At 44.3% G+C, this 72089-nt stretch overlaps 1 protein-coding gene across 1 annotated transcript; it reads left to right on the forward strand.

The window, feature by feature from the left end:
- Positions 1 to 24237: 24237 nt before the first annotated feature.
- LOC138521580 (keratin, type I cytoskeletal 19-like) lies at positions 24238 to 52045 on the forward strand. Its single transcript, XM_069634523.1, has 8 exons — positions 24238 to 24963; positions 33305 to 33387; positions 34155 to 34311; positions 36439 to 36600; positions 36718 to 36843; positions 39814 to 40034; positions 42827 to 42861; positions 50803 to 52045. The coding sequence occupies exons 1-8, from the start codon at positions 24472 to 24474 to the stop codon at positions 50823 to 50825; spliced, it is 1299 nt and encodes a 432-aa protein (XP_069490624.1). The 5' UTR covers positions 24238 to 24471; the 3' UTR covers positions 50826 to 52045.
- The last annotated feature ends 20044 nt before the right edge of the window (positions 52046 to 72089 follow it).

Here is a 72089-nt window from a genome sequence, read left to right on the forward strand (position 1 = left end):
TAAGAGCTGACATTGCTAATGAATTACAACAGTTAAGAAAAGCAGAAAGATTGCTACACCCGCATCCGATGACAATGCAATCAGGGCTGTATGTTGAAGACCATTCCTTGATTTCAACTCTCTGCAGAAGTCTCAGATCTTGGGTTCTGATATATCTCCCACCTGTTTTACACTGTAACCACGCAACACTTTATTCCGTAGGGCCTCTCTCGAGTCAGAACCCTTTACATTGTTTACATTCACAGTGGCCATATTTGTTTTGTCGGCAACCAACCCTTTTAGGTATGGATCAGCAATTTTAGGCATAGAAGCCTTTTGCAAACACATGTCTTTACTCTGTGAGAAGCATATAGAGTTGTTCTCAGGACACCGGTGAGCAATTAGTCTTTACCTTAGAGGACGAGGGAAAAAAACAGATGAAGTGATTATACTGCCGTCAACGCAATGTGAGATAGTCCGACTTGTGGTGGATTCAACAGTCACAGACAAGTTACTGGATAGTTCCTGCTTAATTTGGCAGCTCACTTCTGCCTTGTTGACAGTCATTGGGGCAATCAAAAGATCTGTTTGGCATTCTTTATCCATTTTACCTACCTGAGAGGTTATAGTATCAAAAGACTCAACCCAGGCTTGGGACTCCATAGCTGTCTCACAATTATTAACGTCTCTAAAAATCCTCTCTTTTACAGACCGCCAGCTAATGGCCAGGTTCCATCCCTTCTTATCCTGATCCATATTAGAGAGGGTGTCAGAGATGACATTGTCCATACCATTAAAGGGGCCTTGGTATGGTATGGTATTGTTTATTTATATAGTGACTAGTCACAGGCAAGTCTTTCAAAGCACTCAAGGAGGGTGGGAGCGTGGGGAAAAAACAAGCAGTCACTCAGAGCCCTTGAAAATCTGAGGTGATAATACTCTGCACAGGTAGAGTAAGTGCATACAAAATGCATTTAACAGTTTGGGAGACAACAAACAGTCCCGACAGCGATTCTACAGATTTAACAGTGCAATTTAGGGGTGAAGACAAGGGAGAACAGACAGACGATCTTCAGGCACGGTGCGTACGGATCGTGCAAGTGCACAGACGGTTGCAGGGAGGGGGAGGATCAAGTGCACCCAGTCGGTTGAGTAAAGCCTTCCATGGCTTTACTCACTGCTAGATTGAGACTATCCGTTTTACCTTTTTGCACTTCACAGGTGGCTACCTCATGTTGAATCTGATCAACTTGTAGAGGGGGCTTAGAAGGTAACTCAGGATGCAAGACGATATTCTTGCCTTTCAATGCCTCTATGTCAGGAGTCCAATCTGTGATATCATTGTCTTGCAATGCATCTATGGTATTCATTTCAGGATCCCCCCCTCTCACAGGAACATTTATTAAGACCTGAATAATGGCAGAAACATCTAACAGATGACATACTTCATGATACTAATATAAAACTCAACCCTGTGTATACACCGCTGAAACCCTGAACTGAACACAACCATACCTCTAAAGCACAACAAACTGCATGCACTTCACTACACTGCAACAGCAAAACAAACCACACATAGCCTCGCATAACAGCACACAAGGGCTACTGACTGAAAAACACACCTAAGCTCAATGAACAGTGTAAACCGAAATGAAGCTGCCAACAGCCCATCGCAGCTCTCTTGCTCTTTCTCCCGCTCAGTCATGCAAAATTACCCTACCCTCTTGCCTTTTAGATCTGCCAGAGCACCAGGGAACCACTCCGGTGTTGGCAGTGTGTGGTATAAATACTCTTTAATATTAACATTCCTCCGTTCGCTTTTTTCTTTTTGCAGATGCTGTCTGCACTGAGTACTTCTGTCTAAAATGTCCAAGAGACAGTTATCTCCTGGGGTCAGGGGGTCGCTGGCTCACCCCTGTGAGGACTAAGGAGATTCAAATGCAGCCTTTAGTGCCTGTGCTCTAGTGCCAGGCATTCTACACCCTATAAGCCAGACAAAATGGGTAAAAACCACTTCCACCCAATAAATGACACAGCTAGAATGGATTTGACAGAAGATTTACAGTCCACCGCCTGGCCAATCCTCCCCACACCGAGCACCGTGATACCCATTGGGAAGCCATTCCTTCTCACCCTTTGCTTCAAATCAGTGATGGAATACCAAGGACATACAAACGACATCCGACATCCGAGAAATGGAAGTCAGATAGGTGACAGCTTCAAGTTTCAGAAGAAGTCCCGGGATGCAAATAAACACTGGAGCTCGCTGGAGCTCCGACATCCAGCTACCATCTTCCTGATTAGAGTAAGGAACCTTACGATGCCCCCAGATGTCAAGCCACACTGCACAAGGCAGCCACCTCCGACAGGGCACAGCACAGCTCAACCCTTCTCACCAGCCGTTTGCATAGCTCTCAACCATTTGTGTCGTAAAGGCGGGTGAAAACACCCGATTTTATTTTTGGCGGATGAGAGGCCCATTGAAACGAATTGGCGTGCAGGTCGCTTGGCGGGTGAGTCAGCTGTTTACAAGGCGGGTGACACCCGCCAAAAACATGTGAGTTGAGAGTTATGCGTTTGTGGGCCCTCACATGGCTTGGCGTTGTTGCTGCATTGTCACCTCTTCACACATGCCATTGTTGGGCCCTCAGATTGCATGACAGTATCACTTCTTCACCTCGAAAGCCTTGGATTGTCACCTCTTTACCCCTGCCGTTGGTAGGTCTTCAGTTGGCATGGCAACACCTCTCACTCAGGGACAGGGGACACTTGAAAAGAAAAGAAAACTGTCCTTTTTCACCTCTGGATGGGGAGCAATTACACTGAATTTATTTTAATGCAGCAGCTAACAAAGAATGCAGGAGAAACATTCCTAGTCACATTTGCAAGCCATCCCTCCCTCTAAGATAAGCCTTTCAAAACCGGTGTTTCGGAATTGCCTCCTTCTATAAAATATAAGCGCTTGCTCACTTAACCTTTAAAATGTTTGCTTCTGGATTTGTTTTAAATGAAACAGGGACTACTGCACATTCCAGAGATGCATGTGAGTATTGCATTGCCTTCCTCTATGCCCTTTTGTGTGATGGACCTAGGTTTGCTTTCATGCCCTTATTTATTTAACTTATTTACTGTATTGTGGACAAATAGGATTTGCATTGACATGCCTGGAAAAATGAAAAAGGAATAATGCGAAATTGAAGAAAAGAAAGAACGTATTCTACTTCCTCCTGTGTACTCCACTGTTCCCAGCCCATGTTTTTATTTATTTTCATGTATGTATTTATTTATTGCATTTCTGTAGCGCCCAGAAGCAGAAGTATCACAGTGCTCGTACAGAGTAAATAAAGCAGATACATTGTATGAAAGACACAAAAATAAAAGACTCAAAAGTAGATGGCAGCTCAGTCTTATTTGTTGAACAACCAGGACTTCCAGAGTTTTCTGAGGTGTTGTTGGAGGGTTTGTTTCTGATGTCCCTGAAGGCACCAATGACATTTCAAAGGACCAATCAAGATTACACCCCACTTGTTTGAAATGTTTGTAATTCTTTGTCATTGCTAGTCTCGGTACCCCCCTAAGTATGACGAATGGGATTTTTATGGGAACATTTTGATTTACAGATCACAATTCCTTCTGTGATATTCCCCCTGATTAAAAACAACACTTATGAGTGCTATGATTCCTTTAAACTTAACTGCAGGAATGGGCAGAGCCTCCAATGATTCCTTAAAGGAATGCAGGATGATGGAGAGAAGCCCATCAACGCTCACATCAGAGAAAATACAACCACAATTTTTTGTTTTTGTGACCGGTTACAATTAATTCCTGTGAAAGGTCAACCCGCTTTCAGAATGCTGCAATCTAACGATGCTCAAATAATAAAGGAATTTTGGTCATTTTAACCTTTCAAATTGTTTTGAATTACAGGAACTTACCATTAATTTGAGGAAAATGTGAAAGCAGTCTTAACGGGACGACTGATTTCTAGCATGATTCATGCAGATTGCAGTCCATCTGATGTCATCTTGACTCTTAAGGAAAGACACATTTCTTGTGTTGCTTTGATGTGGACACTTGCAGAGTGTAACAAGTTTAACTCTACATTGCTACTGTCAGCAAAGCAAAATATTGTAGAGATAACATTGTGTGATGATTTAGATGGTCACGTTATAAGAGAGCACAATCTTGATTTGGTCAACTAGAGAATTCAATTTCTAAAACTGCAGGTCTTGAAGTAGTTTTAAAACTGTGCATCAATGCACGAGAAATGTTAAAGAGGAACTTGAATGTAGAAATTGGTCTAGTCAATGAAGCGATGGGAAGAATGACTGAATTTCACACTTTTCTTCACAGTACAAATATTGAACATGTTGAAATTAAGTCTGATCATGTAGAAGGAACTCACTTGACTTCTCAGAGCTCTGCAGGTGTAATGCTTTTTAAGGATAACTTTGTGAAAAGAGCACAGTTTCCATTGTGCTCTGCTTTTGCAATAACTATGCATAAATCACAAGGGTTGACTTTAGAAGCAGCACTTATTGACATTGGTCATACAGTGTTTAAAGAATGAATGTCATATGTAGCTTTGTCACATGTGAAAAATATAGAAGGTTTATTTTTAATAAAATTTGATGAAAGGAAAGTGACAGCTGAGATGTCTTGCATTGAACAATATAATAGGCTGCGTGTACTGTATGCTCCTCATGTGAACCTCATGCCTGTACCTGCAAAGCTCTCATCCAGGAAATGTAAGGAGTCAGTGAAAGCACATTCAAATGAAATCAGTCCTTGTAAGACTAAAAAACAACAGAATTCAATGGAGTTGGAGAGTCGTTTAACTATAACATACTCTCATTGCAGCTTTATTAATGAAACAGGAGTTGAATGCTATTGTAATGTAGCTTTGTGTATGTTGCTTCAAATGACTCCATTGATGCAAGAAATAGCTTCTACAGCAGAGAGGCAGCTATGTGTTGAACTTGCATTTCGTAAAATATCTGTAGATGAAAATCCACACAGTTTACATTCCGCAATGTCAATCCAAAATGTAGTAGCTGTTGTAAGTGGAAATCAACAATTTTCTCCAAATTCACAGGAAGTTAGTCAGGAATTGTTAATGACTGTCTTTGTGTTATTAGTGAAGGACCTGTTAATGTAGATAGGTAAGTAGGAATTGGTTACGAGTGGCATTATATGTGTCAAAATGTAAGAAAGATTATTCTAGTCCAGATCTCTGTGAAATATTTGTGTATCTGCATGTGCCTAATCAGAAAAGTGTAAACATGTTCTGATTTTGTAACTAAAGCATTCCATGACATACAATGCAGTGAGTGTGGTTGTAATTTACAATCAACACTGCAACATCTAGTTTTTAGTAAGTATGTATTGATTATGTTTCAAATATACAGTGTAGATGGTTGGAAAATTAACACATCTATAATGAATTTTGTAAATAGTCAAGTGTCTGTTAGTAAGAAAACTTTTAAAACATGTGCAATTATTTTTCATGAGGGGGAATCCATTGAATCTGGACATTTCACGACATGGGTGTGTAAGGAGGTAGATTGGCTTGTTTTTGCAATTACTCTATAGTCACACACCAAGCTATATTGCCAAAGGGTTTAAAGAATGCTGACTTAACATTGTTAGAAGCACAGTTTTAAAGTATATGTGTAATATTCTTTGTGAATATAAACATGCAAAATAAAGTTTGATATGGAAAAATAGGCTAATAAGTGTTTATGTAAAGTAGCACACAAATTGTTAGGTGGAATTTTTTTAAAAACAGTACTAAAAAAGTTTTGAGGTAATATTGTGAAGCCTATATAATTTAGAAGAGAAAATAGCATTCTGCAATCTTTTACTTCTTTTTTATTGTGTAAAACACTGTATATTGTAATATGTACAAGTGTTCCCTATACATCTGATGTTACATAAATGGTTCCATGTACATTATTTTGAGTGTGAGGGAGTGCAGAAGCTCATAACTGTTTACATATGAAACAAGTAAACAGTAGGTTGTAGATACAGACACATATAGTGCAATTAAAATACAAAATCAAAAGAACTTACTGAAAAGGTTAGTTTGTTAAATGTAGAAATATGCTTTATCTGCAGTGTGGAGTTTTTAGAAAAGTCAGACAATCTATTGAGTCATTAAATTGTGCATGTTCTTTCATTTTGTATGGAAGGTTTAAGATAATTGTGATTAGCTTCTAAGGTGTGCAGGTGGCCAGAAAAAGGATGCACGATGAATTATGAAAGAAGATATGAAATGACAATGTAGTTATAATTTGTATAATTTAGAATACATTTTGATATAGTAAAAAAAGGTATTCCACACTGTGTAGCAGTATCAGTGCTAACAGAGGTTTATATAATAATTTGTACTTTTAGGTTTTTAAAAAATAAGATGTGTATAATATGAAATGTTGTTATGAACTTCCCATGTGTTTAGGTGGCCAAACAAAGGACACACACAGATTTTATAAGAATTATGGACATGGCATTTGTTACGTTATTAATGTTGTTTTTGCTAGGTGTTAATATGTTTATTCACAACAGTTTTTATTGTCTACCTTCTATTTATAATATAGGTATGACTATAGTTTAAAAAGATCAAAACTCAACATAATGTTACACTGTTGGCATTTCTTCATTTATTTCTTTGTAACATTGAAGACAGAGGGCCTCATTACAAGTCAGCCGGTCTGGAAACAACAGTGGGAGGTAAATCCGCCGTCACTGTTGTTTCCGGACCGGCTGATTGCGAGTCCTGCAGGCGGACATAGAAACACCGGCTCTGTCATAGACAGAACCTGTTTTTCCATGGTCCCCATCCCCATGGGACATAACAGAATTCTGCCTCCAGAATTACCGGGTCACCAGGGTTGTAATGCCCCGATAATTCCAGCAATCAGGGAAGGGGTAAGGAATTACCGGTCCGGAGGCAGCCTGCAGGTTTTTCCGGCATGGCTACCGCCGGACTCGTAATGAGGCCGATAGTTATGTTATATAGCTTAATTTCCTGGTGAAGCTTGTCTAAAGTAATCTGTAAATTAGTCATTATGTAGCATAAACTAATGGTTGTATAGTATTGTACCAACTATGCATTATAGTGAAATGTATTTATTGGTGTACAAACTATGGATGTTGTAGGCAATTGTTTTTTGAATTTGCTGATGCAAAATCTAGTTTGTAATGACTTAAATTTTAGATGTTAAATATTTAAAATAACAGAACAGAGTTGTTTTTTTCTCCAATAAGACATTTATTTCCTCTATAGCATGATTAATGAACACAACTTGGTAATGGTTGTGTACTTGCAATACATTCAGTATTTTTTTAGTATCATTATGAGAAAAAAAAAACATAAATAATTTTGCATTTTTGTTTTTTAGATGAACACCATAGGACCACTCCAGTGGTAATAGTGCATGGTATAAATGGCCTTCACCATTAATATTAAGTAAAAACTTTTTTTTCACAATTCAAATATGGAAGAAAGAGGCAAGCATGTATAATGGTATTTGGTAAGACTTTTGAGAAATATATATGTGTAATACAATTGCTTCCTTTTTTATAATATTATTTCTAGCCATGGTTACGGTATTAGCCAATGAATAGCTGGATTTATTTTGCATGGCTAAGGTAAGCAACGATTGGAGTGCTTTTATTTTTGGCTAAACGCCTCTGTTAACCGTGGCTACAGGCAACAATTGGGAAAATTGAGTACTGAAACTGCATAAAATAAATTATAATAGATATTGTAATATATTTTTGCAGCCTGTGTTCAATTTTATCTATTTTTGTAACGTAAAAGGTGGCCCTTAAGAGGGCCGTTTTTGGGGATGGAAAGAGGGGGGTGGAATAGGGGAAGAAAATACATAGGATGAAACATATAACAAAGGGATTTAAAATAAAATCCGACATATATCTTTTTAAATATTTATTTTTTTAGAAAAAGAATGGGCATTTAAAAAACTACTAAGCATGACAGGTAATCTGATGTTCAGCGATTAACTTCAGCCATTGCTCAATTGTGGCATCTCCCTTGACGACCCATTTGCAGCATCCTTTACAAATGATTTTAATTCGGGAAAGGTTGGGTGTCAGTAACAGAAGAGTCAGTGTAGTGGATACCACTGCTGAGGTAGAGGCTTCATTTCCAATTGGCGTTGTTGATGCACTGGTGGATGGAGGTGCTGCAGGTGGTGCTGGTATTCATCTTTGCAAGGAACAGGCCCCATGCATTTTTCTTTTGTGATGTTCATTGACTTTATGATATTTATGATATTCATCATTGACATCATCCCAGTGGCCTCCCACCAGATGGTTGATCATTATCGATGTGTCTAGACTTTGTGACGGGATATCGGAAGGCCCACGGCATAGAGTCTTATTGCAGAAGGTGCATAGTACCTCTCCACCTCTTTTCTGCACTTTAAAGAAGCACCAAGTGGCTGTAGTTTTTTCATTCCTGTGTGCTACTTCTTTGGTGGTGAAGGATTGTCGACCCAAATGATGACATCATCCTCACTGCTCCTACTGTTGTGGTCAGACATGTTGGAATATCCAAGCACAGAGGAAAATGCAAAAGAATAAAAATGACAACACGATAAAAGACTATGCTGCAAAAAATGAAAATGTTTTTATTTAAAGAAAACAAAAAAGTAAAAAAATAGACAAACTAAACAAATCACAAGACAAAGTTAAAATTGGATTTTGGAAAACTAGGTAAACATGATTTAAAGTGCTTGCAGTTACTCAGAAACCCTTTCACTAGCAAGTACAGAAAGCAATGATTAATGTAAAGTTATTTTTTGTGGGTGTGATGATTATTCACGGCTACATCGTCTAATTGGACAGACTAGTATGCGTGGATGTCGTCAAACGGCATGGGCATGGACGCGCTGCTACAGCTCAACGTGTGATTGGATAATTTGTTGCTGCATATAAAGGTCACGTGTGGGCGGGGAGCCGCAGCGCCTATTATGATTGGCTGATGCCTTATGTGCGAAGAGGCATAGCCACGTTACAGGAGTTCGACATCCCATTGGCTTATTTTGTACACGCGTGTTACGTCAAACGGCATGGGCGTACTCACTTCAATACTTCACAATGTGTGGGTGGATCATTTGTTGACGCGTATAATGTGTAGGTGCTGAACTGCAACACATGATACCATTGGCTGGCGTATTAGGCGTGAAGATGCGTAGCTACGTTGAAGGACATCGATGTTCTATTCGCTTATTTTGCACACGTAGGTTACCCACTCCCCCAGTTGCTGTGTGCAGCCGCGCATGCATCCTTGGTAGACGCGGCTATAAAACCTGTTTTACATATATATGGGCAGTAGTCTTGTAAATATTTATTTTAGAATATATTGACAGATATTGTAACACTTTTATAACAATTCATGAACAGTGCAAATACATGTAAATACTTTAAAAAGTTAAGTACATATGCAAACTCATTTTTTGTAACAACAGGTTTATTTGGGGGGAATGCAGTTGTCCAATTGCTTTTTAATTTACTTTCTAGACATAATACAGTGTTTGGATTAGCTGAATTGTCTGTATTATTAATGTTAATTATGTATGGAATAACAAAACACTTGAAATTCAAGGAGACATCTTTAGTTGCAGGGATGTTAAGGTGAGCAATACATTGTAACAAAACCTTTGAAATTCAAGGAAAATCTTTAGTTGCAGGGACGTAAGATGAGAACTTAATGCAACAAAACCCTGGAAATTCAACTAAAGCCACCTTAACTTCGCGCCCGCTGTTGCGCAGACTAGGGCCACAATGATGACATCACAGATCACACCACTGATGACATCACTAATTACATTACAACAGTAACTGGCATTAGGCATGGCCTTCCGCCATTCTCAGTGTGCATGGCCAAGTATATTTTAACACATTAATGGATACTAGCCATGGCCCTCAGCTATGGACAGTGGTCATAACCTTCATCCATGTGCGCTAACAGGCTACCAACCATAGATTTTGTCCGTTACTAGTGGATACAGCTTTCAACCGGATTAGGCACTAGCCATGGACTTTAGCACAACACTGGCAACTGGCCACAATCTTTGGGTGTGCCCACTATATATTCTAACATATAAATAGACCTCTAGGCATGGCCTTTGACTTTGAGCAGGTTGTTCATCTTTTGGCCATGTCCACTGTATATTTAAAAATAATAAAATGCAATAAGCGATGACCTTCGGCTGTGCCCACTGTGTATTACACAACACTAACCAGCCACTAGCTATGGTCTTCAACACAATACTAGCCAGTGGCCATGGCTTTTGGCTGTGCCTACTGTATATTCTGACATATTAATGGGCACTAGCTATGGCCTTTAGCCATTGCCACTGACTACAGCTTTCAACGTTGCACACTGTATATTTTAAAACAGTGATGGGCTACTAGGCATGGCTTTTAACCATGCACATTGGTATTTTCTAACACTGACCGACCACCAGCTATGACCGTTGGTGCTGGCCAGTGACCCATGTCTTTGTCATGGCCAAGTCCACGCCTAAATTGTTATTAAGGTAATCAAAGTTTTCATGAGCTAACTTATACATGGTGTTATGTCTATTTCCATTATTAATGTAATCAGTTATATACAATGCAGTTAGTGTTGTCACAAGTGATGGCATCAGTGTTGTGATCTGTGATGCCATCATTGTGGTCATAGTCTGTGCAACAGGGGGCACAAAGTTAAGGTGGCTTTACTAAATTTCGGGGGGTTTGTTGCATTAAGTTCTCACCTAAACATCCCTGCAGCTAAAGTTTTTTCCTTGAATATAGATATATATATATACATATATTCAATGAAAAAATGTTGTTAAGAGGACGTTATGGTTAAATTGCACTAATACAAACCTATGAAATTCACTAAAATAACTTTGTTAAAAGGACGTTATGGTTAAGTTGCACTAATAAAAACCTATGAAAGTCCATAAAAAAATGTTGTTAAAAGGATTTTATGGTTACAAGTAAAATCGAAAACCCCCTGAAATTCCGCAGTTATGGTAAGCTAAGCAACCATAACTTGCGCCACCACCGTGCACTGCTAAGACTAACATCCAGGACATCAAAGAAGACATCACACATATCATTGATGATATCACTCATGACATCACATGTCTAGCCCCTTCTTTTTTGTTCACTGCCATATCTAGGGCAGGCGGTTTTATTTACTGACAGTCAGAAACTTAACTTTCAAAAGGTATTACATTTATAGATATTGCTATTCTCACATGTTCTTACACTACTTTCCTTAGAATTTAATTGCATCTTATGATGTACATATATAGGGGTAGAAGCAGACTTGAAACACAGAAATCATTTTTGTGCGTGAATACAATCATGTAGATTATACAGAGTTGCTAATGATACTGCCTCTTGTTTGCTTACTTTACTCTCCAAATATAAGCCCCATATGTGTATGCATTGTGGTCTATTTATGTTTTGTGTGGATTATTCGAAATATGTAGTACGTGATGCATTATTAGCTACTTAGTACATGTTTTGCAGCAAGGAAAAGTCTGATACAGAAGCATTCTCCATTTTTTTTTCATATAACTTTGGAAAATTAAAAATATAGCACCTCTGTGGTGTATGCTGCAGCCAATACCTACATTTCTGTATGAGTAGGTTCCTGTACTAGAAAGAACACTGCAATGGAATGTCCTTTAGAACACTACATTGTGTAATGAAGTATGTAGTTTATTACACATCTCCCAATAATCCCTGATAATTTTTTGCCAACATTACATTCACAACCCCTTGTATGAAAAATAAATGCACATGTGATGTCATCAGTGATGTCATCAATTATATTTGTGATGTCATCTTTGATGTCCTGGGTGTTAGTCTTAGCAGTGCACGGTGGAGGCGCTAGTTATTGTTGTTTAGCTTATCATAACTGGCGAATTTCAGGGGGTTTTCGATTTTACCTGTAACCATAACGTCCTTTTAACAACATTTTTTTACGGACTTTCATAGGTTTTTATTAGTGCAACTTAACCATAACATCCCTTTAACAAAGTTTTTTCATTGAATTTCATAGGTTTTTATAATCCAACTTAACCATAACGTCCCTTTAACAACATTTTTTCAGTGAATTTCATGGGTTTTTACCAGTGCATGTTATTTTCCTACAACCTTACTAATATCATAATTAGCAAATATAACAATATTTGTGTCCAATATACAAAGTGTCACCTTAAAACTCTGCCATTTCCCACCTTCTAGAATCATTTTTAACACTTCTATACACTTTCTACAACTATCTGACTTCATTGCGGACCTTCCGGACAGTGACACATGATCATACGCTAGCGCGCCGCATGATGATGTGTCCAAGAACCCGTCTGCACTTCACAATAAGAAACGTCCTTCGCAGACTGTTCGGAACTGCATTTTCTGCTGATCTAGGAACTTGCAACTTCAAAATTTCCCTTGCACACCTTCTACACCTTTTCGTACTCATTATCCATTACCAATCTAGTAAACAGTACGTACTTGGAAGAATTTTATCAAAACTGCTATTTAACTTAAAAATGGCATCACTTATTGCCATCCCTCCTCTCCAAGAGCCACCACCACCACCAGCTGGAGGACCTTCACAACAAAAAAAGCACAGTACTGTCAAAGACAATGAAGAGGACAAAGAAGATGAGGTAGAGGAATTGCCTACCTCTAGCACCAAGATCGAATCATGGGTGTGCCAGTTCTTTGCTACTGTTGGGAGTGTACCAAAGGCTAAAGCTATCAAAGTGAAATGCACTGAGTGCAATTTTGTACTCAGTCGCAGACTACCTGGACAGTACTCCTACGGGACCACCTCCATGCGCCACCACACCAAATCTAATGAACGCAATGCTCTCAGAAAGGTTGTTTCTTTCTCAGCAAGTAGTAAGCTGTCTTCCTCCACCTCATCTTCTTTAACAAATACTGTAACCACAAAGCCTGATGTCTGCGGGCATTGGTGCGTTATAAATAAATAAATAAATAAGGAGGGCTACAGACCATTATAGTCCATTGCAGCCCTTGAAATGGGGGATAAAGGCCATTAGCACCCCTGGTTCCCAAAGCGGGAACCCAGGGTGCTAAAACATAGATTTCTGCGGTGTCCCGCTGTATGAAGGAAAATCCTTTTCCAAGACAGCCAACATGGAAAGAGAAGGAGGGGCTCCGTACACAGCCCTTCTTCCCTTGCCATGGCAGTCTGCAAAACCATATGAACATTTTACCACAAGCACTTTTTTTCCCATTCAAACCTATCCTACCTTCGAATAACTTTACCACATAGCCGGTCCCAGGTAGACATAACCACTTTAACACTATTTTTCGTCCCTAGTGGTCATGGCCAGTAGCCAGATTGTCCGTGTCATGACCTTATGCCATGACCCAGACAATCTGGCAACTGTCCACGGCCACAGGCTATACCTCAGTCACCAAAGGTATATGACTAATATTTGTACCTACATTATTACACTTGTCAAAAAATAAAACACGGGCGCATTTGCAAAACCATGCTTTAATGTCCTTGCCAATGATCCTCACGAGTTTGCTCGAAACCCGCTCATATTTATTTTTTTTTAAAGTGTGAAAATATATGTACATACAATAGTCATATAACTTAGCCCCCACTTGACAAAATCCTTTCAGTCTATAAACAAACATTGAAGGTTGGGTCTATAATCTTTCTCAAAACTTTTGTCCACATTCGTCAAATAGAATCAAAGTTACAAGCCATCTAAAAATGTTGAGACCCCCCTCTAATTTTGCCCCCTCTTGAGAAAATCCCATCAAATTTTAGAAAACCATTTATATCTAAATCCAAAATCGTTTTGCCAAATGTTGTGCAGATTCATCAAATGACACCACATTTATATGCCTTTACAATATTTTGGGACCCCCCCTCTAATTTTGTCCCTTCTTGACAGAATCCCACAAAACTTTGCAAAACCATTCAGGATTAGTCCTTGAATAAAATTGAAAAATTACATGCAGTTTCACTGAGTGGCACAAAAGTTATAAGCCATCCAAAAACTGTTTTTCCCCAACCCTGCAATGCAGAAATAGGTACAGATGTCCCAGGACATCTGAAGTGTCCACGAACACCACAGGACTGCCCCAGGACATCTGGAGTGTTCATGGACTTTCGGGGGTGAAACAGCCTGTTTTTTGGCTTCTTATTGGCCATATCCCATCCCATCCTCATCCCCCCACCTCCCCAGATATTGTTTGTTGAGTTTGAAAAGTGAAATGCTGCTTTTTTTAAAAATAAATTCATTGCGCTGTTCGCGGACCCCCAAAAAGTCAGCGAATCCAAGATGGCGGGCGTTTCAGGAAAACTGACACATTTCACGTTTTCCCACCAGCCAATCAGCGGCCGTGTCCCAATGTCCGCGAACCACGCAAAAGTCTGCACATTTTTCAGCCAATCGGAGGCCAGTCCACGACAGAACAGCCAATCAGAGGCCAGTCCGCAGACCGAAAATGGAAGTGAGTCTGCGGTACGGTCATGTGATGTCATGAATGATATTTGTGATTTCATCTTTGATGTCCTGGGCATTAATCATAGCAGTGCACGGTGGTGGCGCGAGTTATGGTTGCTTTGCTGATGTTAGTGTTAGTAGTTCACAGTGGTGAAGGCAGTTATGTTTGCTTAGGCTACCATATATATGGCAGTGTACAAAAATAAAAGGGATAAACATGTGATGCCGTCAGTGATGTCGTCAATGACATTTGTGATGCCATCTTTCATGTCTTGGATGTTAGTGTTAGTAGTGCACAGTGGTGATGGCAGGTGTGGGTGCTTAGTCAACCATAACTGGCGAATTTCAGGGGTTTTTCCATTTTATTTTGAACCATAGTGGCACGTTTGGAAAAGTTTTTTAGTGTAGTGGACAGGTTTTTGGTAGTGCAATTTAACCATAACATCCCGTTAACAAAGTTTTTTTTGTTTTGAATTTTACTGGTTTTTAGTAGGTTAATGTAAGTATAATGGCATGGCAATAAGAAAATGTACTGAATGCCACAGATTTTCAGTTGGACAAAGTAACCATAATGTTCCTTTAGCATGGGTCTTTTGCTAAACTGTATAGACCTTGCGAAGAAGCCACATGACAATATGCGGGCGTACAGCACAGTAGCATGTCCCAGATTCAGCATACACTTAACAGAAAGATCTGTGCCTCGTTGACAGTGTGGAAATATATTTGGTATTGATGTGGAACGTTCGCCTTCAACATTTACCTTACACAACGCTAATACGTATTGGTATGCAGCAATGTTCCAAAATGAGTACACACTTAACAGTAACATCCATGCCTCTTGGACAGTGTGGAAATAGATTTTATATTGATGTAGGTACGTGCACCTTCAACATTTCCCTTACAGAGCGCAAACACGTATTGGTATGCAGCGATTACCAATGCACTGCACATTATGTATGTGTAGCTAAAGTTGTACTTATGTGAAATGACATCAGCAAAGGCATCCTTCCTCCCTAAGAAACAGTAGCAGTGCTGTGATGAAGAAGCTTGACAAACAGTGCCGCTACCTTCTAAATAACATACGTTCAAAATTTGCGGCCGTACATGTACCAACCCATATTACCGTTTGTCGCCTCTTTGCTTATTGCCGTTTGCAAATTGCCTTAATACCTGTCATACCAAAAAAAAAAGCCACCAGAAACAAAGTTAATAAAGCGTTAATAACGACCTTTCACAGTGTGAAAACATTTTTTTTTTAATTTTGCATACACTTCAAGTAGTGCATATTTCTCACTAAAATACATAGACGTAATAATCTTTGCCAGTAACAGTCTAAATTTGCAAAGCACTAAAGTGTGCTACTTAAAAAGAGGATTACTTGTTATAAGGCGAGGGGGCTTTGGAGGGTCGGTTTACAAAAGAAAATCCTTGTTCAAGATGGCCACCATAGAAAGGGAAGGCGGTTATTTGATACATAGACCCTCTTCCCTTTCCATGGGAGGCTGCAAAAAGCACAAGTACGTCACGTGACGCAGGATCTGTAAATAAACATACAGCGATGTGCAACCTAATAACTTACATTTTGAAATCATTGAGAGCAGTGCAAAAGAAAACGTGAACATTTAAGAGTGCATATGGTAGGTCTATTTAACAACAAACTGTCAGAGACCATCGGAGTGAGCACATTTTCAATGCAATGATAACAATGGTTGTAAGGGTGACATTGGAAATGTTCAAGAAGAGGAACATCTTGGTTGTTTCGCAGACAAAAAAAATTGGTTCTTGGTTAAAGCAGCTGCTTTGTGTTCACAGTGATTTCCAAGAAGGTGCCATGACCTTGAGGCTACACCACCATAAACAATGTAATGTTGCTCCGAATAGTGAGTTCAGCATACGGACAGAGCAGCCTTACGGTGTCATCCCACATAATTGTTATGGACAGGCAACCGCTCACGAGCAGTTGTATTTGCCGGCCGAAAAAGCCTTCACTCAGCAGCTGGAATCCATGGCACGGACAATATGGCAATTTACACCTATGCAGAAAATGTAGCAGAAAATACGTGTCAATAACCAGCCTGCACCAAAAAATATCAAAAACAACACAAAAAATGGGCAAAGTATACAGAAATGTAAGTGGTCAAACATGACAGTTTACTGAAATGTCACTAATGACCATGTGTAACTGTACTAATAGGCTACAAATGCCGATATTGTGCATGCATCGTAAGAGAAAAGAAAAATGCCAACTGCACAGGAAGACGATAATACAGTAATGAAAAGAAAATAAATGGATAAATAAAAAAATATTATGTTTCATCATTGCAAAGAAAACTGAAATTACGTGCAAACTGATACACAAAGCTATATGGGCAAACCTAACGTTTCAAACAAAAAGATTAATGCTAAGAAAGGATGAGTATAGGCATAGTTTACAAATGTGGAACCTGCGCACTCTGCAATATTGGCAGAGAAATGTAACAGTGCAAAAAGATAATAAGTCAGTTATGTTGGCGCAATTAGATTTTAGGTAATGTAAAAATAAAGGGCAGGGCGCTGTAGAGTGATCAAAATTAAACTTACATAATATGTATTGCCTCCATTCTGTTTCTGCAAGTCAGACACCAATGTATTCACATAGAAGAGTGCTTGTGGACTGATGTTGCATATCCCTTACAAAATGTTATAAAACATAACCTTATCAATTCCTATTTTTTTTTACCCTTTCATTCCGGGAAAATCTTCAAAGGTTTCCCTTTCGCTCAAGGTAAAACAACAATAGCCCCTTATATGTTCACTCTGATGCGCGGGCGTATTTAGCGCACAACCAAAAAAACAACTCATATGACCTTCACTGAGAAGCCAAATACATTCTTACTTTGCAGCAACATATTGAAATTCAATTATGAGAACCGCTACTCCCATACACCACCAGAATCGCTTTTCGCAGGAAAGAGTGCAGATGATGGCCTTAGTTTTCAAAACTTAGGACTCCAGTCTGACGGCAATATTTTTCCAAAAATATTTTAACCCACACGCACTCATTCGTAATGGTACAGTGAGCATGAACTGAAAAGATAGGGCGCGCACCGAAGAAAGGTAACGTACTTAACGCTGTTTCACAAGCAATCAGGGGACGTGCCACATGGTCGGCGGCATGAACTTTTTCCCCCATTCAGTGTAAGGGGAAAAGAGATATTTTGAGAAACCCCCCGCCTTATAACTTTCCGCCCCCTGCACTAAACATGACCCAACTGTCCAAAGAAATTCAGAGTGCTGATGCATGTTTTTTGCAAACTTTGTTGAGGAAGCATTCAAGTGCAGCACAGTTATAAGACAACCAAAAAGTGCTCTTCCTATGCAAATAGAAACTTCAACATAACAACGCAGCCACAAACGTGCCTATCTAATATGCTGCAGTGGTTGTGGGCAGGACCTAGAGATGTGGATGTAGGTCCATAAATATTTGAATGTATGGGTGTACAGCGACTTATAACTGCACTGCTTATAAGGTTGTTTCTCTGTAGTACGGGTGTATGCACTGCTGCAATATGATGTTTCAGCATTTCACACCCATGGCGCCGTACTAATCAATAGCACATCCATTGGAAAAAATTATGTAATAACAACATGTACGCAATTGTAATGGTGGCTAACATCACGCATGTCCTTACAACAATTTCAAGGTACCTGTAGACAGAACAGTCTGAAATACTACCCTTATTAGACCCCTCATTTGCTACATGTACAAACATGCCAAACAAGGTGGCCATAGAGAATACAGCATGAACACCTGCCACCCAAACAACTACAGTATTTCACCCACCTCTTACTCTCTGACCCTCCCAAAGCACTGTGGCAGATCAAAATACATTTCGAAACAGCATTTCAACTCTGGTTGCGACCGCGCTCACTTTGGATCCAAGATGTCGGGCACATCCACACATTCTGACGCACATTATGGCTCTCTGTAGCCAATCAGTGAAGTCGTTGTGCGTCCGCGGTCATGAAGCCACCCCCTGGCCAATCGCTATCTTGTCCGCGGAACGAACAGGGAAGTGTGACCGCGGAGCGGACATAGATATCACTAATGTTTTTAGACATATTTTTTGGTCGTTTTAAAGGAAACTAGTGGATGGAGTGTGAGCAAATATACAAAAGCACGCTTTCAGGACCAAGCCCCTGCCCCTGCCACAAATTTGGTGGAAATCCGTCCAACGGTTTGCCCTGTAGGCATGCGCAAAGTTTGTCCCCCATTCAGTCTATGGGAAAAGAAGACGTTTTGGGACCCCCCCATAACTTTTGCTCCTCTGCACCAAACATCACCAGACTTTGCAAACAAAATCAGAGTACCCCATATACTTTCTTTGCAATGTTTGGTGAGGATTCATCCAGGGGGAGCCGAGTTATAGGACACCCAAAAAGTGTTCTTCCTATGGAAACAGCAACTTAACCATAACTACATAGCCACTGCCATGGCTGTGTAATATATATATATATATATATATATATATATATATATATATATATATATATATATATATATATATATATATATATTAGCTCAGGACATTACGTATGGCTGTAGGATTGAATTATTTGAGAAACTACCATCGCCAAGACTAAGGTGCACACTGACTGAGACCACATCATCCAGCCAAAGCAGTGGCTTTCATCAGGGGAATGGGCAACCTACTAAGGGAAGGTCCAATAATGAGAGTTCTCTCTCATGAATGCAATGTCGGATATTATTCATTTTTGTTCCTGCTACTAAAGCCTTGTGGGGAACTCTGTCCTAAACTGGGTATAAGAAGTCAATCTGCTCCTAAACGGAGTTCTTCTGAAGCTCCCTGTCTAAATCTTACATTACATGGGAGGGCAGCATTCAAGCAGATTCCCTGTGCAGGGCGTTACCTCCACTCAGGAGTTTGTTCTGGATCCAGTAAAGGCATAATGAAGCAAGACACAGACAACAGCTTCAAAGTTCAAACAAAAGTTATTTATTCACTCAAATGACAGGATGGTGTAAGGCCTAACTTGCCCTATACTAAGGTGGGATTTCCCTACCTAAATAAACTAAGGATAGTTTGAGTCAGTAAGTTAAATTTAAAAGTATGTCTGTTCCCCAAACCTATACTGTTCCTCAGAATTAAAGCTAAACAATGTGTAGGGATGTCAGCAACCAACGCAACAGTGCTCACACTAAAGTTCTGAGCTTCTTCCAGCTCCAGGCTTATGGTTAGCTTGCTTTCCCCAAGTTCAAACATTTCCATCCAAAAGGGCCTAAGGGTTCCCTTCCGCAAGTTCAACACAGTTCGACAAGATGGTCTTGAGGTTCCCTTCTCCAGGTCCAACACAGTTCCACAAGATGGTCTCGGGGTTCCCTCCCCCAGGTACAACACAGTTCCACAATGCTTCAAATTCCCAGTTAAAGTCACTTGTTTGGTTTGCCTTTCATTTCCATCACTTGCACAACGTTCAGGCCAACCAGCCTCAACCTCTTGACTCCTCATGGTTCACTCCAAGAAAGGGTTCCTCGGTCTAGGCGCAGGTGTCGGACCACACGGTGCACCCGTCACAGATCGTGCAACCGATAACCCATGGAACTTTACAACAGTTCATACTTTCTGATAGAGCTTCCTTAACAACACCGGTTTCCTTTCTGCATCTGTGTTATAAATCCACATATTCTTCGGATGCACTGTAATGGATTCTTGCCTTTATCAACATGTCACTCTCAAACACTTTCCTTCATAGTATTGCTTCTGGTTACCACTTTGCTTTCACACTATCCAATAGTGGTTTGCTTTTCCCACTTTTCACTATGTTTGAAAATGCTGTTTCTGTAACTTCATCTTGTTCACAAATGCTCTTTGCGTTCTGTTTCATTCATATGATATCCTCATATCTTTTCTATAATTCAGCATTCAAACTTATTCATGCTTGTCACCTTGTTCTGTATTAAAAAGTTAATCTTTGGGCTTCCTACCCATTCATTATTATTCAAAATGTATCTCGTGCTTCGCAAATTGCTCAGCATTCAGTAATTTTCTTTTATGGTCTCCAGACCCATTTGTCTTGTATTCCAGTTTGTTTGGCCTTTGCCGTCACTCACACCATTACAATGGAGTGTCCTGGCCTCAGTGTACCTTCCCCATCACTCAAAGGTGTCTGGCCGCTCGTCTGGGTGCACTGGTCTTGTTCGCTGGGTTTCGCTTGCTCCTCTTTCCCTCCTGAGGGGCTCTGAAAAGCAGCATTTGCTCTCTCCAGTCTGTCCTGCAGCAGTTGTTATGCTCACCTGGTCTCTGCGGAGGCGTTGGGGCACAGTTGCAGCCCTCGCGGGGGTGAGGTTTCTCGGGTCCGACTTTACCCTCTGCACTTATGTGGTGAATGGTGGTAATAGGTGATGCTGCTCGGAACTGCTCCTGCGTGGAGAATGGGGGGCGTGAGTATGCCAGCTTGTGCGCCTGATCCCCTTCCCGACCCCTTCTCCGAAACCGTGGTACCCGTGGGATGCGCTGTCCCTGAAAAGCTCACCTGTTGATTAGTTTTGGCGAGCACTCCATCCTGCTGCTTCTGTCAGGGGCGCATGTATGATCTGGACCAAGTTCCTTCACTGGTCCCTTGCACGTGGTAGTCCAGTCCCGCTGCGACTAAGCCACTATACTTCAGGTAAGTGATCCTGTTTGCCTTTGTCTTTTCTCGCCTGTTTTTGTTGTATTGTAAAGTTTGTTGTCTTTTATTGCTCTCAGTTCCGCTTTTGATGTTTGCTTTTTTGCTTTCTTCCCTTGCAGGTGATGTTTCCAGTGCGGCAGAAGCTGCAAAGCTCGGGGCGGCAGTCGGAGGTAATGAGGAACAAAGCTGCAGTGGTACAGTAGCTGGTAAATTGTTAACCACTGAGTTTGTGGATGCGGAACGCAGTGCTGCGGCGTCGGGATCAAGATCACTGGATTTCAGGAGATAAGTCTGCAGATAAAGCGATGAAGCACTGGTTTCCTGGAGGTGAGTATGCAGGAGAAAGCCTGGTTTCAAAGGTCAGTAAACTGGTCCAAGCAGCGATGAGCGTCATGTTGCACGCAAGTGCACAGTAATGCGAAGGACTGGGCTTAAGGATGGAGCAGCTTATATAGCTGAGCTTCTGAAGCCACGCCTACCAGGTTCAGCCTGCCTGCCACACCCTGCCACACCCGTTGAGTTAGCACATGAAGACCAGGCCTAGGGAGCCAAACCCGATGAGTCAGCACATGAGGATGTTCTCTGGAATAAAGACTTTCAGCTCCTGGAAAGTTCTTGTAAAATAAAAGCACTCCTGCACTGAAATAAAGTAAAAGCACTCCTGCATTGAAATAAAGTGTTCCTGCTCACATCTCTATATGAGCCTGGCACCAAACGCGCCAGGACTGAGTCCAGCCAGGTCCCCTGTGTTTATGGGTCCCAAAGGGACATAAGTGAGCCAAGTCACCCATTGCCCCCATCACTAGATGGTGTGGTTTTTGTGTTATGTGTCCTGTGGCTATGACAGCAGTTGACAGTGTCTCAGTGTTCCCAACTCCCAATGGGGAACAACCCACAATGGGCTTCGCTCAGCTCCACACCCTCTTGTGGCCCAGGGTGGCCTCGGCGTCTTCCCGGCTTTCCTTCTCTCAGTGTCCTTTTCATTGGTCCATATGTTGCCTGCTCCACCTTGGATGGCTGCTCTCCAGCCCAGCTGATCTCCATCTCTGTTGTCTCTGCCTCCCTTTATACACCTGCAACAATTTGCAACAAGACGTTCTTAGTGTTCCATCTCCGATCATGCAAAGATTAGGATATTGCAGCTGATATTTATTGCGCCTTGCATTCCTGCCAGGCCACCTCATACTGCGTTCTGAAAAGATTTGGCAGCGGAAGAGATACCAAAGTTCAAACACTTATTGCGGTAGAGGCCCTTGTAGTTGGTAACTGTGCCACAAGTCTGGGTACAGGACCAGTTGATGGTACGCAGCCGGAGGGTTGTGTTTTGAGAAAAACACAGCAACATTTAAATCTGCAACAATGTTCCAATAGTTGGCGTTGGTGGTGCTCCTTCCACATGTCCTTGTTCGGGAGGTGCATGTCTACGCAGATGCACACTGCATCAGACTGTTTTGGTTTTCGTGCCACCACATTGGGTGAGACCCATGGGGTAGGCCTGTCCACAGGCTCTGTGATGTCTAGTTGTACGAGCTTCTCCAGCTCATGCTCCACTTGATCACGGACATGGAATGGGATGCTGGGGCTATGTGATTGAGGAGTGCACTGGATAGCTTCCGTGTGTGGTCTCCGTTCTAAGAAAAAGTGTCCTCTGTGACCTACCAGGGACTAGGGCACACAAGCACTCCATGTTGGAGCCGCAACCTTCCCGGTGCTCCCAGTTGTACCTACTTGGTGATCAGTACCACCCACCTGCAGTGTGAAATGACCTCCTTTGCCGCAGGCACAGGCATGTACCAGGATTAGCAGGTTCAGAGAACAGGCCCTGATGGCATATAGCACTCCTTCAGTGCAAACGGCCTCTGCAGCAGGGCAGGCATGAATCAGCAAGAGCAGCCACATGGAGCAGGGTGCGATGGCCCGTGGCTCGCTAATCGGGCGTGTGACGCTACTGTCGGCCACAGCAGTGAGTCCGCAATGATGGTTGGCACGGGTTGCCACGCGAGCAACACCCACACATCGTGTGTCCAGGTCTCTTTTCGCACCGCTCAGGAAGCAAAAAGAGTACAGTGGGTTCTAGTGACAGCAGCCACCTAGAGCCACCTCATCGCCATTGTTGTGGGCCCTTGTGGTCACATGGGGCCTGGTGGCAATAACTGGACACATAGACAGTTGTTCACTCTCCGGACTCCACCACCACACTAAGGCACGACCCGGCGGGATGCCCTTTTATGTGCACACCGTCATGACGGTGTCATGGCAGTGTTTCTTAAAGGCACACCACCACAGATGGAGGTACTCCCCTGCCAAAACCTCTCTGTTTGATGCACACACTCCCTTCCAAATCTAGTCTATTACTTTAAATATTGTGCTATTCCTTCAGAATATCCTACACCATCACTAACCCATGGTTACTTCCGTGTTACACCACAGTGGACCCATGTATATGATATGATAGGTTATTTAGAACACGCTTAATACCCAGAGGTTTCTAAGTGCGGGCCCGGGGAATCAAACCTGTGTTGCTCCGTGTCGTCTTGCTTCCAAGGCGAGCACGTTGCCACTGAGCTATCCTCCTGATGTACATGCTTGGGTTATTCTCCCTGTCCCGCTACCCCTTTTGGGGAGCTGTGCATGAGGGAAGAGGATGGGTTGGATTCCATGTGGCATATTTGCCCCACCAGAGCTATTGATTGTCACAGTTCTGGCTCTGGTCCCAGCCACGCCCGACCTTCCTTGGAGCGTGCAGTAAGCGGTGCAGCGAATGCAGTGTATCAAGTCGAGCTTTGTGCCCAGCTCTCTGGGACGGCAGGTGAGCTCACACTGCCGGGCTGAGGTGCGGCAGAGCCCATTGTGTGCACAAAACAAGAGCTCTATTCTCTCCAGGTATCCACCGCCTCCCACCTTCCGACCCCCCTCCCTCACCCCCATCTGCACTCCCCCTACCACTATCCCACAACTGCAGCTCCGAGCCACCCACTATGAATCACACGCTTTGTTTGTAGGCAAAGGAAGAAAAAAAAAAACAGATCCCTCATACCAGCGAGCCAATGAGAAATATTTCAGAAAGTTGGCATGAACACAAGGGCCGGTTTAATTGCACATGGAGCTTAGATAGCCTCCTCTTTTCTGACAACACCCTCGGTCGCCTGCATAAAAGGGGAAGGAAGCTTGGAGCGGCTGCACTCCTCCTGCTCCCCAGTCCAGGAAGGCTCGCACCTCTCCCGCACTCCAGACCGTACTGTGTTGAGCGACTTGGGCTTCTCAGTTGCCAACACTCGATCCTCCCCAGTCCGCCATGTCGTCGAGTTACAGCTTCAGGCAGAGCACCTCCAGCTCGCAAAGGGGACCCGGGGGCATGGGCTCCCGCGCCTTCTACAAAGCCCCAAGCGTTCATGGGGGCTATGGGGGGGTGACCGTCTCCTCAGCTAGGCTAGTCTCCTCTGGGTTCGGGGGTGGCCAGGGCGGTGGCTATGGTGGGGGATTTGGCAGCAGTAGTGGTGGCGGCAGCTATGGTGGTGGCTTCGGCAGCGGTGGCGGTGGCGCTGGCTTTGGGGGCAGTTTTGGGGGTGTCAGTGTGAGCGGCGGGGGCCTCCTGGGTGGCAGCGAGAAGGAGACCATGCAGAATCTGAACGACCGCCTGGGCAGCTACCTGGACCGGGTGCGCTCGCTGGAGGTGGCCAACACCGACCTGGAGCAGAAGATCCGCGAATGGTACGAGAAGCAGGGCCCCAGTCCCACTCGCGACTACAGCCACTACTTCAAGACCATCGAAGAGCTGAAGGAAAAGGTAAGAACCCTACCGCTGCGCGGCATGATGGGATGTGCTGGTGGGTGATCCCCCAACATCAACCTCAGGTGTTGGGAAGCCAACTGAGGAGGGGTAATGTCAAGGGTCCCTACCCCAAGGGCAGCCTTCACTGTATGACTTGACTATTGGTATCTTGCAATCGCTTGGCATGTCCGGTGCCTGGCAAGTGTATGAGATACCATCATGCACAGTGGCACCAAGTACCACAATATAAAAGAGCTCTCAGGCGGCGCCAGGCCAGACTTGAGTAGACCACGCCAGTGGCGTGTCCAGGGAGTGGCCTGGGGTGGTACACGCTACCTCATGAATCTGGCCACCCAGGTGCCACCTAATTATCCTAAACTATGATCATTATCTGTGTGTGCGCTCGTACTTCATGCCACCCCTGCATAACTCAGAGCCCCCACTTGGGCCACCGCAGTCAAAAGAGTCTGGACAGGCCACTGCATCATCCAGCCCTGGTGTAATTCGTTCTATTCTGATACTTGCAGTTTTGCTTTGCCCATTATGAAAGCAGGACTACAAGTTCCATAATGCAAAGGAAAATAATGGGACTGAATTCGGGAGCTAAAGAGAGACTGTTTCCCAGTGCATGCATTTTGCGGTCCCATTTTGCTAAGAGAGAATCATGTGTCTGACAGTGACTCTACCTTCTTGTGTCTTTCCAATTTACCAAAACCCTGCTTTCAAGAACGTGTTACACGAAACATGTGTGCAGAGATAAACAATAGTGCAAAAACTTAAGTTACCAGTATGTAGTGCGGTAAGGCAACCTAAAGTGAGGACCTTGATGCGACAGCAGAGTGCGCAGCCTAGGTATTGCTGGCTGAGGATGTAATTAATGTAAAATGACATTTGTGTAGCGCCTATTTCCCAATTATATGGCCTCAAAGCGCTGTAGGTGAACACCCTCGGGGGACCCAAGTCTGTGGAATGGGAGATTCGTCAGAGGAGTTTAGAATGCGTGTGTGATCTGTGGAAAGCACAGGCGTGCGGGTTGTGTGCCCAAATATGGGTGTCTCTATTGTTTGCAGGAATGGACTGCCCCACTCAAAAAAAAGTATGCAAGCTGCTTCAGCATGTAGGAACGGGTGTGTAAGGTGCCTGTCAAACCTACCACTGCACACCTCACAATGTGCATGTCTGGTGGTTGTTTCATTGGAAATTGGTCCCACGCAGATTTTGTCGGCATTATAGCTCAAAAGGTCAATGCACCTGCTGCAAGAAAAACTTTGCAGTAAAGCCACGGTCTGTAATACAGACAGGATAGGCTCTGTCTCTGATACTTGGGTGGTTAACAATGAAAAGTAGAATTTAGTTCATCATTGGTTAACATTTATAATTGACAGGGCTCTAACGTCTAAGCTTCGAATGCCGAAAGTGGGTAAGCTTAAGCGCAAAACTGGTGCAGTAATTTGCCCAGGATCACAGTGTCGCCAAAAGGCAGGGGGTGGCTGGGATTGGATGTCACCTGTCACCTCTCCTGGTCCCCAAGCCCATAAATTGCCCACTCTGTCGGGTGCTACTTCCATCATAATAAACTGTTCCTTCTTTGCGGGTGGGGAGGTGGTAGCAGGGGTGGACTGGCCTATAGGGAACTCTGGAGATTTCCCGGTAGGCCTCTGCACCCTGGGCCTCTTTTGGGAGGCGTTTCCATAGGAAAAGCATTGGACTTGCTGAAAATGCGTAATACAGGGCCACTTTGAAAATTATTTCCAGGGCCTCTTTTGGCTTCCAGTCCACACCTAGGTGGTAGGGGTAAGGGGATTATGGGGGCAGCTGGGGGTTGAAACTGCGTGTTCAGTACCTCTTGGGCCGGCCCTGAAATGCTGTGAACTCAATCAATGATGCAGGAGTTTGCAAACAGGTGGTGTGCGAGGGAGGAGAACACAGCGTACAGTACTTTGCAGCCTCCGCCTAGCGCCCCGGGGGACGCTCAGCTCATCCTCTCCACTGCCTGGCGAGCACCCGTTACCTCTGCACCTGTCGCCACCACCTGCATATCCGCAGCGCGGCAGGCACCTGAATGTTCGTAAACGTTACGTTATGGTATCGTGCATTTGTTTAGCACGCACTGCAACGCAAATCACCTTTATGGACGTATGAGCATTTATAGGGGTGAGGGTGTTGGATGCTAATAAAAAGGTAAGCAATTGCACTGAAACATATGTGCACGAGGCAAGGCTGTGGCAGTACATTGTACACACAGAATGTATGGGTGGACAAGGGGACATATAAAGCTTGATAGGTAGAGAGAGAGGGTTGCATGGAAGGCTTAAAAGCTGGCTAGCTAGACAGATTGCCAGATAACAGATAGCCAGGTAATTAGATGCAAAGCTAGAATACTAGCTAGATACATAGAGCAATAGAAAGAAATATAGAAAGATAGAAAGACAAACGGACGGATATGTAGATAGCTAGATGCATATGTAATGGCATTTGTCATTTGTATAACACCTTTATCCCATTGATATGGTCTCAAAGAGCTCTGGGTGAACGCACTCGGGGGACCAAAGTCCGAGGATTGGGAAAAATTGTCTGATAAATTTAGAATCTGTGTGTGCATTTGGCCAAAGTGATGTTGGGTGGGATGGCCGAGCCCCGGTAAGCTAGCCATGTCCAGCAGGCATGCAGATGGGTGCTGGGCAGTGGTCAGGAGTGTGTGTGAGGCCCTTTCTCCCACACAGGTGTTGCCTGTTTGGCTTGATTCTTCTACCCCGCTACCCCACCCCTGCCCTCGCTCCTCCAGCTGACTCCTGCAGGAGTATGTCCAGATACATTCTGGTTTCACCATCACCGTCTTGTGGCCAATGCTGGATTTGACTTTTATGGACTTCATTGATTCACGGTGCGTCACCCTTTCTCATGGTGGCCCTGAATCATGCTGTTCCCATGTTCATCTTGTATCCATGCTTGCAGCATTATGTGTTACTGCTGACTTCTGCAATTGTATTCACTCTCCCCTCTTGCTTCTCCACTCTTTTTGACTGCTTACTCCCTCTTCTTTCCTCCTCTCCCTGTCTTCCTGTTCCTATCTCCTCCCCTCCTCCCCTCCTCCCCTTACTTCCTTCTATGCACTTACTCTATCAGAATTGTCCCTGATCCTAGTATGATAGCAACCTTGTCTGTCTCCTCCCTCCTCCCATTACTTGCATTTTTCCAACACCCCCGCCCGGCACTATCTGAAATGTCGTCAGGCCTAGTACGATAGTCACATTTCCTCCCCACTCTCCCCCTCCCTTCCTTATCTATATCTTAGATTTTGCACTATCTGAAATGTCGTCAGGCCGAGTATGATAGTGGCTTGTTTTGTTCCTCCCCTCCCTTTCTGCACCCCTCTCCCTCACCTTTTGTTTTTCTCCGGCTCTACCAGAAATGTCGTCAGGCCTAGTACGTTAGTCACCTGCCTGTTTCCATTTCCTTCCCACTCTCCCCCTCCCTTCCTTATCTATGTCTTAGCTCTTGCACTATCTGAAATGTCGTCAGGCCGAGTACGATAGTTAACTTCACATCCTTACTGTTCATGGCCTGTATGAATGTCATTGTATTTTCCTTTGTTCCTCATTTGCCTTGAAGCGCTTTGAAACACATTGTGTATAGACGCTATATACATAAACTATCATAGCATATCAAGAGACTCCAGCTGGACCGGATTTTTGTCGTGGGACTTAGTTGCATTCTGATGTCGGAGGTGCTGAGCGAAGATACAGAGATAATCAGTCAGATAGGTAGATAGCTAGATACATGGGCAAACAGAAAGGACACAATAGACAAGACGGGGAGGTGCATCTACACCACGCCAAGTTCTACTGTTACTAGTAATTGCAGCATATACCACCTCATCCCCACGCTCATGTCCCTTCTCCTTCCCCGATAACACAAGTCTGCTCTGGCTCATGGCCAGCGTTCCTAGAGCAGCCCCTGCCTCGCTCCTTCATCACTTTACACTTCCGAGTGAAAAGCCAATAACACAGGGAGTTACCCAGGATGCCGACAACGACGTCCGCCACGGCGGCGTGTGACGTTTAGAGCAGGAATGAGCCGCCTCTCCAGCTGGACGCTTCCGAATAGTGCAGGCGGCGGGTGGGGGCAAACATTCGAAACAAGATGTCCATGTTGGGGTGCGGGAGGGGCTGGGTCACAGAAAGAACCCCTAGGTCTCACTGCATGTGCTCCTTGCTCCATTTTGTTTCACCAAGAATGACTCCCGGCCTTAAATCGAAACATATCGAATGTGATCTTAGGTATCATAATACTTAAGAAAACAGACCCCACTTGGTCTCCTGCTATATCTTTTCTTATTACACATCAGTTGTATGTTTCTTACAAAGGAGTAACATGCTAATAATAATAATAATAATACAAATAATAACAAAAATAATAATAATAAAATAATGTTACTTTTAAATGCTTCATGCTATATTACTCCCTCTTCTAAGCGCTGTGATAAAACCTGTTAAGTTTACCCAGTTTCGTTGCTCTCGATAAATAGAATTTGGAAGATAAAGCCCTGCCAAGATGTAAATGTGCAGAGGCAAGCACTTAACCTATGAGCTATCGAACCGGCCCACCCTCGAACCAAACCCCAAACCTGTGTAGAACTCTGGGTGGTGGGACACTCCAGGGGGCATATTTCAAGGGGGAATGGCTGCCATTTTGTGTTATGGTGGGTGCCACTGGTGGGTGCCTTCTACTTGGAAAATAATATCACTGATGGCAAGGCTTAGTTTCAGCATTGACTTTAACTTGTATACCTGTAATATTTGTGTAAAGCCAATATCCGATTTGTAGTCGAACCCCTCAAATACAACCGGGCCATTCCAGAAAAGCCTTGGTTTTTCTGCACCAAAAACACAACAGAGTGCTGTATGGCTGGAGTAGTGAAGCTGTGTGGAGTGTGGTTGGACGAAGGGAAGAGGGTGGCACGCAGGGCGACAGCAGAACTGGAGCCAAGACAGATCTGGAGACTAAAAAGAGTCCCCTATCTAGAACAGGAAAGGAGCAAGTCTGGCTAGATGGGAAATGTTATCATTAGTTAGAGTCAATCTGGTGTAATCATGAAGTGGGAGAAAAGACAGATCTGGAGACTAAAAAGAGTCCCCTATCTAGAACAGGAAAGGAGCAAGTCTGGCTAGATGGGAAATGTTATCATTAGTTAGAGTCAATCTGGTGTAATCATGAAGTGGGAGAAAAGACAGATCTGGAGACTAAAAAGAGTCCCCTATCTAGAACAGGAAAGGAGCAAGTCTGGCTAGATGGGAAATGTTATCATTAGTTAGAGTCAATCTGGTGTAATCATGAAGTGGGAGAAAAGACAGATCTGGAGACTAAAAAGAGTCCCCTATCTAGAACAGGAAAGGAGCAAGTCTGGCTAGATGGGAAATGTTATCATTAGTTAGAGTCAATCTGGTGTAATCATGAAGTGGGAGAAAAGACAGATCTGGAGACTAAAAAGAGTCCCCTATCTAGAACAGGAAAGGAGCAAGTCTGGCTAGATGGGAAATGTTATCATTAGTTAGAGTCAATCTGGTGTAATCATGAAGTGGGAGAAAAGACAGATCTGGAGACTAAAAAGAGTCCCCTATCTAGAACAGGAAAGGAGCAAGTCTGGCTAGATGGGAAATGTTATCATTAGTTAGAGTCAATCTGGTGTAATCATGAAGTGGGAGAAAAGACAGAGATGGAGACTACATCTATAGTGTAAATGATCGAGCGGGTCTTATCTGCCCTCGATATCCTCCTATGATAAGAGTGATGACGGATCACAGGTTTCTTGGTTGCTCTTGCAACGTTGGGGTTTGCTCACACATTTCCCGCCGTGTGCATCGGGCGCGCCCAGAGAACACACAATTGCGAGAGCAAACATCCCACATCCCAGGCTTTGTTGACTTCACTTCCTTTCTGTATCCCAGATTACCATCACTCAATCTGATTGGCTCACAAAGTTTCACTGTTTACCCATTGGCCTCACCCTGTCAATGTTCCTTCAGGAATAAAGAAATTATACAAAAAGGCGGACAGCAAATATTTGAGCAGCTGCCTATTCAAGTGCAGTCAAGCAGCTCAGTCAGTTTGGGTGAGCGGGGCACAGGCCAGGCCCTACCCTTTTCTTCATTGTATCTCCGAGATAAGCAGTGGTCGAAGTGAGCGGGAACGGCCGGGATTTGCGTTCCACTACTTTTATTTGTTACTCGTAACAGTCCCACTACTTTTTGTAACCGTTTTCACCATTCCGGAACTGTTCTTTTTGAAGTTAAATCACACTTCTCTAATTTACCACCCAATAGCAGTTACAGCTGAAGTAAAATATGTTTCAACTCAATGAGCAGTCAAGCAGCATGGCTGCAACCAATGAAAAATGTATTGCCTGTTGCTACTTTCTAGCCTACTTCGTCCCTTGCTGAGGCCATAGTACCACTACTTTTCTTGGTACACTTCTACCACTGGAGCCAAGGACGGAAGAGCAAGGGAGGTTCCTGCAGGACAAAGCATGGTCCAGGTGTGACAATAACACGCATGCGCATTGGCTGGATGATTGCTGTCATGAGAGGTGGGATATCCTGTAGGCAACCTTAGCACAGTCGCTGATAGGCAGGCCCATGATAGACAGGTAAAGCTGGGGTTAACATGTCATGCCAAACTGGCCACTGAGCCACCCCGAAAATCATTTTTGGGGCAAGGCATACTTGTGGCCTGAGCAGGGCTAGGACTGCCCGTTAGGATGATTCCAAGAACGTGACCATGGGCCTCATTCTGAGATTGGAGGTAGCCATGGTGCTATTTACGCCATGGCTGCCTCCATACCGGGTCCGGCACCGGTCTGGTTCAATGGGGATTTACCGGTACATTCCAACCCTGGAGGGACCGGTAAGTCCTCATTGAACCAACCATTAGGGCTCAATGGAATGGGGAGGGAGCTAATAACGGGCTCGCGAATAGCAGGCCCGTTATTAGCGCCCTGGTCCCTTAGCGGGACCCGTAAAGAACGTGTGGTCAGACCACATGTCCTTTACGGGTCCCGCTAAGGGACCTCAGAATTGGGCGGTAAGGGATTACCGGCACCGGTCTCCTTACCGGTGGCCGGTATCCCTTACCGCCCAACTTGTAATGACCCCCCCCCATGTGTTTTTTTCCAATAAAATGTAAAATGTGTTTTCCAATCAAAAAAAGTTCTCGGTCTGTGTGATGTATTCCTGTGTTTGGGGACTATGGTGAGGGTAGACTTACCAGAGGCGTAGCCAGGATTGTCTAACAAATGGGACCTGAAGCTAAGGTAGCTGGGCCCACCGCAGCAGCATTAACATCTGTAAATTCCCACACAGTGCTTCTGAGTGGCATTTACATATTATGGGGGGCCTTGCCCACTCAGGCCCTACCTTGTATACGAATCTGAGCCTCCATATGTTGTTTGAGTGCTTGCTGCAGATATGTGTGTGCTACCTTCCAGTGCCTTGTTAGGAAGATGAGGAGGGGGGGCTGACACTGCAGTTTACATAGTTCAGTCATTATTAAAGGGAGTGCCTGACAATCCATCTCTGGTGGATGCTTTGTAAACAGTCCCGTTCCTCTGCACAAGACGCCTGTGGGCGGGGTTCAAGGCTAACTGAGGCAGCTGTGTCTACAGAAGGGTGAAAGAGGAAACTACTCACGGGCACGTGACGTGCAGCATGCGCACTGCAAGCTACTGAGTAGCCTATTATCCACTGTATATGGCCGCCATGAAAGCATTCAACGCCTCCATTGATTATGCTGAGTGGGGAGCTTCACACGCTTTCCTGATTAAAAGACAAACATTCAAAGGCAAAGAACAATGCTGAACAGGGCTGAGCAAAATTAGGCTTTTCTTGGGAAATTGCCAAATCTTGGGCAAGAAGACACCTGGCCAAAGAAGCCCTTTTATATTTTACAAACGTTCAGTGCTTTAAATGGAAACTGAGTAGTGCAGGTACTCACTAACCCAGAGTGCCTGCTTACTGTTGAGAAGTGCTGGTACTATGACTTGTATGCAACTGTGGGAATCACTGGGCCACATTGTGAGTGTGCCTGTCCAGAAAAAAAAAAACAGTGCTGGTAAACCTACCGGCACAGTTGTTTCCAGACCAGCACACTACGACTCTGCTGGTGGGTGCCGTCCCACCCGCCAGGGTCAGACCAGGTTACGATTTTGATCTCCAATGACGAGGAACTGCCCCCTTTGAAGGGATATGATTGGGAGGGATAGAGGGGTGGGTGGTCGGTTATGCCAAATGAGGAGTGGGCAGAGTACACCTATGCCACACTGTTCCCATACTCTTCTAATAGCTTATTCATATCTTTCCAGATCTTCAATGCCACCGTTGACAACGCGAAGGTGGTGCTGCAGGTTGATAATGCGCGCCTGGCTGCAGATGACTTCAGAAGCAAGTGAGTATGGACCCCGCATGCCCATGGGTGTCAGGGATGGGCACATAGTGAGAAGGAAAAGGTGGCAATGCAGTTTTTGTTCACTTTGGTCCCTTTTTGACACATAAAGGTCTCCCTGTTGACCAATGAGATGGCCGATTTTGATGGGAGAAGGCATCGCCACACATCCTTGCTCAACGCCAAGGTCCAGACTGACCTAGATATTAAGGCCCTGATAACCTGTTCATATCTCTGTGGCAGCCATTTTAGTCCTTTTAGGCCTCATCCCTGACTATGGTGGCTACAGTTAAAGGTGGAATAAGGAAGTAAAATGGTGGCAGCAGGAACGCTGTGCTGCTAGAAGACCCAACGACACTTAGAGGAACAGTGGGCTTCGAAAAAAGGGCAGATCATTCGAAAACCGAGTAGGTCTAGTGAAAAGCACATCTTACTTCAGGCATGTAGCTGACACAAAGACTTTCAAAGACTAGTTAATCAGACCTTTTCAAGAATTCCCATTGGCCGTTTGTTCAGAAATTCAATTCAAAATTAACTTTAGGAGCTCTGATGCGAACATAGGCCCTGAGTAGAAGGGAGAAAGTTTACTAATTTCTCATCCCAAACTACTTGAATTCAAGAGTACACAAATTTGGAGATGCAAATTCAAGCAACAATAATTCTCTTTTTTATATTCATGTTGTCCATAATGGCAGCACTCAGAGACTGTCACGCAGAGTCTTGCTTTCTTTTGTTTTTCCCCTGCGTCTGATTTTGGGTGTGTTGCACAGGTTTGAGAATGAGCAGGCTCTTCGTCTGAACGTGGAGCAAGACATCAATGGCCTACGCAGGGTCCTGGACGAGCTGACCCTGTCCAGAACTGACCTGGAGATGCAGATCGAGAACCTGAAGGAGGAGCTGGCCTACCTCAAGAAGAATCACGAGGAGGTAGGACCTGTCCCTTAATCAGGAGGGACCCCCCCCTCCCCCAGAGGGGTCAGATGCAAAGGAAGCAAACGCAGCCTCTTAACCAGTGTCTGCAACCTGCGGCTCTCCAGTTGTGTTGTTCTACCACTCCCATCAGCGCTATCTATCCCAGTCAGTTGTGTGTGGGATTTGGAGAGCTTCAGGTTGCAGAACCCTGCTTTAAACTTGCACTTTGCACATTGGCACATACTGAATCCTACTACAGGGTCTCCAAATAGATTTAAAGAAAGAATCCTTACATTTTCTCAATTGTATTCAATTTTCATCTCACACGCCTTAGGTCGCAAGCGTTTTCGGTATCCAGTGAACATGTAGCCAATAAAAGTGTCAGTGAAAAAGCTGGGGTGAAAATACCTGTGCATTGAAAAAGTTGACAAGCAAAAAGTAGTCAAAAAATGCAACTGAAAAGTACCCAAAACTGTAGTACTGTAGTGCTGCTAGGGTAATTGCAAGGGTTCATGAGGGTTTAGTGTCTGCCTGGTTTAGGATTTTGATAGGAGTGGGGTAAAGAGAAGGGTTAGACTAAAGAAGTTGTGGTTTGGTTTGTTGTTACGGTAGATTAAGTGTCAGAGTAAGTGTTAGGGGTAGGAGTTATTGTATGTCTAGGTGTAATAGAGTAATGGTTTGGGTAAATGTTAAAGAAAGCGATAAGGAGGTTGGAGAGGGCGGTGATGTTGGCGTAGGATAGCGGCTAGGATAAACTTAGTGCTTAAGGTAAAGTAAGCATTAGGGTAAGTGGTAGACTTGCAGTTAGCGTATGACTAATATTAGTATTAGAGAAAGGGTTTAGATTAAGCCAAGGGCTGTGTACTTTGTGATGAGCTGATGATGGTGTTGGCAACAGGTTCACTGTTTTCTATTTATTTTGTATTGAGTCACATGCAAATAAAATGTTTTAGCGCACTGAAGGGTTAGTGTTCTGTAAGAGCAGAGGGTAGAATATGGGCTGTAATTTCGAGTTAGGGCAAGGTTTAGGAAAGTAGGTAGGGTGATTGTGGAGTTTTGTTTGGAGGTCTGGCTCAATTCTAGTGTCACAGCCTTGTACTTTTGTGTATTTGAAATCAGCTTTTTAGGGGACCTTTGTAATGGCAACATTTTCACACATTGCATTGCTTGTATTGGATGACTACATTTTTGAAAATGACTTTTTGCTGACTACATGTTCACATGACTACATTTCCCTGGGGACATTTTCACCTAGAGTCACATTTTCTTTCACTAATCGTCAATGCTACACCTGAGAATCAAGGCCCAGTGATTAAGGCAGCCTCTTTGCAGCCATATAGTCTCGACTCATGCATTTAGTAATGTTGAGCAGAGGCGTTGCTAGGGAGGGGGGCTGAGGAGGCTATATCCCCGGGTCTTTTGGTTGTAGCCCCAGATAGAAGCTCAAGTGCTACAACCATCATGCTAGCTAGTCCCGAGTCCCGCCAGTCCCGACATCAGCTTAGACCCTGATCTTTTACAGAGCTAGCAACACCCTTGCTGTTGAGCTTTAAAACCTACTGTATTTCTGTGAGTCACGCATTCCCCAGCAATGTGGAAGTGCTTAGAAACTTCTTTACAGGGTATCATTAATTTCAAAGTGCCCTATTTTTTTAAAACCCGGAGACTTTTTGACTTGCTCATTCTTTCCATACGCCAGCAAGACTGGCTCAGAGCCACAAGACTGATTTGTGACTGGCTGTTACCCAGGCAAACTGGTCATTCAGAGGCACTGGTCTACTGGAGGTCACTGGATTACCATGTTGGTTAAGCCAATTCAGATCTATGATAACATCATGCCTACCTGTGTGACGTCAAGGTGATCCCATCCCAACGTGTGTGGAAAGTCTGACTAGCATGCACCACCTTCCTTGAGAAAGCACGTGGACGGGTTGCTTGTCCTCTGTGATAAAGGTGTGGTGGCCATGCATTTATATATTTATTTATGCATTTGTTACAGCACACAAAAGCCTTGGGTATCTCGGTGCTAGTTTCATTGGGGTGCATTAGTTAGGTACATTAGTTATAGTGGGTCATGAGTGGTGGCTAGGGCCCTGTGGGCAGCCTCTGCATCTCATCAGTTGATAATGTGTCTCTTTGTAGGAGCTTGGTGCCATGAGCGGCCAAGTCGGTGGCCAGGTCAGCGTTGAAGTAGATGCCGCACCTTCTGTGGATCTTGGCCGAATCCTTTCCGAAATGAGGGAGCAGTATGAAAAAATGGCTGACAAAAGTCGCAGGGAAGCAGAGGAATGGTTCTTCACCAAGGTAAGCTATTGCCAATGACCCGCCAAATCAACATCGAAGGGCCGCATATTGAGTTCAGTTTTGCCCTGTATGATTTGACCACTCTCTTTGCTTTACAATGTTCTTACCTTCCTCTAGACAGAAGAGCTGAACAAGGAGGTGGCCAGTCACACACAGGAGGTGCAGACAAGCAGGACTGAGATCACCGACCTGCGGCGCACCATGCAGGGCCTGGAGATCGAACTACAGTCGCAACTCAGCATGGTACGTGAACAGGTTTTGGGGTGCGGCTGGAGATAACTGTTGGAAGCTCAACAGTGTTTTGATCTGCAGACCTTCTTCAGGAGCAAACATCAATTCTGCAAATAAACCAAAACAACAATCAAAATCACAGTAGCAGAAGCACACTGGCATGAGTGCCCTTAATGCCATCCATTGATTCCTTACAAGGTTCATGCCATAAACCCCCTGTAGTGCACCCTATACACATGGGTGTGTGTGTATAGGGTGCCCTACAGACACCCTATACACACACATCCGTTACTCTTGCTCTTTAACAAGGGGAGTTGCAGATGTCCAAGCTAGGGTGATTCGGTTGAGGACCCCCTGCCTCAATTCTCTGGATTCTGGACCTCTGTGGAGGTCAGAAACTGGAACCTCGTTTTATATCATCTCACTATGAGGCGAGTTGGCAAGGACAGCTTTCCGGATGCAACAATAGACAATCCCGCCACCCCCATCCCTGGAGCCCCCAACAAGCACCCAGCTGCCCCAGGGAGCATGGGGTAAATGTGATCAGTGGATGTGGGACCCCCTGAAATAGTTAGAGCATCAGGTGTTGTTAGCACTACATAGAAACAAATAGAAAACTTCAGGGTGGATTGAAAATCCTATAATAGTTTCAGCTGAAGTTATAGATTACCAGATTTCAGGCGCACGCTTTGCGCCACTGCTCCAGAACTCAGCATCGTCATCATCATAAACGCTATAATTGGCAAATTGAAGTAAGGCCTTTTCACTTTTTTGTAGGACAGTTTCCTAGAAAACCAGTAAAAAATCCTTATTTCTTTTTCACTGGTTTTGCCAGTAAAAAACAAACAAATCTCATCGTGTTTAACAATTATACAAACAATGAAACAACTTCTTCTTCATCTTTAAAACAATTTGAGGATCGCTTTGTATATTAGCAAAATTCCTAAAAAAAAAAAAAAAAAAATCCAACATAACATACATTTTTCTTTATTGGGTAAAATAAAAAGCCCAATCTTTTTAACTTTAGAACCTTTGTTGTACATGTCACTAAATGTTTTTTTCTAATTTCATGTTTTTTGAAAAGTGCCGTTTGTCGGTAATTGGCCCCCTTTTAAGCACTGGCATAGAGTGTACGTAGGAAGGACCAAGTGACGATAAGGGGTGATCATGGCTAATCTGTTATAACGATGAGAAAAGGCGGGTATACCACAATACCTTTGAATTAAAAGCCTTTTACTTAGCCAGGGATATGCAAGCATGCAAGCAAGCAGGACTAGTCTTGCTTTACTGTCCCAAGCATACTTGGAGAGACCTACAGGGCCTTGCGTTAGCAAGGTATATGCAAGCAAGCAGGACTAGTCTTGCTTTGCTGTACCAAGCATACTTGGAGAGACCTACAGGGCCTTGCGTTAGCAAGGTATATGCAAGCAAGCAGGACTAGTCTTGCTTTGCTGTACCAAGCATACTTGGAGAGACCTACAGGGCCTTGCGTTAGCCAGGGATATATGCAAGCAAGCAGGACTAGTCTTGCTTTACTGTCCCAAGCATACTTGGAGAGACCTACAGGGCCTTGCGTTAGCAAGGTATATGCAAGCAAGCAGGACTAGTCTTGCTTTGCTGTGCCAAGCATATTTGGAGAGACCTACAGGGCCTTGCGTTAGCCAGGGATATATGCAAGCAAGCAGGACTAGTCTTGCTTTGCTGTGCCAAGCATACTTGGAGAGACCTACAGGGCCTTGCGTTAGCCAGGGATATGCAAGCAAGCAGGACTAGTCTTGCTTTGCTGTCCCAATGCGTTAGCCAGGGATATGCAAGCAAGCAGGACTAGTCTTTGCCCCAAGCATTTTATAATTGATTTGTATAATTGCTAAAAAAGAATTGCAATGGTTTCCTTACCCAAAATCAAACAATATTAATAGTATCCTTCATTAGTAATTTATTTCATACACTTAATTTTCTGGGCACTTGATATATATTGCAAATGTATTTGGAATCTACAAAAAAAAATGTATTCTCTTTTATTCTACCCATTAGCAAACGTAGGCTTGTTTTTTCCGAATCAAAATAAGTTGAAATTCCATACTTCTGCGTTCTGCACACATAGCCGGTAATATAGCTAAGCGGGTTGAGCACTCGGGACTGCGATCTGAGCGTGATCTGCAGGTTCAAATCCTGGCAAGGCCAACTCAGCCTTTCATATTTCCGAGGTCGATAAATGAGTACCAATTTCGGTTAGGGATATTGTATGTAAATATGTGCTCTGTAAAGCGCTTTGGATAAAGGTGCTACATGAATAACACATCATTATCTTATTTTGGGATATTTGCATGATACTTTAATGTTTCACCCATTCAATCTTGAAATCGCTATTTTTTTTAAATGGGTTTTGATGAAAGTAAAACCTCTACAGTTAAAGTGCCATACTTCTATACAATGTCCTGAAAAAAGCCATAAAACATAAGAAAAACATTTTTGAAAATTTGACAACCTCTGTTACGGTATTTTCACTTGATGTTTTTAAAATACGCACAACAGATTTTAAAATTATATTTTTAAAGATTAAAACCACCAGAAAGAAAATAGAATAATTCGATGAAATTGATTCAAGTGACCTATTCTAATAATTCATACTCTTGCAGATGTTTTCAGCAATTCCCATAGTAATGTCGTACTTTAGTTTTGCAGATTAGTAAAGTTACATAAATATTTTTCTCATAATGATCCACTTGCATTTTAATTTTGTACATGCTCCCCAAAGCTGTTCATTTTGTGAAATTATGTTATATTGATAAACTTGCCTAATTTCACAAAAATGTCAAAAAACAGTTCACCCCTTATTAAAAGGCAGGACTATAAATCTGACCTTGCAACTCCTAGTAAGCAGAAAGCGGTAGGATGAAACGTCAGGGCTGGCACAAAGTATAAGTGTTCTAGACCTTCTACAGTCATGTGACCGATAAACCTTTGCTCATCCTCTTTCAGAAAGCCTCGCTCGAGGGAACCCTGGCAGAAACAGAAGCCCGCTACGGTGCCCAGCTCCAACAGATCCAAGGCATGATATCTCACATAGAGGCGCAGCTGGGCGACCTGCGCTCCGACATGGAGCGCCAGAACCAAGAGTACAAAATGCTGATGGACATCAAGAACCGCCTGGAAATGGAAATCGCCACTTACCGCCAGTTGCTCGAGGGCGGCGACACCCAGTAAGTTTGCACTGGTATTGCAGCATGGGACTGATAAGCAAGAGTAGTTGTATTGTATGTAACAGAAAGAAGGAGTGACCAAGCGGTGCATAGATACTATCAATATCCATGAATATAACTTCCTGGCATATGACTCATGTGGCAACTAAGACCAACCTAGTGGTGCCAACTGAAGTCATAGATAATGCATTACGACCCAGTCCATACATTAAACCGGACAAGTCTAGATTTCCAGGGCGTCCTTAATATCAATTCTTCTTGAGTGAATGCCAACGTCTATCCAATTAAAAGGGTTGTCCATATCCGGGCCTTGAGGACCGGAATCCTGACAGGTTTTCAGAATATCCCTCATTAATATTCATGAAAAAGAAAACATGTGCATACAGTTAGAAAAACTGCATACAAATTTATCTCATGAATATTAATGAGGGGTATTCTGAAAACCTGGCATGGATTCGGCCCTTGAGGCCTGGAGTTGGACAACCCTGAATTAAAGCAGCCACTTGTGCGCCTAATTCCATCGATAACATTGATGGCTGTTGAGCAGCCATCTCCATGTTTATTGTCTCTTTTGAGCTGTCATCAACATATGACTACACATCAGCAATACATCAACGACACACTCCTGGGCTTTAACAGCTACCAACCTATTGCATTCTGGAGTTTCACTCTTGTTCCACCTCAGTTGATCAATTTGGACTGAAGTAAAAGTTCAAGACTTGAAACATTGAGTCACCGGTGATGTGGAGCCATCCGGTCACTCAGACATCAGTGGACGTGAGGTGACCTCCCCGTCCAATAACATGGTCCATAGCGGGCATTGCTAAACTATATGCGGGTCTTACTCTATAGCTTGACCTTGAACCTGCTTTCTTTATTTAGACCAGTGGCTGTCCTTGTTTCAACTAGGGCAACCCCTCCAACTATAGGTTTTCAAGTCCACCCTTCATTCATTTCACATTTGGGCTTGATGCGCTCATCAGCTCTGGTTCTCTCTAGATTGGACTATTGTAACAGCCTCTTTCTAAATCTACCTGCCTCTACTCTCCGCCCTCTGAAACTAATCCAGAACAGGACTGCAAGACTTGTCCTTAGCCTCAAGCCCTGGGATCGTATCTCTCCAGCTCTGAAATCTCTTCACTGGCTCCCAGTGGATGCAAGGATTAAATTCAAAACCCTCTGCATTGTCCACAAGGCTTTCTGGGGCCTAGGTCCAAAATACCTTCAGCTATCCCTCCCCTCTCGAGCTCTTTGCTCCTCTGCCTCCAACTCACTCTGGGTCAGTCGTTTTTCTAAGAAACGAGCTGGGGGTAGATCTCTGTCTTCGGTTGGGGCCTCCCTCTGGAACAGCCTCCCTGCCACTCTAAAACTTGAGGAGAACCATCTCCGGTTCCGGAAGCACCTCAAGACCTTCCTCTTTTCTTCTGCCTTTGCTCCCCCTCTCCCCTGCTGATCTGTTCTCTCTTGGCACTGTGCACCTGGCCACCCTCTGTCTTTTGGGCCTAGGTACCTGCTCATCCTGGCACCCTCCTGCACTGCCTCCGGGCCACACCTTGCACTGGGGTCTGTATCTGTACCCATACAGCCCCTATCCCTTTTTCTTCCTGCACTTATTGGACCTACCCTGTCTGCTGCCTTAAACCTAGCACATGCAAATTGCTGGCTGCACTAGCACTGTTTGTTGCCTTTAATATTTATTTATTGTTATTTATCTGTTTCTCCTCTGCTTTGCATTTTCCACTTCTTCCCCCTTCCATGCACTTTTCCCCTCCCCTCTCTCCCATTCACTTGCGCGTTCTCAATGTCACTGGGCCTAGTAAGATCGCTGTTTTGTTCTCCCCTGTTCCCCTCCCTTGCCTTGTCGCGCTCTGAAACACTTGTGTACGAGCGCGATAGAAATAAAATATCAATCAATCAATCAATCAATCAATCAGCTGACAGCTCTCTGTGGTTTGTGAGTTGTGGAAAACAACCTGAACTGCCTGGCCCCAAAAGTGAGCCCCTATCGTTGTGAAACACCCTAGTGGTTGTATGCCAAGAGGCCCTTATGTGCAGCACAATCTAAGAGTCTACAATATGCCTCTACAATTCTACTCCTCCTTACTGTGTGTAATGGGTAGGGGAAGTTCCAACTCTCCGCTTAATGGAAGTCTACTTTCATGATCTGCCTTTCCTAGGGAGAACTCCCTCGCAGGGACTTCATTTCAAGGCGCCACCCCACTCCCGGAGGATACAAGGCGCTTGCCAGCAAGCTATAGTTATTTATTTGGCTATATGTCAACTGCTCCAAAAGATTTCGATGTCATTTTTTTTATTTACTAGTAGGTTTTCCCACAAGCCCACCCTCCTTAACTCCCCCTACATTAGTTACTAGCCTAAGCTCGCACCCCACATATATTTGGGGCAAAATCTGATTAAAAAAACTTCGAGGACTTCTACTTCAATAAAATCTCCTGTGGAAGAAACTCTCTATCCCATTTTTCATTACATTGAACTTGCTTTTCATAGTACAGTAAATAACAGCTGTGGCTAGGCACACATTGTATCAACGTCTTTGGATCATAGTGTTTCAATTCGACTTGTGGCCCGCATGCAACAGGCGAGTTAACCCAGTGGTCTACCTCCCCTGTATGCAGCAAGCAGTTGCCATTAGTTCTGCATGCCCACACTAATTCCAATGGCTAATCATATAAAGGGAGTTAAGGGCAAGCAGCACATCTAACTTATAGACAGAGCAGGGACTCTTAGGATTTGGAAATGAGAGTGACATGTTTCTGTCTTTTTCTCCTCAGGATATTAGGAGGAGGCGGCTCACAGTCCAAAGAGGGTAAGCATGTTTCTCCTCCCTTCTCTTCTTTTATTTCTCTTGATGGACTCGATTTCTCTCTCTGCCCCTTCCCTCACTTCTCCCTCTCTCAGAGACTTCCTTAGCCTCTCTCTCTCTCGTTCTCTCTCCCTCTTCCTCCTCGTTTATTCTTTCCAACTCTTTCTCCATGTCTCTCTTGCTGTCTTGTGTTCATGAACTCAGATCCAAGTATGCAAGCTTTGCCCTGGAAAAAACGTTCACATACGTTTTACAACCACATTCATCATTCTATATAACGGATTTGTCGATTCATGTCCCTGTGCAAGTGAGAAGTTGAAATAGGAGCCTTGGTTACTAAGTCACTACTTTGCACTGCTGAAAAGTGACTGTGCACTGCTGACACAAACCCTGGTTCATGGAACTGTGCAGAAATTCTTTTTGCAGTGCAAAGTCAGTGCATAGTCATGTGTGCAGTCCCCCTCCCCTTCCACTCCTGGTTCGATCTTCCCCTCTCCCTTTCCTCCTGGCTTCTTTCTCTCCCTGCTTCTCTACATTATCACCCTCTCTTTATCACCCCTCTCTCTATAGCTTTATCCCACCCCCTTTCTCTGTCCTTCAATACTCCTTCCTTACTCTCTCACTCCCTCCCAGCCCTTCTCTCGCACACTCTTTTTCCTCTCTCCCTTCTCTCCTGGCTTCTTTCTCTCCCAGCTTCTCTGCATTATCACCCTCTCTTTATCACCCCTCTCTCTATAGCTTTATCCCCCTCCCTTTCTCTGTCCTTCAATACTCCTTCCTTACTCTCTCACTCCCTCCCAGCCCTTCTCTTGCACACTCTTTTCCCTCTCTCCCTTCTCTCCTGGCTTCTTTCTCTCCCAGCTTCTCTGCATTATCACCCTCTCTTTATCACCCCTCTCTCTATAGCTTTATCCCCCTCCCTTTCTCTGTCCTTCAATACTCCTTCCTTACTCTCTCACTCCCTCCCAGCCCTTCTCTCGCAGACTCTTTTTCCTCTCTCCCTTCCCTCCTGGCTTCTTTCTCTCCCAGCTTCTCTACATTATCACCCTCTCTTTATCACCCCTCTCTATAGCTTTATCCAACTCCCTTTCTCTGTCCTTCAATACTTCTTCCTTACCCTCTCACTCCCTCCCAGCCCTTCTCTCGCACACTCTTTTTCCTCTCTCCCTTCCCTCCTGGCTTCTTTCTCTCCCAGCTTCTCTCCATTATCACCCTCTCTTTATCACCCCTCTCTCCATAGCTTTATCTCACTCTCTTTCTCTGTCCTTCAACACTCCTCCCTTACTCTCTAGCTGCATCCCACCCCATTCTCTCTCTTTCTCTCACTCTTTTCCCCCTCTCCCTTTCCTCATGGCTTCTTTCTCTCCCTGCCTCTCTGCATTATCCCTCTCTATCTTTATCAACCTCTCTGTATAGCTTTATCTCACTCTCTTTCTCTGTCCTTGAACACTCCTTGCTTACCCTCTCACTCTCTCCCATCCCCTTCTCTCACTCACTCCTTTTTCCTCTCTCCCTTCCCTCCTGGCTTCTTTCTCTCCCTGCCTCTCTACACCATCCCCCTCTCTTTATCACCCCTCTCTCTATAGCTTTATCCCACCCTCTGTCTCTCTTCTGCCCTTCAACACTTCTCCCTTACTCTTTCGCCCCTCCCATCCCCTTCTCTCTATCACGCTTTTTCCTCTCTCCCTTTCCTCCAGGCTTCTTTCTCTCCCTGCTTCTCTACATTATCACCCTCTCTTTATCACCCCTCTCTCTATAGCTTTATCCCACCCTCTGTCTCTCTTCTGCCCTTCAACACTTCTCCCTTACTCTTTCGCCCCTCCCATCCCCTTCTCTCTATCACGCTTTTTCCTCTCTCCCTTTCCTCCAGGCTTCTTTCTCTCCCTGCTTCTCTGCATTATCACCCTCTCTTTATCACCCCTCTCTCTATAGCTTTATCCCCCTCCCTTTCTCTGTCCTTCAATACTCCTTCCTTACTCTCTCACTCCCTCCCAGCCCTTCTCTCGCACACTCTTTTCCCTCTCTCCCTTCTCTCCTGGCTTCTTTCTCTCCCAGCTTCTCTGCATTATCACCCTCTCTTTATCACCCCTCTCTCCATAGCTTTATCTCACTCTCTTTCTCTGTCCTTCAACACTCCTCCCTTACTCTCTAGCTGCATCCCATCCCATTCTCTCTCTTTCTCTCACTCTTTTCCCCCTCTCCCTTTCCTCCTGGCTTCTTTCTCTCCCTGCTTCTCTACATTATCACCCTCTCTTTATCACCCCTCTCTCTATAGCTTTATCCCACCCCCTTTCTCTGTCCTTCAATACTCCTTCCTTACTCTCTCACTCCCTCCCAGCCCTTCTCTCGCACACTCTTTTCCCTCTCTCCCTTCTCTCCTGGCTTCTTTCTCTCCCAGCTTCTCTGCATTATCACCCTCTCTTTATCACCCCTCTCTCTATAGCTTTATCCCCCTCCCTTTCTCTGTCCTTCAATACTCCTTCCTTACTCTCTCACTCCCTCCCAGCCCTTCTCTCGCACACTCTTTTCCCTCTCTCCCTTCTCTCCTGGCTTCTTTCTCTCCCCGCTTCTCTGCATTATCACCCTCTCTTTATCACCCCTCTCTCTATAGCTTTATCCCCCTCCCTTTCTCTGTCCTTCAATACTCCTTCCTTACTCTCTAGCTGCATCCCATCCCATTCTCTCTCTTTCTCTCACTCTTTTCCCCCTCTCCCTTTCCTCATGGCTTCTTTCTCTCCCTGCCTCTCTGCATTATCCCTCTCTATCTTTATCAACCTCTCTCTATAGCTTTATCCCACTCTCTTTCTCTGTCCTTGAACACTCCTTGCTTACCCTCTCACTCTCTCCCATCCCCTTCTCTCACTCACTCTTTTCCCCCTCTCCCTTTCCTCATGGCTTCTTTCTCTCCCTGCCTCTCTGCATTATCCCCCTCTCTTTATCACCCCTCTCTCTATAGCTTTATCCCACCCTCTGTCTCTCTTCTGCCCTTCAACACTTCTCCCTTACTCTTTCGCCCCTCCCATCCCCTTCTCTCTATCACGCTTTTTCCTCTCTCCCTTTCCTCCAGGCTTCTTTTTCTCCCTGCCTCTCTGCATTATCCTTCTCTCTATAGCGTTATCTCACTCTATTTTTCTGTCCTTCCACATTCCTCCCTTACTCTCTCACTCCCTCCTATCCCCCCGTCTCTCTCTTTTCCTCTCTCTTTTCACCTCTCTCTTTCCTCGTGGCTTCATTCTCTCCCTGCCTCTCTGCATGTTCTCCCTCTCTCTCTCTCTCTCTCTCTCTCTCTCTCTCTCTCTCTCTCTCTCTCTCTCTATCTTTATCACCATCTCTATAGCTTTAGCTCACTCTCTTACTCCACTTCAACACTCCTTCTTACTCTTTCACTCCCTAACCCCTTTTTCTCTCTCACTCTTGTGCCGCTCCTCTTTTCCTCCTGGCTTCTTTCTCTCCCTGCTTCTCTGCATTATCCCTCTCTCTCGTTATCACCCCTCTCTCTATAGCTTTATCTCACTCTCTTTCTCTGCCCTTCAACTCTCCTCCCTTACTCTCTCTCTCCCTCCTATCCCCTTCTCTCTCTTTCGCACACTCTTTTTCCCCTCTCCCGTTCCTCTTGGCTTCTTTCTCTCCCTGCCTCTCTGCATTCTCCCTTCCTCTTTCTCACCCCTCTCTCTTCAGCTTTATCTCACCCTCTTTCTCTCTTCCTGCCCATTAACACGCCTCCCTTACTCTTTAACTCCCCCATACCCTTCTCTCTTTCACTCTTTTTCTTCTCTCCATTTCCTCCTGTCTTCTTTCTCTCCCCGCCTATGCATTATCACTCTCTCTATCACCCCTCTCTCTATAGCTTTATCTCTCACTCTTTCCCCCTTTCTGATATTCAACGCCAATCCTTTACTCTTTCACTCCCTCCCATCCTCTACTCTCTCTCTCACTCTTTTTCCTCTCTTCCTTGCTGTATTGCTTGCAGTTGTATCTCAAGGCAGAAGCCAGTGCTGACAAAGTGTAGTTTTACCACCACAACCGAGCATACCAGTGTGGCCGCGTAAAGTGAACAATGTTGAGTTTCCTGAAGGAGTCCCGGGGGGCGGCTGAAGGGTGGACAAGGTGGTTGGGGGTGAAGAGTTTGGAGAATTTCCACATTTTCCAAGGTGGAAAGTTCAGGTGGTACCCTGGAAATTATTGTCTCCTTGTATCACTCTAGTTCTTGGTTGGGAGTCACGCGGTGATCGGGGCTTGTACTGTGTCTCGTGCCTCCTAATATCATCCCAGTTTGTGCTTTTGCGACTGAGCTGCTTGAACTTCATCCCGTTTCACACTCTGGAAGAGTAGCTTCAGATTACTACTTTCTGAATCTTTGTTTCCTGTGCAGTGATGATACAGCTGTGACTTGTCAGCATAGGTGCCAAACCCCCACACATACCTCATCTCGTATATTGTGGTGTGGTTGCGCATTGGGAAAAAGTAGGAGCTGTATATCGCTGGGCTTGCAGATGCACTGTATGTTACTGTCAAAGAGCATGATGAGCCGCTGCCTGGATGTACATATTTGATTGGTTGATGAGTCCAACACTATCTGTGGCAGTCAACAGGGTTTGAAGTGGGAGTATTTTATTGCTGTTGGCAGTACATTGATTTTTTTTAGGGAGTAGGGCAGTCATTCCCATCCTCAATAGGAGATATTGTAGATGAGTACAAATATATTGTAACTTTCAAATAAACATTTTTTTGTAATGTATAGTTCTTTGCTACTAGTAATTAATGCAAATTAAAAGACTTGGTCCATAAGAGTAGTGCTCTTTCTAGTAGCACTGCTTTGTTGTTGCTTCGGACCCAAAGGAATTCCTAGAGCAGTGCGATTGGAAACCGGGGGAGTGCAATATGTGTGCTTATTTTTTCGTTGAGTGTACTTTTACTCTCCAGTTTGTTTTGTTGGGAGATGCTGCCTGTTTCTAAGGCGTAAAAGCGACTGGTCCGCCACTCATCTGTAGGGCTCCCAGTCTGCTCGATACCTTTGGCGGTACAGAATATTGGATAGAGGTTTATAGTGTGTTGTTTTTTGGCCCCAAACGAGTTTTGTTTTTATCAATGAGGATTCATAATGTTTGTTGGAGGACTTTGATATTTGCATCAGCCAGTGGGCATGTGTGTCTGAATTAAGGTGTTTACTACGAGGGGCTGTTAGGGACATACTTCAACATGTCAAAAACATATTCCTGTTAAAAAATATATATATTTATGTATAATATATTGAGAAGTACACATGGCACATTGAAAGACCTATATCCTACAGTAAATTACATGTATGATAGGATCACATATGTATATCATAGTAGGAACCAATGATAGTGCACGGTGACATAGAGATATCAAAGATTGAAAATGCCCATATGCTACACAATGAAGGACATGCCATAGTCAGTGAGATCATTATTTCATAATCAGAGTTGTTTATGCTCACCACTGAACGCAAATGACTTATGTTGCAAATGGTATGCCATGTTGTGACAACCACTTCAAAATATTGAAATCATTACTTAGCATTATACAATATACATATGCCCTGCACTGCAATGCACTTGCTGACAAATACAGCCATCTTTTATTGATTGAAGTCTATCTAGCACATAATGAAAGAAATGCATATTCTGCCGAATGAAACAAGGCACATGACGTTACTGAATTGCATACATCATAGAATGGCAGTAGAGTGAAAAATACATGTTCATAGAGTGAGATTCGCCATGTGTCTAATGACTCTGCCCGTCCTATGGCCCCGGGACATTCGCTCTGCTTGCTGCAGTACATTGCAACTCGGCAGTGAGCATGAACACCTTGGTCATTGAAACCATTGTCTCAATCACTAGTATATTTATTTTCATTGTATAGCACAGGAATTTTCAATCCACATTAGCACTATTTCACTGTCCAATATCATTGTTTCCTTATTTGATGTAAACATTTCCCCCTGTGAGATAGGCTTTGCACTGCCAGATGTATAGGCCTTGTTATATCATAAATACCAATGAGCATATTATAAAGAGATTTTTGCGTCAAAACTATGTGTTCAAAATGCAGCATTAATTCCCTAATTGCCCCTCACGGCTCATGGATGCAGTTTAAAAAAAGAGAATTGCAGGTGTGAGCTGATCATAATTATGCCATTGTGCACAGTTCTTCCATTGACGCGCAACACAATGGACAATAAACTAAATGCACACACACTCCATACAAATAACACTCAGTGCAGGTTGTACACATCCATCTAATTTGTTTAAAAACAGGTATCTTGTTAAAATGATGCATTTTCACATTTGCATTGAACTATACATAACATGTTATTAAAAGAGGGGGGTTGAAGACTAAGGGAAACCATGGGCAACACACAGAAATAAAGCATTTAAGGAGGTTGAGTAACTGGGAGAGGAGATTCAAAAGGAACCAACAGCTAAGTGGACACTTTTTATATTGGTTTACTCAGGAGTACACATTAAAAACTGGATAGAAAACAATTCAAGCAATCCACTTGTTTGGTGCATTTTATTGAGATGAAACGTGCATGAAAAGGTCTTCACTCTGAACATCTATCAGTTAACTACTCGCGCGGAGTGTGCACTTCAGTGAGCTCTAGATAGATGACATGATGCACACCCAGGGGGGCATCAGTGCAGATGTGTTGTTCTAAGCCCCCCTTCATCTGAAGCATTTGACAGCCTCCTCTAGAGCATGGGGTCTGGGTGGTATCTAGGGTGGCCAGGAGTGTAAAGAAGATCTTGATGGGCTCTGGGTGGTCTGTAGGGTGGCCAGGAGTGTAAAGAAGATCTTGATGGGCTCTGGGTGGTCTGTAGGGTGGCACAAGAGTGTAAAGAAGATCTTGATGGGCTCTGGGTGGTCTGTAGGGTGTCACAAGAGTGTAAAGAAGATCTTGATGGGCTCTGGGTGGTCTGTAGGGTGTCACAAGAGTGTAAAGAAGATCTTGATGGGCTCTGGGTGGTCTGTAGGGTGTCACAAGAGTGTAAAGAAGATCTTGATGGGCTCTGGGTGGTCTGTAGGGTGGCACAAGAGTGTAAAGAAGATCTTGATGGGCTCTGGGTGGTCTGTAGGGTGGCACAAGAGTGTAAAGAAGATCTTGATGGGCTCTGGGTGGTCTGTAGGGTGGCACAAGAGTGTAAAGAAGATCTTGATGGGCTCTGGGTGGTCTGTAGGGTGGCACAAGAGTGTAAAGAAGATCTTGATGGGCTCTGGGTGGTCTGTAGGGTGGCACAAGAGTGTAAAGAAGATCTTGATGGGCTCTGGGTGGTCTGTAGGGTGGCACAAGAGTGTAAAGAAGATCTTGATGGGCTCTGGGTGGTCTGTAGGGTGGCACAAGAGTGTAAAGAAGATCTTGATGGGCTCTGGGTGGTCTGTAGGGTGGCACAGGAGTGTAAAGAAGATCTCGAAGGGACAGGGAGAGCATCAGGAGGCCATTATCATCAATGTATTATCTTACATAGACCAGGGGAACAGACATTTTAATTCCAGTTTTGAGAAACACAATCTCACGTCAACACTTTGACAGCACGTTTTCATTGGCATAGGGGTCACAGATTTAATTAGTGTTGGAGCTGATATTTTTGCTTTCTATTCTATCCCGATCATGGTTCTGGGGTGCGTTGTGAAAATCGGTCTGTGGCGACAGAACGCTGCTACTGCCCAAAATGGTGTTTGTCTGTCCTTTTTAACATGTATGCAGACTTGTATCTTATTTGCGTGTGGCATAAATGAACAAAATAGAATTCAGGATGTTGTATTCCACAGTTACCTTCTGGCATCGCTCACAAGTGGTACAAACACACTATACAAATGTGTATTATTGTGTCATGTGTTCCCATTCCCTCCACCTTTACAAGATGCTGAGTCCTGTCTAAGAAAGTCGTAAAGTCCCCAATTTCTTCACCTTCACAGGGTCCAAAAGCGGGGGAAAATGAGGGAGCCACCGCCGAGAGAATTAGGAGGAGCCCCAGTTCAAAGACCACGCCAAAGAGAAGGAGGATGAAATGGAAGAAGGAGGAGACACCTTTATGAGAAAAGACAAGAAGACACTTCCCAGAAGACGCCCATGAAGACATGGAATATGATACTTGGCGGCCATTTTGAATCTGAAAGTATAGCGTGGGCGTGCAGGCGATCTTCCGTAGTGAGGTGCCAGGTTAACGGATCCAAGCAGAGGCCTTTCTCTGCAGGCTTCTTGGCTGACCTGACACGGCATTCCTGTCATGCGTCTGTTCAAGTCTCAGTGCGATGACTTTTACTCCCACCCTCACTGTCCATGTAAAGTGGCCCTCACAAGAAACAAACGCATATGACATCATTTGACTTTCAAAAGAGCTCGATTTACTTACACTGAAACACAAACCACTAATTGACTTATAGAAACGTGGCCTCACTTAGCAGAAGAAAGCTTCGTCAAGCAGTAAATGAATGGATATATTAGGTTGAAATAATGCAACGTGATCGCCGCCGGCTAGTGGAATGTAACATTTTAGAATTGTGCTGCTTTTTGCATGGCTGGATTGCTTGCAGAGCCAGTATACAATAGATCTGTCTTGGTATGTTTTTTTTTTTTTTTTTTTAATGACCAGAGTTCGTATCACGTGCTGAGTGCAGCCAGGGGCAGAGATAGAGTGTGAGCAGTGGAATATTTGTATCATGTGCTTAGTGGAAGTAGACTTACTTATAGACAGGGGAAAGGGCTGCAACCCAGGACTTCCTGTTGACACGTTGTCATTTAACACAAACGCTAACAATTATAGTGCCAATCCAATGGTTCTCTGTTTAATGAACTTATTTTAAGTTCTTTGGGGATCTAATGCTGTTTTGAGCCGGACCTAAAAACGGCCACGCTTCAGCGTCAATTGTGGGGGTGATGCTGTAGAAAAAGAATAAAAATGGCATTGTGACAGAGCAGCACATCCCATGAGATGAGGCCTCTAAAAGTTGGGATGTTCTATTTCCCTCAGTGGGAAATGGTGCAGTCTGTTCCCACGCGCACACTGTCTTCTAGACAGTTGGGACATCCCACCATTTGCAAACATTGATTATGGTTCTTCTCCTTCTGAATAATTTCTTCTCTCCGATGGTGGACTTGTCAATATGTACGTTTTGACTAACTAATAAACTTCCTTTGCTGGGTGCTCTCAAACTAAAATGCTTGTTCTTTCTTTTGGGAGGGCTGGTGGCATCGTCCCCGATCCCCTAATGAGGGGTGTACAAGGGATCAGGGTCACAAATTCCTATAAAGGCAAACTTTTTTTTGGTTTCCATTTCATCATGAAGCGGTATTTTGAATAAAGAACAATGCAGTTAATGCAGAAACAGCATTCAGTGCTGTTATGGCTGGGAGAGTGGTAGGTTGGAGAATGTGTCACTTGCATTAACGAGCTACAATACAAAAATAGGTTTGTGTTTTCTTCGCAAGAGAAACACAGACATTCCCCTAAGTAGACCCTTGGGGATGTGGCCCTCAGACAAAAACCTTTGGTCGAAATGTATATATTTATATGGTATTTTAAATGTGTCTGACTGATGAAACCTCAAAGCAAGTTGGTGCCAAAGATAATGGACTTATTAACTCAGTGCTCAAGTGCAGATATTTAGAGGGTTGATACGAGGGACTTGTTAGCCCAATGCTTCAGGGCAGACATTTAGAGGGTTGATACGAGGGACGTGTTAGCCCAATGCTTCAGTGCAGACATTTAGCGGGTTGAGACAAGGGACTTGTTATCTAAGTGCTCAGGTTTAGATATTTAGAGGGTTGATACGAGGGACTTTTTAGCTCAATGCTCAAGTGCAGCCATTGAGAGGGTTGACACGAGATCCTTGTTAGCTTAGTGCTCAAGTGCAGATATTTGGAGGATTGAGACGAGGGACTTGTTAGCTTAGTGTGGAAGTGCAGATATTTAGAGGGTTGAGGTGAGGGACTTGTTAGCTCAGTGCTCAAGTGCATATATTTAGAGGGTTGATACGAGGGACTTTTTAGCTCAATGCTCAAGTGCAGCCATTGAGAGGGTTGACACGAGATCCTTGTTAGCTTAGTGCTCAAGTGCAGATATTTGGAGGATTGAGACGAGGGACTTGTTAGCTTAGTGTGGAAGTGCAGATATTTAGAGGGTTGAGGTGAGGGACTTGTTAGCTCAGTGCTCAAGTGCATATATTTAGAGGGTTGATACGAGGGACTTTTTAGCTCAATGCTCAAGTGCAGCCATTGAGAGGGCTGACACGAGATCCTTGTTAGCTTAGTGCTCAAGTGCAGATATTTGGAGGATTGAGACAAGGGACTTGTTAGCTTAGTGTGGAAGTGCAGATATTTAGAGGGTTGAGGTGAGGGACTTTTTAGCTCAATGCTCAAGTGCATATATTTAGAGGGTTGAGACGAGGGATGTGTTACCTTAATGCTCAAGTGCAGCCATTGAGAGGGTTGCCCGAGATCCTTGTTAGCTTAGTGCTCAAGTGCAGATATTTGGAGGATTGAGACGAGGCACTTGTTAGCTTAGTGTGGAAGTGCAGATATTAAGAGGGTTGAGGTGAGGGACTTGTTAGCACAGTGCTCAAGTGCAGATACTTAGCGGGTTGAGGCGAGGGACTTCTTAGCTTAGTGCTAAAGTCTAGATATTTAGAGGGTTAACCACTAGGCCATTGGATTGAGCCCCAGCCTTTGTGTTTCAAATCCACCATTGAGCTTTGCACGGATGCTTGGTGCTATAAGTAAGCACCAATGGTGGTCTTTGCCTATTTTGTTGCAAACCATTTTCAAAAGTCCCAACAAGAACCATTATCGTTAGTACCTATAGCAGAGATGGCAAACAATGGCATAACCCCACATTATAGGATACCATTGCAAAATGTGAGGAATGCCCACCACATAGGGCTCTACAGGGGTGTTGCTAGGTCTGGAAAAGATCCGGGGCTACGCTAATGTCAGAACTGTCGGGACTGGGAGCTAGCTCACATTTTGTTTGTAGCTCCTGTGGTTCTATCCAGGGCTACAACCAAATGACCAGGGGCTATAGCACCCTTGCCCCCTTCCATCTCCCCCTAGCAACGCCTCTGGGGATCTACAATAGCTGTGAGTCTGAATTTTGACCCATGAGTAGTTATGGTCCCCTGAATCGAAGAGGTGCATGTTACCCCCCTCCCCCAACCACAAGGATTGGTCAAGCATGGAGGCAGAACACACCATTCGGGAACCCGGGAAGATGACAGTAAATGTGTGGACAGGGCCCATTTCTGTGTCCATTGCCATACCTGATTTCAGAGTAGATGCATCTTGTTCCCTTGAGGCTACATAAGCCTTGATCATTTTATTGGTGCAACAATTAAATAGATACCTGGGCAGACAGAGCAGCAGTGGGGGTCCATGCTTCAGCAAACACCTTCTCCAATCACCTACCCAGGATGGCTAAGGAGTGGTGATGGGTCAAGGGGAGTACTGCCAAAAACTGGATACAGCTCTGCATTACTGCGAAAGATACTAGCCACGTCTTAGTCTGAGCCACCCAAGCAGGGGTCCTCGACCAGCGGTGCTCTAGATGTTTTGCACTACAAATTCCAAGATCCCTCACCGCTGACTATGCTGGCTGGGGCTGAAGGGAAGTGTAGCTCAAAACATTCAGAGGGTGTCAGGGTGGGGACCCCTGATCTACAGCAATTGGTGTGTGTGCATGCTGTGTGAGTGGCACCACCACTAAGAGCTCTAAAGTGTAAAGCCAAAATATATTGGGGTTGCCGTCTAATGCTAATCAGATGCGCAAGTGTCTCCCTTATGCCCATCAAAAACCACGTTGGCATCAAACCTAACAAATTCCACCCTGAAAAAAACAAAACCAACCTGCCTCAGGATCAGAATCCTCAGCTTGGTCCTTCTTCTCAACTCTCTGACTCCACAGGGTATTGACCTTCCCCATCAAACAGCACAACCTGGACATTATGGCCTACAGAAGCAGGTGGCTGTAGGCAGAGGTGTCAAGGGGCACTTTATTCCCCAGGGGTGGCGGGGGTGGTGACCTCTCATATTACACTAGAAAAGTGCTTGCATTCCTGTAGATGCACCATCATTCTGATGGACACCACAGAACTGCCCCTTACCTGTCAAGAATCCTCAATCATGGCACCCCCACCTTTCCTGACACTGCATCATGGAACTGCCAGTGATCCTCGCTCTTGACTCCTAACCATGATCATCACTGATATGCAGCCCAAAAGAAATCACCACTCTGCCAGTGGTCGAAGTGAGCGTAGACGGTGGAGATCGGTGTTCCACTTCTTTTATTTTTTACTGTTAACAGCTACGCTACTTTTTGAAACCATTGTCACCATTCCGGAATTGCTCTTTGTGAAGTTAAAGCGCACTTCTCCACTTTACCACCGGATATCAGTTACAGCTAAATTGAAATCTGTTTCGACTCATTTGGCTGTCAACCAGCATGGCCGCAACCGTTGAAAAATGTGTTGCACGTTGCTCCCTTCCTTCCTACTGTGGCCCCCGCCAGAGTCACAGTTCCACTACTTTTTATCATTGCACCCTGCTCTCTTCCTGATAACGAGATCAGGCATTAATGGCACCCGTCAGACTGGTGGCATTTGGGCAACTTATGTATGCCCTTTGGCAAACAATTACAGCATGACTCAGCATGTAATAAAGGAGTTTATGTGCTAAGCAACCTTGCTTTATAGGACTGTTCTTTCCACAGTAATCCCACAGCCCTCATATCTCCTGATAACATGCACCATATGGTACAGAGAGATAACCTTTGGCTCTGCAGATATTTTGGACTACAACTCCCATCAGCCCTAGCCAGCACAGCCAATGGGGAATGATCATGGAAGCCGGATCTTTGTGACGACTGGCAATGCTAGGACCCCAAACACAGCCTTGACAGTTGCGAGGCCAAGGGTTGGTCTAGAAGATCAAGAGACCTTTACGAGGTCCAAGGTGGTCCTGAGGCTCCAGTATAAACAACACATAAACCAAAGTCAAACAAGGGGTTTACAAAGAACACCTCTTTCATTATTTGGTGGCAAGTTTCATCCTGTACTCTTTAAAGCTAAGAAGGGTCGACAGTCTAATATAGCACATACATGGATTCTAAATATATAATTTGCATGTACCTTTCAAGCACAATGATACATAAAACTGTAAAATTTAAATAAAAACGGCAGGCAACAAAATTAAAAAAAACACATATTTTCCTTTAGAAAATGAGAAACATTTCATAAGAGTATCAGCGTGATGTGTTTACCATTGATGCTATGCATGGGATCATCTATCTGAATCACTCACAGCTGGACAAGGTCACTCGGCCAATCAGGGGAGTGGAGGCACGGTTGAGACCTGACAGTGTCTGGCACTTGTTCCACCATTCATTTGGGCCCTTTCCCCTGATGCCATGCTTTTCAGTGCCTCAGTGCCTGACCCCCCCCACCCCTCACCTGCTCCGATGCCAGCCCCCTCAGTCACCCCCCCCCGCCAACACCCCTTTTACGTATTGCTCTGGGGTACCCTGCTCTAACTGTCATGATCCTGGCTATCCGCACCCGGGGAAGGGCGCATCTTCCCGTAGGGCTGCAGACATAGAAATAGACAAATGTCTTGGCCCCTTTTCTATTTACGATGACCATCTTTTTTTCTACATTTTTTTGGGGGTGATTAGGCTCATGCAATACATGTGGAGCCCATCTCCCGGCCAAAAAAACATTTAAACTGTTCACACCCTGGATGGAGCCCCTCCGTGTAAATAACGAAAACCCCTAGTCGGGCAGAGAGGCATACTGGTCCGGTAATGACTCTGAGTCTTGATTGGCCAATTCTCACCTGCTCAAGCCATATACACTGAGAAAGTCGACGCCAGAACACTCAAGGCAATGGCAAGTATTAAAATAGTGTCCAGCTTAACTCTGGAAGTGGTTCCTGCTTACTGATGGGTACTCCCACAGCGAAACGGGCTGGTGTGGCACCGGTGTGGGCGAGCTGGCTGACCAGCGGCTAATGGCTCTTATTTAGTCAATGAAAAAAAAGTTGTGCATTAATTTTCACAGGGTCTGTGGTTTTTCAGGACCTGGTGATAACTCTGCTACACTTTTACAGGTCCAAAATGATGTACAGAAATAGCCGCATAAGGCACAGAATGTCCAGATTGTTGTAGGGGTCTCCAGAGTCAAAGGTTTCTTTTTAATTGCCCGTTGGGAGGGCTGTAATGTCCAAGAGGGGCTAAAGGTGCAATGCGATGGCATAAGATACTGTGTAGCACCAAATCTTCACCTGTTGGACGCGTCTAGGCATCAGGGCTTTCTTCACTACCCCGGCAGCGTGCCACACGCCCAGGTCATTCAAGGTAACACTTTAGTCAACACTGTCCCTCAATAGACACGCCCGATCCAATCATTGTGCAGGAATGCATGGTCTGTAGGCAGAAGCGTGGCTGGGGGATTCTGGGGTGGGCTATAGCCCCAGGTCTTCTGGTTATAGCCCCAGATAGAAGCTTAGAGCCTACAACCAAAAGGCTAGCTAGCCTGACAGTCCGGACATTAGTGTGGCACCAGGTCTTTTCACGACCTAGCAACACCCCTGTCTGTAGGTCTTTCCACAGAGGCAGCATTTTGAACATTGTTAGAGCTGCTCCCACTGAATGTCGCTTCAGATAGATGCCACAAGGTGGTGCTTCTTTTCCGCAACTCGTGCACAGACATTTCAGGGGCATAGGATTAACCATCAGCAAAGCAACAACCATTGACAGGGTGAAGCAGCCCAGACAAAGAGGAGTGCGCAGGCATCAGGTCTCCTCATCACAGCACATCAAGGGTGTGCCGCGGGATCCAGCAGTAGGCGGGGCTGGTGTTTTATGGAATGGTTGTATGCAGCATATTCTCTCGAGGGACATACACCTCATAATAGTGGGACATTTGTTGGGCTTCTGGAAAATAAATGCTTGAAGAACACTGCCTAGCTCCTAATGAAACTGTGCAAAAGGATTAATTTCACATCTCTAGGTGTCCAGTCTCATTTAAAGCACAACATTCCCGTCACACATCCAATTAGCTCAACTTTTGTCCTACAGAAAACTTCTCATTCATGGTCAAAACTTCGCCCAGGAAATTGAACAGCCATGTTGTACGCTCTAGATTTGTGAAATGAAAGGACAGACTAAGGGGGCTTGCTATTTTCCTTAGACTTACCAGGGGGAGTTTCCAGTTGGAGACTTCACACATAACTGTCATTCATACGTATTTCTCATCAGAGTATCATAGGTTTATTGAGAGGTGAGAATTTCAATTCAGGCCGAGTTAGTGGGAATTACAACTAACACTTCCATTACAGATATCTCCATCACTGAGTGTTACTTATGGGAGTGCACAACATTGCATGCTTTCAGTTCACAACCACACTTCATTCATTTAATGGATCGTTTACTTAGCCTTTTCCATGACTGGCCTTGCAAATTCTTAAAAATCCCTCTTTATAGCAGGTTCCTTAGTTTACGCTCTCGACCTAAGAGAAAAACACTCGCCCCATGGTGACGGTGACAAAAACATTTTCCAGTGCTTTCTGTGAGCATGCCACTATAAGCACATTTCATATTTGGTGCAATGATGCCATCCCATGGCAAGTTGTGCACAGTGAGATGGCAGTGATTTGTCATTTACTGCAACAAAACTTTGTTTGCAGTAAATGTCAAATAAAAGTTTCCAATATCGCCATACTTTCCAGCAATGATGAGTGCCATGCAAATGGTATTCGGCCTTCATAAAATCTCCTTGCTTATACGGGCAGGCTAGTCGATTTTGTGAGCCCTGAGGTGAAAGGGGAATCTGATCAAAGTGTACTTGCAGGGGACATTTTTAACTCAAAGATACTTCAGCCAAATGTTTTGACTTTCCTTAAAAAGGACAATATAAAAATGGATATCTGTTCTCTTCAGTGATTGAATTGATTCCAGTCATTCTGTGTGCATAAATAGTACCTGCTTCAGATTTTAAGAATTTTAATAATTGTTACTTTTGGTCGCCGATACATTATTTTAACATTTCGTATAACCACTATATTTTTTTAAAGCATTTACATCCTCATTGCAGCCCATGTGCAATTACATTTTATATTTTGAGAACGCCGACAGCTTAATCCCCAAATACAACGCTGGTGCATAAATAAACTACAAGTTCCGGCACTCCTGTAGTTTTGGACGTGCATTTATATCTCAGTCAGGCGCATCACCGCCAGCGCATCAGGGACCAGCTGGTCTATGCTGGTCCATGGTGGGGGTTAAGGGAGACGTTGTGTTTTCTATCCTTTTAAGATTTATTCTGGTTGGGTTGTATATTGGTGTCATCATTTGGAAGGTACATTCTTAGAATTGGAGGTTTTCATTGCTGGGCCATGAGATATACGCCTGATTTGTAATAGATGGCTTTCTTTACGGCAAAACACAACACATTAGGCTAGGTTGCTTGTTATTAGATTACCTGCAAGTTTTGCTGTGACCATGTACTCTACATCTTCATGGGAAGTAGTGAATCTGCTCCTAAAAAGGAGAATAAGGTGCCCCGACTGCAAAAGTTGCTCCCAGGGAGGTCCCCACTTAACTCTCTCAACCTTGCTCTTCTTAATACCAAGTCCTTAGTGAAACATACTGCTGATGATCATGACTTCATTTTGGAGAAAGATGTGGACATAATTTGTATAATGGAAACATGGCATACAGATGCCCATGGCCCGGTTATAGAGCAAGTGACCCCGTCTGGCTATGCCTTTTTTGAAAAAATCAGGCAACAGGTCAGTGGGGTGAGGTAGCTATTATTTGTAAAAAAATAAATACAAAAAAAACCTTGGGATTTATGAGGTGAAAGTGGAGTGTGAAGGATGTGACAATCTGCATACAAAGGTCATTCTCAATCACAATTTTAGTATTATGTGTGTGTCCCTTTCTAGGCCACCCGGTGAGACCCCCCTGTTTAATGAAGATCTTACACATTTATTATCTCCCATGCAAAATCCAAACAGTGCTATAATTCTTCTGGGTGGTTTAAATCTGTGGAGAGGAGACCCAAGAGATAAGAAAGAACTTGAATTGGAAAGATTACTGAAGAATGGGAATATTGGTGTAGACAATTCTGATCCGAGGCACATAAAGGGAAATACAATGGATTGGCAGGCTATTGAAAATGTAACACTGACAGATGTTACTACCACTCCCTGTGTGTGTGTGTGGTCGAATCATTTTTTTCTTATGTGTCAGAGCCAACTCCCAAACATTTTCAGACAGCAACATGAGTTGCACCACAAGGTTTTAGGGAGGAACTATCGGGCCATTGCATCAGATGATTTTTTGCGGAATGTATGAATGTTCTGATGATACAGACTGCTGAGTTGGATCACCCCGATCTTTTGATGGAGAGCTATAATTAGACATATGATAGCGTTGCTTGATAGGCTAGCTCCAAACAAGCTTCGAAGTGTTAGGGATTTTCATAATCATCAAAAATGCTTCTCCCCGGAATTGGCTCAGCTAAAGTTAAGGAAAAGACAGGCTGAACATAAATGGCTTAAGGACAACATTTTTAAGAATAAAGAAGAATGGAAACATAGGGAGAAGGGATATAAAGGATCATAGAAGCTAAACGTAATCATTAAAACAAACCAATAAGCAGGGCTGGAAATGAAATGAAGGAACTTTTAAAACTGTTTAGAACATGGGAAAAGCCTACAGTCCTTAACCAAAATACAAACCCCAAAAAAGAAGACTGTACACAAGTTCAAAAGGCATTTACAGGCAAACTTGTGCTTGCCGAAGCTAAGATTTGTAAAGAGCTGGATGGGTTAAATATTGCAACTGCTGGTGATATTATAGGAAACAGGCAACAAGAAACCTGGCGGCAAACGCCCCCTGCAATTTTGTTTCTCAACAGTGACAATTTCAGAAGTTGAGGATATGCTAAAGATTATGCATCCCACGAGGTATCCAGGGGACCTATTGCCATCTAAGGTCAACCTGGAACATCGTGGTGTTTTGCACCATTCTCGTGCATGCCTCATTTAATCACTGTGTCATACCCCAAATTATAAAAGATGTTGAAGTGACGCCCCTCTTAAAAAAAAAAGGTTTGGACCTTAATGATGTGGCAAACTTGAGGCCCATATCCAACACCTTTTTCTTTCTTAAGTTTGGCTACCATGCAGCTCCAATGACATATGGAGGTCGTAGGTATGCTACACAAGAAACAATTGGGTTTCTGACGCATCTATGGAACAGAGAGTGTGTTGGTCGATCTCCAAACTCAGATGTTGACAGCGTTGGAGAGGAGTGGATCGGGGCTGCTAGTTTTGCTTGACTTATCAGCAGCCTTCGATCTACTGGACCATAAAATACTCTTGGAGAGACTGGCTGTCATGAGGGGTTTTTTTCGGGGGAGTTGGTCAGGTGGATGATGTCGTTTTTGGAGGGACACAGGTCTAGGGTCCATTGGGGAGATGTCTCACCTGATTCAGAACACACTGTTTGTGGGGTTCGGCAGGTGGTATGTCTGTCCCCTTCACCTTTTAACATTTATATCTAGCCTTTGTGTGTGGAATTGGAGAGATTGGGGTTTTTCTTCACAAATTATGCATATGATTTTCAGCTATCTATGTAGCTCAGCGAAAATTATTCAGAGGACCACGAGAGTTTAAATAATATCTACATGGTCATTAAATATTGGATGTCTTTGAATTGGTTATGCTTAAATGTCGGGAAAACCGAGCTGATGATTCATGGTCCAAGCACTCTTGGGAGAGTCTAGGTCAAGATTTCTTTAGCTTCCTCATCAAGGATAGCCTGATTTTAGTGACTATGAAGTTCAAGACCCTATGTACCTATATGGAAGCTAATCTAAATATGGATGCCCATGTGGACTACATTTTGAGGAACACCAACTATTATCTCACAGTACTGAGATTGGTTGGTCCCCTGGTCACAGGAGATAACCGCGCAAAACTAGCAGTGGTCATTATATTTTCCGGCGCCTCGATTACTGTAACTCTCTCTTAGTGGGTGCACATAAGGATGCTATACAGAAACTGCAGAAAATACAAAATGAGGCAGTGCGCATAGTTCATCATATGGCACAAAGAGATTAAAGAGACTTTCAGCCTTTGGGACAGTGATGGCGCCTACTTGGGTTGGTCAACTAAAGGTTAGGTATTGACCGACAGAGATGCTGCAACTAAGGGTTGCCACAGAGGCTGACCGGGGCTATAACACATCTAAAAGCCAATACCCTAAGGTTGTGCTTCTCTGTGTAATGAATAATTAGTACAAGTTTGACATTTGAAAATATGGATTAAGTTTTAATGGTGGTCATGTGCAAAGCCTTGACATTAAAGAAACAGAGTTGTAAAAGACAAATAACAGTACAGTTGAATTCACTATCTCAAAAAGAAAAACAAAGGAAATAATGGTAGTCACTCAGACTTGTTCTTTGCTGATGTCCAGGCTCTTAGTTCAATAGAGTTTTGTTAAATTGTTATCGGATGCTTTTATTCCAATTGGTTGTGTAGGCTGATGCAAAAGTGCCTTGATTGTTACAAACTCCTTGATTCGGTTATTTGAATTTTCTGATGTCCAGACTCCTCATTCTTTCTAGTTCTTAAGAAGATCCTTAAGTTTTCATGTCTTTAAGATTTTTGTTGGAAAATCCTTAAAAAGGAGGAGATCAAGGCTCCTTGCCACGTGTTTCCCCACTCTAGATTTGGAGTGGTTCATCAGGAGGAAAATTGGTAATAGTTAGAGGGTACAGTAATTCCAATTAGGATCTCCATTTGGGAGAATGGTAGTTATAATATATTTTGATTCTTTGTTATATGGTCTTGATTTATTCAAGTTAGTTGCATAGAAAATAGTTCAGTTTGGTTTTCTGTTCTATGTTTCTTCTATTGCCGGTGTAATGCTTCCTAAACAAATGCTGGTAGCGCTGCTTAGTCCCTTCTGATATGGTCCGATGGCAATCTTGAGTTTTAGATATGGCACCAAGAGAAGCAGTTACAGCAGCCCAGAGGGAGCTGCATTGGCTCCCGGTGGCAGCCAAGAGTCCTCTTTAAGTTCTTAACTCTGGGAGATAAGTGTATTTTTGGGACTGCCCTTCAATATCGTAAAGAGAAAGTAGTGATCTATCAACCAACTAGGAACCTGCACTCAGCTAAGGCATGCCTTTTGAAGGTGAACGGATTTAAAAGAGCTTGGGGTAATGGCTGCTCTTTCCCGGTTGGGTGGTAGAGGCCTGGAACGAGCTACCCGAATTACTCCAGAACGAAGAAAATCATCTTGCCTTTAGGAAGTTGCTGAAGACCAGGCTGTCTGTCGGAATAAATCTGAAATGCCCATTCTGTAGTTCTGTCTCTGTTTCAGCACTTGGATGCCTTAGGGCTTTGGTGCTTTAAAACCAAATAACATAACATAACAACAACTCTTCTGTTTATAATGACCCCCATCATCTCAATGCTGGGTATTGATATGAGAGTGGGTACGCTTGCAGGACTCAAGATATTTGTTGATCTCTTACCTGCAGGACCAAGTGGATAGGAACAGTTCTCATATTGCGGTGAGTTACCAAGAAAGCATCCAGACACTTCAGATCAGTCACGTCATAAGGTCAAAACCACTGGAAAAATGACAAAACTCTAAGGTTGCCCGGCAGATAATGAATCCTACTTCAGTGCTATCCACACTGTGCACCTCAGTAACTTCAAGCATGAGGCACAATGTTGATCTTCATAAAACGAATATGGTCCATATTAACCAGTTGCAACACCATTTTCTGTCCTGGTTTTTGGGAAGCAGGACGAGCGCTCACAGGTGTTTCAAATACTATTCTGAAACTCTCTTACCAATACGAAAAAAGACACCCCAGTTAGATACCAAGTAATTAAATGTATTTTACCAATGGAACCCGAAACACACAGCCCTACCAATGCACCCTACTTCTGATCCCCAGCAACCCTTTTATTCTATTCATTGCCTCTCAATGTGGCAGGTCTCTGATTACGCCACCACACTAACGTTCACCACATCCTGATATTGTTATAATATGCCCACAGACAAAAGCATTGCCAGCACACCTCAATCCTTATTTACAGCTCTTCGTGTGGTTTCAGTATTGAGATATCTCTTCATGTGATTTCCATAATGATACATCAAACACATTGTTCTGTCACGCCCCCTCAATTGGAGTCTCCAGCACTTCCTGCTCTCCTTCTAATTACATCTCAAATGCACAGCTTTGTCACTGCCCCACAGTCCTCGTTGTTAAGTCCTGTCACCACAGATTAGATCTCAGGATGTCCTGCTGTTCCTCAGGGTTGGCTGACTTCTTTCGTCTCTGACCGACCCTACCAGGTCCAACTTGGGTTCTTCCTCTCCGCTATCTTTTTCTCTACTTGTGGTGTCCCCCAGGGGTCTAACCTCTCTCCCTGGCTGTTCAACCAATACCTGGCACTCCTTGCCCACCGCATCGCTGCTCTCTGCCCCAAAATTCAGTGCTATGCGAATGACACCCAGCTCATTTTCAGGCTACCCTCGGCCTCCTCCTCTCCTTCCTTCATCTCTGACTGTCTGCTATCCACGAGTGGTGTGCCGCCAATGACCTCTGCCGTAATGCCAGTAAGACTGATATTCTCCTCATCGGCACACCCGCTCCCTCCTTTCCTGTAGCTCTTTGGCTGGTCTCTTTTGGCCCTCTTCCTGCTCACACTTGCAAGGCTAAAAACCTCAGAGTCATCTTCGACTCCACACTCTCCTTCTCCCCTTACATCTCTGACGTCTCTAAGAAGTCACACTACCAGCTGCACCTCCTCAGAGGTATTCTTCCTTTCCTCTCCTTCCCGCAGAAGCTCACTGTCTCCAGAGCTCTGGTTCTCTCTAGGCTGGACTACTGCAACAGCCTCTTTCTAAATCTGCCTGCTTCTACTCTCCACTCTCTGCAATTTATTCAGAACAGGACTGCAAGACTTGTCCTTGGCCCCAAGCCCAGGGATTGTATCTCTCCAGGACTGCAATCTCTGCACTAGCTCCTAGTGGCTGTGAGAATTAAGTTCAAGACCCTCTGCATCATCCACTTGGCCTTCTGGGGCCTGGGGTCTCAATACCTTCAACTCTCTCTCCCTAAATAACTACCTTCTCGAGCTCTCTGCTTATCCGCCTCCAACTCCCTCAGAGTCAGTCGTTTCTCTAAGCAACGAGTTGGTGGTAGATCTCTTTCTTTGGCTGGAGCCTCCCTCTGGAACAGCCTCCCTGCCTCCCTTAAACTTGAGGAGAACCATCTCTGGTTCCGGAAGCACCTCAAAACATTTCTCTTTGCTTCTGCTTTTTCTCCTCCTCTCCTCTGCTGACCTCCTGGGTGTTACCGGAACTGCACCGGCTTCCTGGACACCCTCTGATCTCAGACCCAGTTCCCTCCCCCTCCATTGTCACACACCTGCACTGCCCACCTGGCAACCTCCACACTTGGGGACTGTTTCTGTATCCCTATGGTCCCCCTGCCAGCCCTTGACACCTGATGTCTGCATGTACCCATGCACTTGCCACATGATGGCCATTATTGTACTATTGTTTTATCTATTCCCATGTACTGCACTGTCCCTGCCCCCTTGCCACACACTTGCCTGATCTGAATGACACCTGGCCTAGTAGAATCGTTGTGTGTCCTCCCTTTGTTCCCCTCCATTGCCGCCTGACGCCTTGAAACACTTGTGTATAGGCGCATTATAAATGCCATATCATATCATATCCAACTCCAGATCTCAATGGCTGCATTCATGCCGGGTTTTCAGGCTACCTCTCATTAATATTCATTAGATACATTTGCATACTATGATTCTAAATGTATTCACATTTTTCCTCATGAATATTAATTATAGGTATCCTGAATACCTATCAGGATTCCGGCCCGGCGCAGAGTTGGACAACCCTAAACATATCTTATCCACACATCTGTATCAATGCACCTCAGTGCTGATCTCTAACTGCTCTATGGATCGATTAAGGGGCCCCCCAAACATCCAGCTCTGCCAAGAAACCCGAGTACTGAACTTCATTCTTTCCTGCTGCCTCCCTCATGAGATCTCAAGAACACAACTCTGTCAGGGCACCTGATTCTTGGCATGCAGCAGCCCTGCTATGCCCGCACAGATCATGCAATGCAGCTCTTCCAGTCTATCTCACAAATGACCTCTGGGCTGAAGCACCTTCTTACTCTGTTCAAGGCCCCCCACAGCTGGCGCTCCCGGTGTGCAGCCCGGGTCTAGCCTGGAGCACCCCTGATAGGCTATTGGTATTAATATCTTTACTGCTTCTGCTCAGCATTCAAAATACAAACATTAAACACATTAAAACATCTTTACATAGTTTATAAGAAAAGCCTCCAAGATTCCCTATTTAAGCATGAGTCAAGTTGTTCCTTCTTTATTCCAGCACTAGCTTGTCGAAATGTAATTAATAGCCCGAAGGAATCTACTTACAGTCTTGAATTGGCACTCGAAAAGGCTTGCATATGTGTGCTTCGACGTATTCAGAGCACCTCTCAAGATTTTAGCAACTTAAAAAAGACAATTGCTCTCCCCTCTCAACAACATTGTTTCACAGTTTGAATTTTGGCCTGCAAGTACATAGATATAATTAATTGGCTTTGGAAGGACAACATGTTTTTGCAAGCACATAGAATATGTAACAGTTACACTTTCAAGCTCAAATCCTTGTACACATTTTCTTTCCTATGGAAGTATTAATCTTATATATAGCAAAGGTACCTGCAAGAGATGACATTGCGGTAACAGTCCCTAATCCTAGCTGGCGCACATGGCTCGCAGAAATGGCACACTCTGACCTTACATTCTGTACAGAGGCATCCCTGGGGGGTGCGGGGGGGGGGGGAGTCTGTGGGGGCTGTAGTCCCAGGTCTTTTAGTTGTAGCCCAGGAGTGAAGCTCAGGTGGTGCAACCAAAAGGCCAGCTAGCCCCAAGTCCCGACAGTCCCGGCATTAGCGTAGCCCCGGATCTTTTCCTTACCTAGCAGCACCCCTGAATCTCTCTGCGTGCCACGTGCGCCTATTTGACATCTGCCTCCATTCCCAATGTTCCCATGTGGGCCTTCCCGCCACAAGAAGTAACTAGCAATAACGAATCTAGTAGGTTTTGGTGTTCATTAGATATCCCCACCTGTTTAGCATGAATCGGTGATCATAACAGTGAGACAATCAATAACAGATCCTGGCACACGCGTACACAGTCTGGGGTAATACTGCAACATCTAGTGCTCAAAGGAGACATATATCATACAAGATAGCATCCAATCAGCTTGGTTCTACTCTGACAGGAAGCATTACATCAGACAGGACATTTTCCTAAGTGGGCAAATATTGTGGCAACAGTTAAGCTGTACGATGAAGATGATGGGACCCCGTATTTTAATAGGCGCTGGACGTTGTGATTCTCACTGTTTCATGATATACCCTTACAGGAAGGTACAAAGATGAGTCCTGAGGCAGTCGTTTACGGGAGGTACAGGTTTTAACTGGCTCAATGAGCAACGTAATTGCCAGTGACATGAAGAAAAAGCCAACACGTGTTTCGACCATGGGTCTTTGCCAAGGCTAAGGAGTATCGTTCAAGGGAATAGGTCCTTGGTTAAGGTGCTGTTTAGCATCTGTTATGGCCAGGGGGGCCTCTGCAAACATGCTTGGTGGTGAATTGGATCTGTGCATTCTCTTGAACAATACTCATTAGCCTTGACAAAGACCCATGGTCGAAACAAGTGTTGGCTTTTTCTTCATGTTTCTGGCAATTACGTTGCTCATTACGCACAGCAACCATGTGCCAATTAAAACCTGTACCTCGCGTAAACAACTGGCTCAGGACTCATCTTTGCACCTACCCGTAAGGACATATCATGAAACAGTGAGAATCACTACGTCCAGCTCCTATTAGTATATAGGGTTCCAACATCTTCATCGTCTTCCTAACCGACTGGACTTCGGGAGCTTGTTCCACAGGAACCCTGGAATGGCAGCAGGAGCCAATACAGCTCTACCAACATAGCACAGGGATCCGTCCGCCCGCCAAGCTTCCTCCCTTTTCATCCACATACGGTTAAGCTGCATTTTTCATTCATATTTATAAGCAGTTTCCACTAACAGCTGTGAAACCTACTGTCCCAGCTGATGGGCATTCCCACCTACACACCACCAAACGGAATGACAATCAGCAGGTGTTTTCTATAGTAATCTGAGAGGTGTGGACACACTTGCAGCTGCGTCTAAGGTATGTCCTCTCATCCTTATTACAAAGTGTGTTCGTGTAACTCCTGCAATTTTTCCCTGAAATAACCTCTTCATTTTAGGCATTCAGCTCGCTCCCGTCTGCCATTCATAAAAGGGGTGCTTGTTCAGTACTTCTAAGGTGCCAATTGAAATTTCTGTGGTGAATTTTCTAAATGCTTTGAATCTTGAATCAGAAATTGTTTAATTAATCAATGATTTTATCAAATTTGATTTGTTTAAATACTTACGTTTTATATTTTGTATTCAGAATTTTTTAAAACTATGTGTAAATTGAAAAGTTGATTACATTCAGCAGCTTTTCACAGTGGGGTACTATGCAGTTCAAATCCATCCTGCAATAGGACTTTGTTAAACCCGAGGTCACTGCAGCGAAATGCTTCAGTTGTCTTTAATGAAACATATTATATAACATCTGTCCTTTTTAATATCCGCACTACCAAAATACAACCAGGTTTTGACATGAATGTAATGTTATGATAGTTTATTTATATAGCGCCTATTCACAATGGTTTCAAAGCGCTAATTAGCATTCTTAGGACTTGAGATATGTGTTTCCTTCAGTCCCGCAGTGCCAAAGAGACATACACAGCATATCAAGCTGGACTAGAAATCACACACATGGCTTTATGTCTGATTGCGCTGGCTTCTAAGCACTGCTATAGCAGTAATTATTGGACAATCTAATAGTATTCAATGCATTAACCTTGGAAGGATGAAGGACATAGAAATCCCTCCTGCATTTCGAAATTGCAAATGGCAGACTGGGCCCATGTCTGAGGCATGCACTTGACTTGCTCAGTCCCCCTTCCGACTAACACCACTAGCTAGTCAAGTCAGAGGAAAAACACATATAAACAATGTAGGTGCAGACACCTGTGGCTTAGGTCAGCCTGACAGCCACAGGTGCTTTTTCCAACTTTAAAGATGATCGTACCATGTGTCAAGGAGAATGCAAGATTTAGCCATATGATAATAAATTAACCACCCACATTATATTAGACTTGTAGTAATCCTTAGTTACAAGCCCCCACTTGTGCTTCCAGTGATTGATACTTGGTCTTCCAGTGCAACCGCTGAGGAAATATCAATGGCATGCCGTTTGATTAATGGAACAGACAGTGTTCTTCAAATGCATATCATTACTGATCATTGGTTCACAGCATACATGTCTCCACATCTAATTCATATTGGATATACTACAGCACCTACAGTTCCAAAAGAGGTGTCAGCTAACACCTTCCCTCAGTGCACCTCCAAACAGAATTCAGCAACCCTTGCAATTGAAGTAATGGGACCTATGCAGCAACAAAGGCATTTTTTTGCTGATCATTGGTCACAGTTAAAAACATTGTTGATAAAGCAAGGATGATATGTGTTATTACGCATTTTGGTGCAGCCAATCCAGCCATTTCTTACTGTGGCAAAATTCATGATATTTTATTTCTGGGCATCTATGATAAAGCAATCATGATAAGGGTTACTATGTGGCTAAAGTGGCATTGTGGTGCCATTAGTTTAGCCATGTTTTACTGTGAAATGGCCTTTTTTAACCAGGCATCAATGATACAGCAAGCAAGATAAGTGTTATTACCTGACTCGACTGGCATTTTTGCTGCAGCCAGTCTAGATATGTATTACTGTGGAATGGAATATGTTTTCTGGGGATCTATGATAACACAAGCATAGTAAGTCTTATAATGTGCCTAGACTGGCATTTGTTTTGCACCCAGTCAAGCTATTTTGTACTGTAGCATGGCCTTTGTTTACCGGTCATCTATCCTAAAGCAAACATGATATGTCTTATTGGGTGGCTAGCCTGGTATTTTGGTGTAGCCAATCTGGCATTTTGGTGCAGCCAGTCTAGTTATTTTTACTATAACATGCGCTTTATACTGAACATCAAAGGTAGAGCAAACTTGATAAGTGTTAGTATGTGTCTAGACTGTCCTACATTGATCAGCCAGTTTGGACATGTTTAAATACTGTGACGTGGCCTTTTAAAGGTAAAAACAATGGCATTATGTTCTTAAGTGGGGATACTGTCGTATATTGGCAGAACAGCATGTCCATGTTGTCTTATAGTATCTTTACTGACATTATGCAGAACGACTTCATGAGTATGTTTCAATTTGAGAATGCTGGCATATATTGGTGCATCCAGCATGGAAATGTTATACTGGCATACATTGTGGGCAAAGGCATCATGAAAATGATATGATATGATATGACATTTGTAACGCGCCTATACACAAGTGTTTCAAGGCGCGACGAGGCAGGGAGGGGGGAACAAGGGGAAGACAGACAACGATCCTACTAGGCCAGGTGTCATTCAGACCGCGCAAGTGCAGGGGTAGGGGGAAGGGAAAAGTGCAAGGGGAAGGGGAGGGGGGAAGTGCAGTACAAGTAAGTAGAATAAGTAAATACATAGGGCCAGCTGGTGGCAAGTGCAAGGTAAGTGCAGACAAGTGCTGGGAAAGGGGGGGCTGTAGGGATACAGAGACAGTCCCTCAGTGCAGGGGTTGCCAGGGAGGCAGTGCAAGAGGAGAGTGGCTGGGACCAGGACCGAGGTGTGGCCCAGTTGCAGATTCGGTACAGATTCAGTCGAGACTTTAGCAGGGGAGAGGGAGAGAGAAAGCAGAAGCAAAGAGGAAGGTTTTGAGGTGCTTCCGGAACCTAAGATGGTTCTCCTCAAGTTTCAGGGAGGCAGGAAGGCTGTTCCAGAGGGAGGCCCCTGCCACGGCGAGAGATCGACCCCCGACTCGTTGCTTCGAGAAGCGGCTGACCCTGAGGGAGTTGGAGATGGATGAGCGAAGGGCTCGGGAAGGAAGATATTTAGGAAGAGCGAGTTGAAGGTATTTAGGCCCCAGGCCGCAGAAGTCCTTGTGGACAATGCAGAGGGTTTTGAACTTAATCCTTGCAGCCACTGGGAGCCAGTGTAGAGATTTCAGTCCTGGAGAGATACGGTCCCTGGGCTTGAGGCCAAGGACAAGTCTCGCAGTTCTGTTCTGGATTAGTTGCTGGGGGCGGAGAGTGGAGGCAGGCAGATTAAGATAGAGGCTGTTACAGTAGTCCAGCTTCGAGAGAACCAGGGCTCGGGAGACAGTGAGCTTCTGGGGGAAGGAGAGGAAGGGAAGAATACCTCTGAGGAGGTGCAGCTGGTAGTGTGACTTCTTGGAGACGTCAGATATATGAGGAGAGAAGGAGAGTGTGGAGTCGAAGATGACCCCGAGGTTTTTTGCCTTGCAGGTAGGAGCAGGAGGAGGGCCAAGCGAGGATGGCCAGAGAGCTACAGGGAAGGAGGGAGTGGGTGTGCCGATGAGTAGAATCTCAGACTTACTAGCATTAAGGCAGAGGTCATTGGCGGCACACCATTCCTGGATGGCAGACAGACAGTCAGAGATGAGGGAAGGAAAGGAGGAGGCCGAGGGTAGCCTGAAAATGAGCTGGGTGTCGTCCGCATAGCACCGAAAGTAGGGGCAGAGAGCGGCGATGCGGTGGGCAAAGAGTGCCAGATACTGGTTGAACAGCCAGGGAGAGAGATTAGATCCCTGGGGAACACCACAGGTGGAGAAAAAGATGTCAGAGAGGAAGGACCCAAGTTGGACTTGGGAGGGTCGATTGGAAAGGAAAGAGGTCAGCCACGCCAGAGCCTGACCAGTGATACCCAGGTCATCACGGAGACGGTTGAGCAGGATGGCATGGTTGACAGTGTCAAAGGCAGAAGAGAGATCGAGCAGAATGAGAACACACGGAGTGTTGGAGTCGAGGTTCAAGAGCAGGTCCTCACGGATGTTAAGGAGAGCAGTTTCCGTGCTTCTGGCCGCTCTGAAGCCAGATTGATGGTCATGGAGACTACCAACAGTTTCTGCATGGAGCTTAAGCTGGGAGATGGCCAG

The sequence above is a fragment of the Ambystoma mexicanum genome, chromosome 13 (assembly GCF_040938575.1).
Source record: "Ambystoma mexicanum isolate Mex_15411 chromosome 13, UKY_AmexF1_1, whole genome shotgun sequence".
In the NCBI taxonomy this organism is placed as follows: domain Eukaryota; kingdom Metazoa; phylum Chordata; class Amphibia; order Caudata; family Ambystomatidae; genus Ambystoma; species Ambystoma mexicanum.

What these genes read in the sequence shown, in the direction of transcription:
- LOC138521580 (XM_069634523.1), top strand. Translation starts at nt 24,472, where the DNA reads ATGTCGTCGAGTTACAGCTTCAGGCAGAGCACCTCCAGCTCGCAAAGG. An exon ending in TACAGTCGCAACTCAGCATG is followed by an intron (nt 36,844 to 39,813) that starts GTACGTGAACAG and finishes ATCCTCTTTCAG; the next exon opens with AAAGCCTCGCTCGAGGGAAC. An exon ending in CGGCTCACAGTCCAAAGAGG is followed by an intron (nt 42,862 to 50,802) that starts GTAAGCATGTTT and finishes TCACCTTCACAG; the next exon opens with GGTCCAAAAGCGGGGGAAAA.